General features: G+C 36.8%; 1 long non-coding RNA gene across 1 annotated transcript; it reads right to left on the reverse strand.

Annotated features, from left to right (window-relative positions):
- Window positions 1-20581: 20581 nt before the first annotated feature.
- Window positions 20582-34540, reverse strand: LOC115422193 (uncharacterized). Its single transcript, XR_003935806.1, has 3 exons — window positions 34530-34540; window positions 28390-28392; window positions 20582-20794 (listed from the first exon to the last, which is right to left on the reverse strand). It is a non-coding gene; the product is annotated as an uncharacterized LOC115422193 (long non-coding RNA).
- Between the last annotated feature and the right edge of the window lie 37549 nt (window positions 34541-72089).

Raw genomic sequence — 72089 nt, forward strand, 5'->3', positions numbered from 1 at the left:
AAACATGTTAAGTGCATATATATTCCCTTCTTTCATGAGTCTGTTGGCTCATGCAAAATGAAACGCAATTAATAGATTAAAATTTAATGATATTTAATCGTGATTAATCGAAATTAATCCACAGCAACCCTGTAATTAATCTGGTAAAATTTTTTTAATTATAATAATAATAATGGATTGGATTTATATAGCGCCTTTCTAGACACCCAAAGCACTTTACATTATTGACCCATATTCATTCGCGCTCACATTCACACTCTGGTGGTGGTAAACTACATCTGTAGCCACAGCTGCCCTGGGGCAGACTGACAGAAGCGTGGCTGCCATTTTGCACCTACGGCCCCTCCGACCACCACCGAACATTCATACACCAGTGTGGGTGGCACTGGAGGCAAGGAGGGTGAAGTGTCTTGCCCAAGGACACAACGGACTGACTAGGACAGAGCGGGATTCGAACCGCCAACCCTTCGGTTATTGGATGACCCGCTCTACCAACTGAGCCATGGCAGCGCCTATCTATCTCTCTATCTCTCTATCTCTCTATCTCTCCATCTCTCTATCTATTTATCTCTCTATCTATTTATCTCTCTATCTCTCTCTCTCTCTATCTCTCTCTCTATCTCTCTCTCTCTCTCTAAACATCTTTGAGCCCTTATTTAGTCATTAAATGCTTTTTATTTAACTTTTTCTAAAAATCAATTTAATCCAAACTGAAGGCTCATACAAGTCATTTTGCATATTTCAGTAAATTGTCACTCCTTAAATAAAATAAACACCTTCTGTTCACCCCAGTTATTCCCATAAGTAACCCATGCATTCTTTAACTATTTGCAAAATTTGCTAAATCTTTAGATTTAAACTAAAGCATCCTTTAACCCTCAAAGACCAAAACAGACACTGACCAAAAGCATCTACTGATCAAAAGTGTTAAATAACTTTGGAACCACTAATCTTATCTAGACATAAATAATTCAGGTAAAATACAGTTTCTCACCTTTTCACTGATGTCACATATAATCAATTTCAACACTCAGAGGCTCTGTCGTGAATGTGGAAACTCCATTTTCTGCAACATTCAATGTAATAAAACAGTGTCATTTGACAAACAGAAGTGGTTATAAGTGCTTGTTTTTATGTTCAACTAATGATATATTTTGTTGAAAAAAATCACTTCTGCTTCAATTTTTTTCTGCTATAATAACCTCCATGGTCACGACGATAAATATAGGACCATACTTGCTTTTAAGAGAAGACTGGTTTTATTTGTCATATGTACAGTGAAATATTTTTTCTCACCTACAGCCAATAGTACAATATAAATCACACAAGATAAGAATATAGAAATATAAATGTACAGTATAGGCAAACTTAAAGAAGGTACGTCTATTATATACATACATTTGACTGTATTGCAGCTGTATTGATGAGGTGCATGGTACAGTGTCCTCTTTGGGCAGATGGATGCTTGGGGGTAAAAACTCTTCTTCAGCCTCTCAGTTTAAGTTAGTTACTTTAGTTTTATTTCAAGCACAGAATCATCAGATCAAGGTTATAGTAGTTTGGGATTTTTCATTATAGTTTAGTTTTATTTAGTTTTGACTTTTTTTCCTCTAATTTAGTTAGATTTAATTAGTTCTTAGAGCAGGTTTGCTAGTTTATATTAATTTTCATTTTTTTGTAAATGCTTAGTTTTAGTTTAGTTTTCGTATTAATTTTACTTTTGTTGTATCTTTTATCTTCTTCGCCATCGTATTCAAATAAATCCCAGACAGGACTCTGCTTCTTTCTCCCAACTTTAGCCTGCATGTTTCCGGGTAGAGTGGGGACCAGAAGACAATTATAAACAAGTGACTGTGAAGTTCCATATGGTGCCGCTAGCTAAAATTGCTAGAGCGAAATAAATCTCTTTCGTATCAATTCAACATTGACAAAGACGAAAACGAAGGGAATTTTTTCCATAATTTTTATACGTTTTAGTTAGTTTTGTAAGCACACAATACAGTTTCAGTTATTGTTTTTTTCTTTTAATTATGGTTTTTATTTATTTCAGTTAACGAAAATGTTTTTTCAATTCTAGTTTTTGACATTTCGTTAGTTTTCATTAACGATAATAACCTTGCATCAGATAACAAAGAACCATTAAACATGATTACACAAAATTTTCCAGCCCTTGAAAAGGAGTAGGAAGAAGTATAATTTACAGACTCCCACCCCCTTTTTACAAGCTAATAATTAAACTAATTCTGCTTCCTTTGCTTAAGTCCTCAAACAGTTGAAACAATGACCAGGGCTGTTTCAGGATGATCTTACCCTTAACCTGCAACATTTCATCACTGAAAAAAGTGGAGGATAAAATAATAAACACTGACAAATGCCTTAGGAAAGTTAGATGTAGAAAAATATTCTTTAAAAGTCAAAAAGTCAACATAGTTCTCGGTATTTAAGGGTTAAACTGTGACTCATTTCCACCACTGAGGTATGCTGACGCACTTTGTTATGGTGCCACAGCTCTAAAGAGCCTGTTCCAGTTTCTTAGAGATGCAACACTCCCATTAATAGTGAAATGGCTGTCAGCAAAGTCAGTTATACACATTTACTGATGTATATGGTGAAAGAAACATCATACAACTTCAAGCATACGGCTGCACCCACACCCACGGCCATTGATCAGGGGTGTTAACCTACACAGCTGTGGGGGGGGGGCATGGGAAGTTAAGATTTTTTTTTAAGTATTTTTTTTTCCAGTTCAACGAAATTACATGATAAATATCAACCTATATGCAAACTTCACGCGTTAGATTTTATAAATTGGTATATTATTGTCTTCCAAAAAAATAAAGACTGCTGTCACGACTGTGTGAACAGCCCTTAAGAAAATCGCAAAATGGTTCACTCCACACAGAGTTTGAGAAACTCGCTTGTTAGGCTATGAAAGCACATTAGCAAGAGCATTGGACTTTAAAGACCTCATCAGGGATTTTGCCAGTAAGAAGACCCGTCAGTGGGCATTTTCTGTAGAGTAAACTGGAATGTATAGAATTGTGCTATTTTTATTGTTGGAATATTTGTTCAAATCTGTTTGTTTTTGCCTTTTTTGTATCTTTACAGGAGAATGACTATTGAGTCATGTTTTGTTTGGTTTCCTTTTCTGAAATATTATTATAGGCTATTGAAAAATTTGGCCCATTCTTGTTCACTCAGGAAATATACTGAACAACAAAAGAAACGCAAGTTTTGGTCGTTGATTTAGGCAAGAGTTCAGCTGTCCTGTTGAGTTGTCAACTGAGATACATATTACAATAAGTGAGTTGTAACCATTGGAGCGTGCGTTTGCAGGCAAACACGACCACGAGTGGTGTTGAGCACGTGTACAAAGTATCGGAGGTGCGGTACGTTTTGAGTGATATGGTAGTGGGAGCAACAAATGGGAGTGGCAATTCCCTTTGTTTATCCGGGGCCTATAAAAAGAAATGGTAAGATTCAAACGATAATCTGAGAGAACGCGCCATTGGTATGCTTGATGCTGGTTTAACGGCTCACAACGTTGCCAGACGTCTGCAAGTGCATGAGTCCACCATCAATAGGCTGAGGACACGATTCCGTGACGCAGGGACAACTCAGGACAGACCAAGATCCGGAAGACCACATGTGACCACCCGTAATCAGGATCGCCATATTCGCTTGGCCCATCTCCGTGACCGTCAACTCAGTGCTCATGGACAGCAAGACAGACCCACTGTAAATTTCACAGCTGGATATAAATATCTCATATGAAACCAATATTCATAATAAAACTCCCATATAAACCAATACTGAAACATACTTGCGTTTCTTTTGTTGTTCAGTATATAATGGGTAAATACAGTCTTGCGTGGTTGTGTTTTCTTATACAGTAGCTTAAGCAGACTTGTGAATTATGGTTAAATCATAATGTTAGCCCAGTGATATAGCCAATGTGTTGGTGGGTAAGGCCCTTGGCAGATGGGTGGATGTGTGTGTATATGTGTGTTGGGGGGGTTTCAGGGGGCCCATCGGGACTTTTTGTGTATGGGCCCAGAATTTGGTGCTACGGCCCTGCCCACACCAGTGTTTATTATCAAATCCAAAACCTTCTCGTTGCTGTGAATTGAACAGTGAGATTGACTGTATTACTGCGCCACATTTATATTCTAGTCCGGTGTCATTTTGTTAGCTAGGAAACTCAACTGACTGCCGTTTAATTTTCTTAACTGACGAATACCACGCTTTCTTACATGTCATGTTCACTCGGGTGATTGAATGCAAATTATTTAATCAAACACTGCTACAGTGGTAGGAAGACTGATATGTGCACCTTAGGTTTTCATCAGTATCGCAGCTGACATGCCCTACCATTTTGAGAACAGTGATTACAGTAAAACGTTGAAAGGTTGACAGCCAAAACAGACAATTATATTAACTGGCCCCTGGCCCTCTGTCAGCTCTCAAGCGTGGCCCTCAGGCTAAACTGTTTGAGAATCTCAGGTGAAATAAAGGAAGAATGGATGCCCTGATTAAAACTGCAAGAGTCTGGAGAACATGTTTGTATGTGTGTCTAAATAATTCCCCTCTACATTTTATTGTAGTGCGATGCGTACCGTTCAGCTGTCAACGGCTTTATCATTTTGGAGTTCAAGTGAATACCTTAGCATAGTTCAGCGCTTATAATAAATCATCTGTCAATTATTGGGACCTAGAAGATACTTTGTTTGCCCTTATATCTCATTTAAAAGTCCTCAAATGCGGCATGTCTCTCCATACTCCCTGGATCACACCCCGCAACAAGTAATTGGGGGACTGGTTAGAGCTCTGTGTTGGTTCTCCGGAATCAGCGACAATGCAAGTAGTCTACCAGACTCCCACGCTTGATCAATTAATTATGACCTTGAGAGCTGAGTGGGAGCTGAGACCAACTGAAGGCTGACTCATGTGTCTTGTTTCCTTGTTAAAGTGATATATCTGCAGGTTAACATCACTCTGTGGACACACTGTTTTGGTTTGAGGACTCAGCGTGTGGAAAGATTCACGAGGAAAGCAGCGATGAGACATTGAGACGCGTACTATAGAACTGCTATGAGCTAATTCCTCTGTTGTGAAGCTATTCTTTGTTATTTGCTCTGAAGCCTTACATTCAACATCAGCCGCAATTTTACTCCAGGTTATGACACCATTCAGCAATCTGACAATCATAGGCCGATTTGACTTCGGCGATTTACTTGTGTTATTCAGCTGATGATCAAAGAAGAAGTTAAAGGGTGAGCTTTGTAATGCCTTCAATAGGGGCTACTGCTCACAGCTGATTTCCCACCTCCATTATTTCATTGATCAGTTCTCTGTGTCGAACATCACTCTGGTAGATGTGGCTGTACACGACTCTGCCTTATTTCTGTTTTGTTGGACTGAGTCACACTAAAAGCTCTATGTTGTAGCTTGTAAATGACAGCAGCAGTATGAACGGCACTTCTTTGCAAGTGCGATATAAAAGTGTCAAAAGAAAAAAAGTCAAGCAATGCCCACTATCCTTAATTAACAGTCTTTCTGTCACGAGCAACATACCATTTGTTACCAGAGTCGTCTGAATCAAAGAGGAAAGACATAGTGTCACACTGAGAGATGTTGTGCTGCCATATGTTAGGTTTTTACAATGTGGTTTTGCTGCAACATAAGCACATGAATTATGGATCTTGTTTTGTTTTCTGCTGTGCATGATTAATTGATATAAAGTGGTGAGGTGTACATTTAAATTCAGCATATTGATTAATTTCTATTTTGATTTGTTACTGTGGAAATGCCAAGTTGTTTTACTTTGTTGCTCAATTTTATAGACAAATGTAGACAAATGTTGATCAATAAGTGCTGGGAAAAAAAGCAGGGAAGGAAATGTTAACTCCTACATTTTTAATTAATTTTTTTTTAGTTGAGCTTTTATAGATGTTGACAGTAAACATGCAACACTGGAATTCTGAATACAATAGAAAACACCATGGACTTGTAGCAGTTATTAATAATAATAGAATTATAGAATTAATAGAACAGTATAGTATAGTATTTAAGTTAACACCATGCACTTGTAGCAGTTATTAATAGTACAGTATAGTATAATATAGTATACTATGCTATACTATACTATGTATAGTATAGCATAGTGTACTATGAATAGTATTTAAGTTAACACCATGTACTTGTAGCAGTTATTAAGAGTACATTATATCATAGTATAGTATTACACTATATTACACTAGTATAGTATATATACTAGTATACACTAGTATAGTATATATACACTAGTATTACACAGTATACACTATGTACTTGTAGTAGTCAAGACTATAGTACAGTATTTAAGTTAACACCATGTGTTTGTAGCAGTTATTAATAGTATAGTATAGTATTTAAGTTAACACCGTGTACTTGTAGCAGCTATTTATAGTATAATATAGTATAGTACAGTATTTAAGTTAACACCATGTGTTGTAGCAGTTATTAATAGAATAGTATAATATATTATAGTACAGTATTTAAGTTAACACCGTGTGTTTGTAGCAGTTATTGATAGTATAGTATAGTATAGTATTTAAGTTAATACCATGGACTTGTAGCAGTTATTAATAGTGTAGTATAATATAGTACAGTATTTAAGTTAACACTATGTATTTGTAGCAGTTATTAATAGTACAGTATAGTATTTAAGTTAATACCATGTACTTGTAGCAGTTATTAATAGTATAGTATAGTATAGTATTTAAGTTAACACCATGTGTTTGTAGCAGTTATTAATAGTATAGTATAGTATTTAAGTTAATACCATGTACTTGTAGCAGTTATTAATAGTATAGTATAGTATAGTGTAGTATTTAAGTTAACACTATGTACTTGTAGCAGTTATTAATAGTACAGTATAGTATAGTATAGTATAGTATTTAAGTTAACACCATGTACTTGTAGCAGTTATTAATTGTATAGTAATACTATTTAAATTAACACCATGTACCTGGAGCAGTTATTTATAGTATAGTATTTTTGTTAACACCATGTACTTGGAGCAGTTGGTATAGTATAGTATAGTATAGTATAGTATAGTATAGTATAGTATAGTATAGTATAGTATTTAAATTAACACTATGTACCTGGAGCAGTTATTAATAGTATAGTATAGTATTTAAATTAACACCATGTACCTGGAGCAGTTATTTAAAGTATAGTATAGTATAGTATAGTATAGTATAGTATAGTATAGTATAGTATAGTATAGTATTTTTTATTTTAAGTGAACCTGAGGGTCCAGTGAAAAGAAACCCATTCCTTTTCCCCTTTTTATGCATTTGCTTCAAAACGTTGATAAAAATTGCTGCAGTGGTTTTTGCATCATGTTGCAGAGACAGATGAACTAGCAAATGGAGTGATTGCATCTTTGTTGCAAGGGTATCTTTACTGAAACTACTTTCCCATTCTATTTATCCCAGTGTCATGTGTGTATCAAGTGGTCTGGATCAGCCTCATTGGCTGTTTCTCCAGTTGTAACTCATGATACTACAGAGAGAAAACTAAACCTGCTGTCCAAAAGCATGTCCCCCATAGACCACAGTGATAAAAGAGTCAAACTACAGAGAGGAGAACTACAACAGCAAAAAAGACTATTACACTTTTTACAATCAGTTTTTTCTGTCTTAACTGTTTAGTGTATGTGCTTAATCTAAACAATCTAAATAGATTTGGCAGGCAGAGGCAGGTTTAGGTGGGGGCAGTGGGTGAAACACTAGACTGGGTATGTGCAGTTGGCTGTGTATCAGCCACAGTGAAATGATACAGAAGCCAGAAACAGTGGCTAACTTTACACTAGAAAGAACAGGTGCCCTTTTAGAGTCCAGTTCTAGTAAGTGGTGCCAGGCACAACAAACCCCATCCCTCACACATATTGTAGCTTATTTTGACATGGATCCAGCTGATGTCATCATGTTTGTGCGTGTGCTGATGTCAGCATGTCAATTGCCTCTATATTATGTGCCAAGTTTGAAGAAAATTAAAACAAAAGTGATGTTTTTATAGACGTGAAATTTTGCCAATTATAAGTAAATGGGGGGGGGGGGGGGGGGGGGGGGGGATTAAAAAATTCATAAAAAATTTGAACTTTGACCTGCTTTTCCCAAAATATAACCACATCTATTCTGGGTCACTGGCAATCTACAAACCAAATTTAATATGAATTCAACCAACAGTTCTGCTGCTACAGACATTTAAAATTCTGCCCATTATAAGTAAACAGGGAAAAAAAAGATTTTAAAAAATTCATAAAAACTTTGACCTACTTTTCCTAAAATGTAATGACATCTATTCTGCATTATTGGCAATCTATAAACCCAATGTGAAATTAATTCACCCAATAGTTTTGCTGCTACAGACATTTTAAATGTCTATGATAAGGAAATAAGGGGAAAAAAAAGATTTTAAAAATTTCATAAAAAATGTAAACTTTGACCCATTTTTCCCAAAATGTAATCTGATCTCTTTTGGGTCACTGGCAACCTATAAATCAAATTTGGTATGAATTTAACCAAAAACAACACCCCTTGCCTCCCTTTTGGGGGGCGGGGTAACAATACATCCTGTAGTAAAATGGGCTGCTCGGTGGGGTCGTGTTTAGCACTTCCACCTAGTAGGTACCAGGTTCGAGTCAGTCAGACCGAGGACTTTCTGTGTTGAGTTTACTTGTTCTGTCTGTGTCATGTGGGTTTGATCGGGGTCCCTCGACATTAAAGACATACGGTGTAATTCTCCGTGGTGCTGCTGCTGAAGATCTGGAGTTGGTCCCTGAGCGCCTTCAGTAACAGCTCACTGCTCCCACTGTGTGCTATAAGCTAATGTTAATACAAGGTAGTGTGTGTGTGTGTGTGTGTGTGTGTGTGTGTGTGCACTAAGATGGGTAAAATGCAGGGATCGAATTACCCCTAGAGGGAAAATAAAGGGAGTTAACCTTAAAATGTGTTCATTAGTGAGCTTTACAGTTGGCAGGGTTAGTGTAATTTTACCTCCATTCTGAGTCCACCCCCTGCATGGTTCTGGTTCTGGTTCTGAAAGTTACTATAAAGTTGGAGGATGGCTCAGACAGATGTGTGAAGTGACACGATGTGTGAGATGAGCACTTTGATGGGCAGAGACTGTGTAAAGACTGAGCAAAAGCTGAGACCAGTCTAGATACCCAAGGACATTAAGACAACCCAATTTTCCTAAATATTTGGGACTGATATGAGTGGTGAGACTAGGCTTGTTGACAACGTGTAGGCAGAATGAGTCATGATCATGTCGACAAAGCAAAATAAAGTTTCTTTTAACCCTTTATCAGGCAAGTGACTATTTTTTGGTAATTTCGGCACATATTACAAGTTACAAGACAGTGACAGCAACAGTTCCAGTGAGGACAGTGAAGGCGACAATCTCAGGTCCAATGTGGTCTACAGGGTCTGCAAGGTCCACCTTTGCATGAACAGGGAATGTACCTGCTTTGTTAGGTACCATGAAGTAATGAAGTAATGAATGGTTGAATGAATGAATGGTTTATTTTTGGTTTGTACAGTAATCACCACACACAGTACAACAACCACAAAAAACACAAAAACCAAAAAAAAGGAATAGGCCAGTGTGGTGTCAAAAAATCAGTATTACAATCAAAAGTATTCCTTTTATATACACATGATCAAAAAAAAAATATTCAAAAAGTACTCATTTGCATGCCAAAAGTTAAATTACAGTACAATGTGATGGTTGTAACAGAGTGGTTGACTTTTTTTCCTGGGAGACCCACAAAAAGAACAAAACGAGCAGCCATTGAAGGAACACGTGAATTTATGCAAAGTTACAAAACGGGGCGGGCAGAAAGAACATGTGAGCTCATGGAAAGTTCCGAAAAACGTGGAGTGCAAAAAAAACACACGTGAGTGGAAATTTTTGAGCATTCTGGGAGGTACCTAACATTTTCCGAGAAAGTTACATATTTATATATGGTAATCAAATACTAGGAATTAGATAAATATGTATATGTTTGACCAATCCTGACCGACACCAAAGAAACCTCACCCTATCAGGGACAAGCTGAATAGGAGGGTTTCCAACGTGACTAGATTAATGTTCAAAATATGATAAAAAAAAAAAAAAATGGGTATGGTTTGTAGCTAAACCCAACCTACTTTTGATGGTATAAAAGTGGTCTCCCAGAGCAAAAAAGTCAGTTGCTTCTGCAGACGTCAACTCAGTGTTTATTTTGTGTGAATAAACACTTTTTTTGTGACTCAAGATTCTGCTCGATCTCCGACTTTGATCTTGACAGTTGATCAGCGAAGCTCCACAACTTAGACAGAGCTATAGGTACTAAATTTTGGTTTTCAGAATATAGGTTGAAAGGATCCCTTAGAGACTAAAGACCTCGAACACCAACGGCCTTAAAGTTACACGACAGCAGAAGCAGAAGTGTATCCTCTGCCCATCCTTTTCACCTGACACTCCACTTACATTCATTTAAATGTGTACATCATTAAGCATTGTCATTATAACAAAAGAATCAATAACAAAACAAAAACACATCTACCATCTCCACTTAATATTCTTGAATAATCTTTTACTTAAGGCATTTTTTAGACTTTTTTTTAGAGAAGTGAACAACTTAAATTCATCATCAACTCCTTTCCATAATTTCACACCCACAACCAAAATACATCTGGACTTCACATTTGTCCTCACTTTAATACATTCAAAAATACAGTAATGGTACTAATGTAAGGAATGATGTTCAAAGGGATAATGTGGATGTTGACAGGGGTCTGGATCAACACTTATGTGGGTCTAATGTCCTAAAAGTGATGTTCTAATGTTCTAAATCATCCATTCCTTTCACTTTGTATGTGTGTGTGTTGTTTTTTTTGAAGGAACCAAATATGGTAACTAGGGATGGGAATTGAGAACTGGATCCCAGTGGCTCAATTCCTTGGAATCGTTTGCCTGCCTGCTTAACAATTCTGCTTATCGATTCCGCCTTTGTTGCGCATGTGCGATTACATCACGCGTACGCCTCATTGTTTCGGTCAGAACGTAGCCAACGTGGCGCTGAGGCAGGAACGGTCTAAAAAGATGACATCAGGGCCACTGGTAACACTTGCAAAGTTTCCATGTCTTCAAAAGGGTGCAATCCCTCCAACATGTTCAAACATTTGTCCACAGCATGTGATTCATGTACAGGAATGTCACGTATTTGATACAATACTTAGCGACGCTTGTGAATGTAGCAGCAGAGTGAACGCCGGGCCCAGTTCTGGTTCCGGTGTGGGCAACAAACGCTCTGCTCTTTAAATACAATTTCTGAAGGTAGGGGAAAGGAAATGAGGTGCACAACAACGGGAAACAGGCTGAGTCAAACTAGCTCCATGTAGTAGAAACGCAGCAATAGAGGAATCAGTAAAGCGTCTTTAGTTTCACTTTCACTGTACGCCCCCCCCCCCCCAAAACCAGGCCCAGTGTCATCTGTTATTATTGTTTGTATATACTGTATATGTTATATTTTCTGTGCAGAGATGGAAATATAAAAGACAGTTAATGCAATCACACCCGTTTGTACTCTTTTATTCCCTCACCCAATGAGAATCGATAAGAGAATCGATAAGGAACCGGATCGAGAAGCACAATCGATAATGGAATCGCAATCATTAAATTCTTAACGATTCCCATCCCTAATGGCAACTTCACTGACCTTGATTTTCTGCATGACAATAAAAACTGTTAAAAAAAATTTCCCAAAAGTAATAAAGTGTTGTTAGGTCCTCCAATAACACACTAAGGTTGAAATGTTGAATTTCAGAGTATTTCTATGAGTGAACTATAAAGGGTTAAACCACAGTGATGAATTAAAACAGAACCAGCAGCAGTCATTCAGTGATACACCTGCAGCTGAGGTCTAGACTGGTCTTAGATTACAGTCCTGAGTCCTCTTGGTCTGAGACGAGTAAAAATGCGCTCAAGTCCAATACAGTCTAAAGCTAGTGCTCCAACACTAGTGTTATCTTCATGACTTTGTAGATACATGGTTGAAATGTCTTACATCAGTACACAAAATATGCAAATTAACAACACTATCTGGAAAATGAGTTTGTACACTAAAGCTTTAATGCTCTTATGAGTTCGAGCCATTTTTAGATTTATTTTGTCTTCATTTAAGCATTTTCTTTTGTTTGAATTTTAATTAATCTTTTATAATACCATAGGAGTAAAACCTTTTTTCCCCTCCTATAATAATCTAGTGCCATAACACGCCTAGTCAGTTTGTTATTAGGCTAAGCCAAGCTGAATGTTTCTTACTCATTTTGGGTATTCTTCATTGCACCCTACTGGCATATCCTCTGCAGGTTCATTATACAACAAACACATTTTTACTACAATATGTCGGGTTATTTAGCGAAACCATTGTGGCCATAATGGCGGGGGATTATGACTAATCCACACAGGAACTTTGCTGATAAATGCAGACATAAAAGCAGCCCCTTCTCACTGCAACTGGTTCATCTTCTCTGGCAGTTTTGGACTAATAGTAGTTCTTAAGAAACAAGTCTCACAGGCAAATGGAAAAATGTTTGTTTGAACAGAAATGTCTAGTGTAATGTTTAAGCATTGCTTTTTTTTCGTCTACAGATGTCCTGATTAGCAGAATTTCAGTTTACACGCTGCAATGAATTGTTCCATTTTAGTGAGTTTGGACTGTGTAGTTTTACAATATCAAATAATAATTTTGACATCTCCGTACTCATTTGTGCTGCTGTAGTTGTGGTGATATAAAAGACACTAACAAGACCTTTCAAGGGTTTTGTAAATCAACTACTTTATGAAGTTTATTGATTTACTGTTAGTGGATGTGTTAGCTTACAAATTCAGTTCAATTTTTCTTTTATTTATCAAGGCAATGCAGTGAAACATTGTGGAGTATGTAACATTTAGCTATTTTGCAACTCCTGTTCCTGGTTTTTCAAGAAAGAAATGCAGATAAAATATAAACAACAACACTATAAAACAGTGTAAACAAAGAATATTAAAGCCTATTCCCATCTTCCTATAACCATAACCCTTATTTTTAATGTTTCATTAGCCTAATCAAAGTAGGCTACGCCACAAACATCTATGAATGACACTTATACTCTGTATTTTTTTTTTTTTAAACAGGCAAAAACTATAGTTCTTACAATATTTGAATGTCACTTTGAAAAAAACATCTTGATATATAAGTATTACAGAATTTCTCTGCTTTTATTACTATGATTTGTAGTTTTAACAAAGAAATTGGATTATAATCACATATTCTTGCTGTAAATTCAACATAAATATTTAGTTTCATATTTTACTGTGATTTTAACATTGTATTATTGTTTACATTTTTATTATGTTAAGATTTTATATCATTTTGCTGTAAATTTCACTTTTTTTTTTTAACAGTGCAATACAATATAAACACACACACATTCTCCTAATAGGACAACCTCACCAACATTACACATTTTAGACTTGGGTACATTCTTGTTTTGTTTTGCCAGTTCTGAACCATTCCTGTGAGTGTTTTGACATCTGTTATCAGTTTGATCTCATTTGGCATTGAGTTCCAGATGTGACTAACCTTAATAGAGAAAACTGATTGTCTAAATGTGTTTCTGCGGAGAGATATTTTACAATTCAGTTGTATTCATGCTGCTCAATACCACAAATCAAACATTTGCTTTTCAATATGTAAAATATATTCAATCTGCTGCAACTAGCTGTCACTCTACCAGTTTATGTGTGATGATAAAGAGCAGAGGAGGTAGATAAAACTGAAAAGGAACGTAACAAACCTTAATCAAAAGAGAAAAAACTAAATTTGGAGCTAGCTAACGTTAGGGCATTAGCTAACTAACTTCAATGAATCTACAAAACTGGATATTTATGGTTTACCCTGATACAGAATTATGCTTTTGTGACGTGTTTCTCCTCACATTTAATGTTTCATTTGTCAGCCCTTTATCTGTGCTCTTTAGTTTAAGGCACAGGTGTCAAACATGCGGCCCGGGGGCCAAATCCGGCCCGCCAAAGGGTCCAATCCGGCCCGCGGGATGAATTTGTGAAATGCAAAAATTACACTGAAGATATTAATCATTTTAGTTCCGGTTCCACAAACAGACCAATTTAATCTCCAGTGGGTCTGATTAGTAAAATACTATCATAATAACCTATAAATACTCACAACTCCACATTTTTTCCTTCGTAAATGTAAACATTTTCATGCCATTTTACTGTATTTACACTAAAACAAACTAACATTTCACAAAAATACGAATAACCTGAACAAATATGAACATTTTGAAATGTCTGAAGTGTAATTTTAACAATATTCTGCCTGTTATTAAATGTTTTGTGTCTTTGTAGATCCACTGTGATCTGTACGTTGTAATGTACATGTGTATATGACAAACTGAGGCTGAATATTTTTAAAATTGCACTTAATTTTCTGAAGAAATTTCAGTTTGTTCATGTTATTTACATTGTTTTAAAGGATAGTTGGTAAATGTAAACCTTTTCATTGCATAATTTTCCTTTTTTTGCTCTAAAACATAGAGGAAAGTTTAAAGTTGACATTTTTTCTATATTATTATGTTATTATTTCACTGGTCCGGCCCACCACAGATCAAACTTGGCCTAATGTGGCCCCTGAACTAAAATGAGTTTGACACCCCTGGTTTAAGGGAAGGTAAATAAAGCAATGATGTTCATCTACACAGGGCATAAAGTGACATGATGCATTGTTGTAAATGGACCACGATTTAAGACACTTAAAATCAACAGATAAAACACTGACAATAGAAAACTGTGCTAATAATTGTATTTGATTTACATGAATTAATTTACGTGCATCTGAAACTTACCTAATGCCTCATTTAAAACAATAAACAGCTCACAGGTTTCACTGGTAATTGACTCTTTTGACTCAGAAATGTATGTCATTGCACCATAATGTCAGATTTTGCAACCAGAAAAAATGAATACAGAGGGTTTTTTTAATAAATGTTATGGACAATAAGAATGTACTGTATTAAATGTAGGTGGAATGCTAAGCAGCTTTTGGGAGCAAACTGGTACAAGGCCTCCAGGCATGAGACCTAAACGAAAGCACAGGACGGTGAAGCTCTCAAACAGAAAATGCATGAAATAAATGCACACATTAAGAAACAGAAAAGTAAGGAGAAAACATAGGTGAACCTAGGTCAAACTTGGAGGAGGACCAGTGACTGGCTGATGATCCAGCCAGAAGAATCACAGTTTATTTATTTAAGCTTTACTTAACCAGGAAATATTCCATTCAGATTAAGAACCTCTTTAACAAGGGAGTCCAGGCCAAGGTAGGGCAGCAGCAAAAACAACACAGAGTTGATTACACAGTTAAAACACATATAACAGACGCATTTGACAATAAACAGTAAAAATAACATTTACAAGTAGATTAAGCAAAACAAGTGCAAGTTATGGAGTCAGCCTTAAGAACTCTGTTTGGACTCAAAGAATTGAATTTGGACTCAAAGCGCTCAAAGAAATTAACTGTTTCCAGTCTTTCTGTGGCTGATTCTATGCATAAGGTGCAGAGAAACAAAAGCCCTTTGACCCATTTCTGTAAGAGTGAATGGAACAAAAAGCAACACGTGACCATTTGTACAGAGAAAATAAGCATCAGAATTTCTCTTCTCACTTAATGTACTAATGTAGACAGTCAAAAAGGCCAAGTATTACCTTATATATAAACATGTACCAATAGCTGATCTGTCTGGTGGACAGAACAGGCCATCCTACCCAAGAGTACAACTAACAGTGGTGAGCCGATGATTTACAGTTGGTAAAAAACCTCAGAGAAGCGTGGCAGACAATATCAACCATCTGAAGACATTTATGACAACGACTGTCTTTATTATGCAAGCAAACAGGAAAAATCCAAACAAAAAATACAGTTTTGAAACAAAAAATAAAGATTTGAAAACAAAAATGAAGGTTTCAAGATTTTTAAGCTTAAAAAAATGAACCTGGCTCTGATGTGCAGTGCCCACTGTGTTCCCACTGTGTTCCCACTGTGTTCCCACTGTGTTCAAGTGGGCTGGAGGACCAGGCACCAACCACACTGTCAATCTGAACCAAGCTACCAATAGAAATCCATCCCTTCTGCTTGTGTAGATCCCGCCCAACACATTCAATTGAACTTGCAAGCCAAACTGTTTGGTTCGCAAAAGCTTTTGACACGCAAATCTTTTGTACTCACAAACAATTTTGACCTGGAAGTAAGTACCACTTGAACTTGCAAGCAAAACTTTCTGATTTGCAAAAGATTTAGAGGTGCAAAGCCTTTAGTCTTGCAAACAAAACTTTTAATATGACAAAACATTTTGGCCTGCAAGCAGAAGTTTCAGATTTGAAATGAAAGAAAATGAGAACACAATCCATTTTGTTAAGCTTCAAAATTTTGAAACCTTCATTTTTGTTTTCAAATCTTGATTTTTTTTTTTGTTTCAAAACTGTATTTTTTGTGTGTGCCTTTCTTCCCTTTGCTTGCATAACAGACACAAAATTATCTTCATAGAGCAGAAGCACTCATGAATAAAACACCTCCATAATCCAATACTGATTTAAAAAAAAAACAAAACAAACTTACAGCAACAAGCTGCTTTTTTACATTAAAAGGAAACAAAAAAATTGTTTTGAAAATAAAAACTTAGCTTCAGCCTCAGTTTCTTCTCAAGGTTTTCTACATGTGGCTTGAAAGTAAGGGAGTCATCAATCAAGACCCCCAGGTATTTATACATGGGAACCACCTCTATTTCATTTCCCTCCAGAGTGGTCACTAAGGGGAACATTTGTGGAAATAAATTAAAGTTTAAAAAAAAAAAAAAAGAAAGCACAAAGAGAGACAGGGCATCCATCAGTCCTCACATTTCCTCAGCTAAATTATTTGTGTCCAAATATAGTCATTTCCAGGGTGCGATTTGTCAAAAAAACGGAAGGTGTGTGTGTGTGTGTGTGTGGTTTTGTTGTTGTTGGAGCGGGGGGGCGGGGGGTGGGGGGTGGGGGGCACAGTTGTATACATAGTGGTGCGGTCCATAATTGACATAACTAACGCTGGCATGAAACAAAAGTGACTTTTTACATACTTTCAGCATCCAGCTCCTGGGTTCTATTCCTCTATTATACAGCGGATCTTACATGAAATTTTGACAACTTCTAACCCAGGGGTGTCAAACTCATTTTAGTTCAGGGGCCACATTAAGCTAAATTTGATCCGAAGTGGGCCGAACCAGTAAAATAGTAACATGGTAATATATAAATAATGTCAACTCCAAATTTTCCTCAATGTTTTAGAGTGAAAAAGTAAAATTATGTGATGAAGATGTTTACATCTACCAACTGTCCTTTAAAACAATGTGAATAATACACTACCAGTCAAAAGTTTGGACTCACCTGGTTTTTCTCTATTTTCATGACTATTTACATTGTAGATTCTCACTGAAGGCATCAAAACTATGAATGAACACATATGGAATTGTAGTTAAAAAAAAAGTGTGACATAACTCAAAGCATGTTTTATATTTTAGATTCTTCAAAATAATGACATTTTGCTTTTATTACTGCATTCTTGACATTCTCTCAGTGAGCTTCATGAGGTAGTCACCTGAAATGTTTTCCAAAAGTCTTGAAGGAGTTCCCAGTGATGCCGAACACTTGTTGGTCATCTGCGGTCCATCTCATGCAATTTAAATGAGAAGGTGAGTCCAAACTTTTGACTGGTAGTGTATATGAACAAATTGAAATTTCTTAAGGAAACTAAGAGCAATTTAAACAATATTCCGTCTCAGTTTATCATTTACACATGTGAATTATAATTTACAGATCACAGTGGATCAACAAATACTCAAAACATTCAATAACAGGATAAATACTGGTTAACTTGCACTTCAGACATTTCAAAATGTTCATATTTGTTTTGGGGTTTTCGCGTTTTTGTGAAATGATAGGTTGTTTTAGTGTAAATACAGTAAAATGACATGAAAATGTTTACATTTACAAAGAGAAAAATGTGGAGTTGTATTTATAGGTTATTATGATAGTACTTTACTTATCTGATGCACTGGAGATTAAATTGGTCCGTATGTGGAACTTGAACTAAAATGATTATTATTTTCAGTGTAATTTTTGCATTTTACAAATTCACCCCAGGGGCCAGACTGGACCCTTTGGCGGGCGGGATTTGGCCCCCGGGCCGCATGTTTGACAAAAAAAAAGTCTTTGTTTTTAATGTCAGGGGTCGCAAGAAAATTGTGATGTTAAAATGGGGTCACGAGCCACAAAAAGTTGGGAACCACTGTTCTAACCTGTATCCACTGGACCCCCTCCACTGCTCTATGGCCCCCCCCACAAATGCTGGGCCCCATGAATTTGTCACGTTTACCCCCCATTTATGGTGCTCCAGTGCATGGGGACGTTTGCGAATTCTGAGACTGCCGACAGTTCGGTTCAGTAATGTAGGATATAGGTGGAAGAAAACTGTCACAACCTGCCTGTCATTTTAATTGGTTGGTTGCCCCCCCCGAGGACGAAATTCATTGAGCAGAAGGAGGGATGGAAAAACCAGACAGGTGGTTGATACCCCCCCGCCCACACACACAACAAATCGCACACTGGTCACTTCTAGCTCCAAAAAACCAAATGGAGACGAAAATGGAAAATCAAGGCTTCTAAATGATTGTCCAAAAAATCAGTGGGTGCAGTTGGATTGGCTGTGTCAACTTCTTTTATGTAATCTACAGGTGGCACATGGGTGGAACTGGTAATCCACAACCCTGTCCACAAATCAAACTGTACTTGGTCAAAACACAACCTCAAGTTACTCAAGTCCATTAATCTGTCAGAGGTAACTGTGTTTGTTTGTTTTTTTTACTTCTCGACATCTAGTTTTATTTAACCTTGATTTAACCAGGAAAGCCAGTTGAGAACTTTTTCTGTTGTAGGATTGTATCTGAGGTTACTTTCCTGTAATTAACATGATAACTTTTACAAACCTTTTCATATTTCTACCTAAAATAGAAAAACAGGTGGGAAGTGTAAACGAAGGAAGCAAACAGCATTTAGCCAGTGGGAGGATTTATCTTTGTAGTCAACATCTGCTAAATCTGAGTCAGTTAACATCAGCTCACATGATCATTTATATCTAGATGTGATAAAGAGAAACAGACAGTATTATCCTGCTTCTGCTCTGGTGACCAGATGAGATATAAAAATAAAAAAAAAAAGACGCTGCCTGAAGGACAAAGCAAAACAACACTTATACTGTCGCCTTTACACTTTTGTACTTTGTTTACTTTTGGAAACAACAACCGCACAAAAATGGGCTTGATTTGGAATTATAAACAGTACAATCATTAAGTGGTAAAATATGCCTATGGTTGTACACTAATAAGATATTGTAGTCTCCAGGTTTTTGGCTTTTCCTAAAATTGCACTCCATGATACATAAACACACACACACTGATATTACCTGGGTAAGATTTGAAAGTCAAATTAATGTACAGTCTACTCTCGTTATACCGCCAACTTCCGTTCACGGCCAAATTGGCGGTATAGCGAAAATGGCGTTACAATGGGTTGCGTCCATAATGTGCATGTCTTTACTATATGATGTCTATGCTGCCTCCGTTAACCCGTTCTAATTGCGTTTCTAAATAAATCTTGATTCTGTTATGTTGTAAGGGATCATTTAAAGTGGGGAAACATTTTAAGCATTATTATACCGTGTCGGGAAATGACACCCCATCATCTTGAGGCTTTGGCTTAATCCCACGTCCTCTTCCCGACATCCTGACCTACTGAGTGTTCTGCGATAAATGAACGGTGGCTGTTCCGTAGACCTACTCGTAGCTTGTCGCGATCAGCGTCTGGCGCGTTTGTTTCAGTGCATTGTTAAAATTTATGTGTACTCGATGGCAATCACGCTGGCGGTATAACGATTGGGAAATCAATGGTATAAGTGTTGTTTGTGCATGGAACTGGGCTGGTGGATGGCGATAGGTGGAAATGGCGGTAGCTAATGGAATAATGCATTGGGGATTTTTGTGCAATGGTTTTGGTCGGCGGTGAGCGAAAATGGCGGTATAACGGCGGGCGGTTTAACAAGAGCAGACTGTATATAATATTTGTGTACTGTTGTTGGTTTATAAAATACCTGCAAAAATAAGTTTGTTTCATCATGTTACACTTGTATTAGCTTGGAAACAGAACATTTTGACCACTGACAGGCAAAGTAGTGTTAATTTGGATGATCTCATTCCAGTGGGACCTGTTAGTGGGTGCGATTATATTAGGCAGCAAGTGGACATTTAGTCAGAATTGATCTATTAGAAACCGCAAATAGGACGAGTAGGGAAATGAGTCACTTTGACATGTGAGAAATTGTGATAGTCAAACCACTAGGTCAGGGCATCTCCACCTTTTGTCATTCATTCCCAGTGTAAAGTGGCTTGAACCTACCAAAATTATCAAAAAGACAACCGGATCTCAACCAATGCAGCAGAACATTAATACCATCTGCCTAATATTGTATAGGTTCACCTGTTTTTCCACAAAACCAGCTCTGACCCATGCCCTAGACTCCACCAGACCTCTGAAGGTGTGCTGTTGTATCTGGACCAAGACATTAGCAGCAGATCCCTGAAGTCCTAGAAGTAGAGAAGTGGACCTCCGTGGACTGGATTTATTTATCAAACACCTCCCACAGATGATCAGTTGTCCTGTGATTAGGATGTCTTTCCTTCTTTAGTCCATTTTTGGTCAGTACTAACCACTGCAGACCAGGAACACCCAATAAGACCTGCAGATGTGGAGACGTTCTGACCCAGTCATTGCTGTTACAATATGAACCTGGTCAAAGTCACTCAGTTCCTTCTGTGGATCATTTAGCTGCTTCTAACATGTCAGCTTTGAGGACTAACTGTTCCTTTGCTGCCTATTTATATCAAATAAAGTAAAAGGTTTTAATCTAATGAAATAGCTGAAAAGCTTATTATTTCAAGTTTCTTAGTGATGTTGGGATATATAGACTACTTTTATAACTTAACCCTTTCATGCACAGTGGTCACTCCAGTGGACAGCTATTGTACGGCTGTTCTATTGTTTATTCATGGGTTTTGTTGTTTTAGTTCCATATCAGCCAACACAGTGGACTCTTATGCATCATCCAAAACACTGCAATTCATACATTTACTGTAACTTTGCTGCTCTTGATAAACCTGATCTGCACTAACATGTTTAGTGTAAATCAATTGCTAATTGTTATTAGACTGTAATTAACAAAAAAAACAAAAAAAAACAAAAAAAGAAATAATAATAATAATTCATATCCTCCTGAGACCCAGCAATGCATGTTGTCCTCTATAGGGGACAAAAGTTTGACAGTTTTACTCAAAAAATGCAGTACATTGCAAAGGACATTCCATTAAAAAATCAATCAATAAATAAAAATAATTTTAAAAATGTATCTGAAAAAACTGTTGCATTATGCAGTTTCCAATCAAGACAATTTTTTAATGTAAAAAAGCTAAAACTGTCAATTTCCTGGATCTCAGGAGGATATTATCTCCATGAAATGAGTAATAACTAATATTAGAGTATGATAACGTGAGAAAACAGTGGCAATTTAGCAATTAGTGGCATTAAAAATGTTTTTATTTCATAGTTTTCACACAGAATATCACTTTCTGATGATGATTTTTAAATAAATGTTTCTTTGCTTCAAAAATTAAATGCATGGTGTCCAGCTGAGTGGACATTTTTGTAACTCCATGAAAAATAGGTTCATATATATAAAAAAAAAAAAAAAAAAAATCAATTGCATTGTGTTTTTCATGCCTAAAGAGGAACAAAAACACTCAAGAAAAAAGTATTGACTAAGGTTCTCATAATTCATGCATGAAAGGGTTAAATAATATCTATATCATAATACTGGATGGTCTCAGAGTGTTTCTGTGTGTGTGTGATATTCATATCTGACAAACTGAGATGTTTTTAACTGGCCAATTTGATACCTACAGTTGAGGAATTCTCCCATCTCCACATTAAATATCTCAGCAACACTGCAAAAATTAAAATCTTACCAAGTGTATTTTTCTCATTTCTAGTCAAAATATCTCATCACACTTAAAATAAGACATAGTCACCTAAAGGGTAACTTTTCAGTGAGATATAAGAAGTTATTTTTAGACAATAGATCTTGAAAATTGCATTTCAAGAAAACTTACAAAGATAATTTTCACTTGTTCTATTGGCAGATTTTTTTTTTTTTTTTCTTTTTTTTTTTTTGCTTAATTCAAGATTTTTTTTTTTTTTTTTTTGCTTAACTCAAGTTAATGTTAAGTTAATGTTATTTTTTTCACTTAAATTTTTCCACATATTTTTTCACAAAGAAAATTTGTAGTTGTCATTATTTATGGGTTATTGTGTTGTTATTTTTACTGTAGATCCCATTGGTCTGTATGTGGAACCTGAACCAAAATGATTTTGACAACATTGACTGCTCAGGTTAATTTTTGCACTTTCATCCCGCGGGCCGGAATGGAACCTTGGGCGGGCCAGATTTGGCCCCCGGGCCGCATGTTTGACACCTGTGGTATAGACTAACATCTTTTCCTAGAAGTCCGCTCTCTCCAGCATAAAAACTACCACATCTACAACCCGTGGTTCCCCACAGGTCACATACTAGTAATAATATAACACTATAAAAAGTGTTAAACGGAATCAGAAAACAATTCGTCCAGAAATAACCTCAGAGTCAGCATAATGATAATAATAAAACATCTTATTCTTGTAGATCAGTGGAGAGCTTTTAATGCTCCAAAATAAAACCATAAAGGAACTGAACTTTTAATGTGAGATAGGAAAAGAATTGACATGCAAAACGACAGAAAACAAAACGGCTTTCTATGCAAATAATTTATTTCCATACTGTGGCAGCTAACAAACGGCACTAAATTCACATACAATGGACAATATGTTGCTGGAATAAATGGATTGAGGACCAGCGTTTGGCAGACGAAAACAGGCAACAGATGAATAAAACAAATAATAGCAACGACTGTCACCTGAGAGCAGCCGATAAAAGTGGTAAACAGGGAAAGGGATGTTTGATATTGACAAAATATTTTCTTTTCCTCTGGTGATGATTTTTTTTTTTTTTTTTACAGCCCTACAATCTGGACGAACATGTGGCGAAACAAAGCTTAACACTCAGTTAATGGTTAAAACACTAATGACAATAATTTTTTATGACCATATGCCGTCTGGTCAACTCACATTTGCGGAGAAGAGCAGCACATACAATACATACAAAATGCAAATACATATTTTTATTTAACTGAAAGCTTACATCACAGGTGTCAAACATGCGGCCTGGGGGCCAAATCTGGCCCGGCAAAGGGTCCGATCCGGCCCTTGGGATGAATTTGTGAAATGTAAAAATTACACTGAAGATATTAACAATCAAGGATGTTCAATCTAAAGTGGGTCAGACCAGTGAAATACTATCATAATAACCTATAAATAATGAAAAGAAGCTAATTGTTCTTTATTTTAATGTCAAAAAAGCAAAATTACACAAAAATGTTTACATTTACAGACTAGCCTTTCCCAAAAATATGAACAACCTGAACTGTCTTAAGAGAAGTAGGTAGTATTTTAACAATATTCTGCCTGTTATTAAATGTTTTGTGTATTTGTAGATTCACTGTGATGTGTAAGTTGTGATGCACATGTATAAATGATAAACTGAGGTGTAATATTGTTAGAATTAATTATTTTGCTTAAGAATTTTCAGGTTGTTCATGTTATGTTCAAGTACGGTTCGTAAATGTAAACATTTTCATTACAGAATTTTACTTTTTTTCCCTCAAAAACATAGAGAAAACTTTGGAGTTGATTTTATTTATAAGTTCTTATCCTATTATTGATACTATTTTTCTGGTCCAGCCCACTTTATATCTATTAGGCTGTATGTGGCCCTGAACTAAAATGAGTTTGAGACCCCTTGCTTGCATTAAGGTTTAATTATTTAATAAAGGAGTGTAAATATATGTATTAGATTTTATTTGATGGGGAACGTGGCTGAAACGCAACAAACACCGTAGTTTTAACATGGTTGGTGGGTGTTAAAGGGTTAATTTTGCAGAGCCAGACCTTGTTTCCACATTTCCAGGATACGAGACAATATCTTAATAGAAAACCATTACTCAGAAAAGTTTGTCTTTCAGAGTTGTAGGTCAGTTTAATATCTTTTAAGAAATTCCAGATAGAAATCACATTGCGCAGCTTTTCTGATGACGTGTCTATGAACTTCTGCAGTATTAAAAATGCTTTGTTGGCAAAGCAAACTCTAACAAAACATTTATATTACGGAAGCACAGTTCTTGTTAGTCATTCATGCCTGCATTGAGCTGCCGTCACTTTTCAGCAAACAGAAATGCTGATAAAAGCAGAGAGAGAGAAAATACAGCGGGTTTCTGTAAGCACTCAGGAGAGGGACTTACACAATACACATGCAAAATCCAAACTGCACTGACTGCTGACTAATGAAAAACAAATGAATTCATTGAGATAAATTGTTCATTAGTGTTTGCCATGGTAGTTTGTTGGGGATTTGAAAAGTTCAGTGCAATTTGTGTTTACAGAATTAATGGTTTCATCAGTCCAATTCTACCAGGAGGCGTCATTATTCCTCTGCTGTAAGGTAACGCTGACAGATACAGTCTATCATCAGTCCACCGCGATACCATCCTCGTCTGTTACCGCAGTGAGATTTAAGAGGCCGAGACATGTTTATTTGTTAGCACCCTTCGACGGCAAAACTTTAAAGTGTTTTACATAAACATTAAAATGCAGTAAGAAAAGATAAGAGAGACACAAGTCAAATAAATAGGCAAAATGGGATTGGAAAGGAGTTAGATAAAGTTGAAGATGTGAGTTAACGTAACGTAGTGCGCTCATGGTGTAAAACAGGATCTGAAAGGTGGGGTACGAGATCTTAGAAAAACGGTTCGAGCAAGCTACATTTTGAAAATACTCAATTCAAAAGTCCAAACCCCTTTCTTCAGACATCCCTCCAAAGCCACACCTCCAGAGTACTGGCACGCGTAATGCTTGTTCCCAAGGTTCACGACAAGGTTATAATAGTTTTGGATTTTTCATTATAGTTTAGTTTTCAGTTTTGACTTTTTTTTCTCTAATTCAGTTAGTTTTAATTAGTTTTTAGAGCAGCTTTGCTAGTTTTTATTAGTTTTTGTTATTTTCTAAATGCTTAGTTTGAGTTTAGTTTTAGTTTTTTTGTATCTTTTATTTTCTTCTCTGTTGTATTCAAATAAATCCCAGACAGGACTCTGCTGCTTTCTCCCAACTTTAGTCTCTATGTTTCCAGGTAGAGTGGGGACCAGAAGATGACTCTAAACCACAAGTGACGAGAAGTGATGGACCGTTAATTATCATGTGGTGCCAGCAGCTAAAATTGCTTGAGGGAAATAAATCGATTTCATATCAGTCCGACATTGACAAAGACGAGAACGAAGGGAATTTTATCCATAATTTTTATCTGTTTTAGTTAGTTTTGTAAGCACACAGTACAGTTTCAGTTAGTTATCGGTTTTTTTTCTTTTAATTATAGTTTTTATTTACTTCAGTTAACAAAAATGTTTTTGCAATTCTAATTTTCGTCATTTCATTAGTTTTCGTTAACGATGATAACCTTGGTTCACGAGCGCTACACAGTAACAATTCACTGGCTCCGACTCCGACCCTGGCTGAGGGTCCAGCTCCGGCCCTGATCCATACATACCTCAGTCTCCTCCAACACCTCCGCTCTTACAGAACAGCCCCAGTTCACACCTATCTGTCTAATGTTACATTTCCTAGTGATTTATGTTCGTGACAAAACAGTTTGCCGGTGAACTTTCCATCCTAATAGAACTAATATAGCCAAGCTCCGGCTCTGGCTTCGTTTCCTGTACCAGTGCTCCAAGTCTCTGAGAACGCACCATTCATGCACAAAGAGGGGTACGCGCAGAGGGGGGAGGGACAAATGGCAGTTGAGTTTGATAGACATATCACCGTTCAATCATTTCGAGTGGGCGCTCAAAATGATTGGATGGTGTTTTTTCAGTCCTGTCCGTTCCACAGATGACAAAATTTTTTTATTTTTGTATTAGAGCATTTAATTAATTGGTTGTAATTGGGGTGTGAAGCAATATAGTAAAAAAAATGCTCCAGGAAAACATCTCGTACCCCACCTTTAAAGTGTAGTCTCAATTATAAAAAGAAATAAAAACAAATGAGAGGTGGTGAGTTTGTGACGCACAAGAATCAAGCCAGTGTCTCAGAAATTACATTCCTGCAGAACTAAATTGGAAATCCAATTATATTTTGTCAGAAATGTAATGCCATCTGTGTTATGTTTGGCTACAAATGTAATCAGCGGCTTGATTTTATTGCGAGGAAATGTAATTTCTCTTTTAAAGATTAGAAACTCTCTTTGCTTTTCCTCAACAGGCAGAAAGCAGTGGTTGGTTTAGGCCGATGGCAGAGACACAAACTCCAATATTTTGTCAACAGAGACTGGAGTTTTCATTCCAGCCCCTGATGTTTTTAAGTTTACAGAATAAACCTCAAATATATTTTATTTTTTATATATTATTTATACTTCTATGGCACCTACAGAGGATTACACCTTCAATTTTGTTGTACCAGCACAATGACAATAAAGACATTCTATTCTATTCTGTTCTGTTCTGTTCTGTTCTGTTCTATTCTATTCTATTCTATTCTATTCTATTCTATTCTGTTCTGTTCTGTTCTGTTCTACATCCTGCAACACCTTGACTCCCCTGGGACATACACAAGGATCCTGTTCGTGGACTTCAGCTCAGCATTCAACACCATCAGCCCAGACATCCTCCACCACACACTCACCCAGCTCACCATCCCAGCCTCCACCTGCCAGTGGATTACAAACTTCCTAACAGATAGGAGACAGCAGGTGAGGCTAGGAAAATTCACATCCAACACAGGCGCCCCCCAGGGATGTGTGCTCTCCCCACTGCTCTTCTCCCTCTACACCAACAACTACATCTCAGCAGATCCATCTGTCAAACTCCTGAAGTTTGCAGACGACACAATGGTCATCGGCCTCATCCGGAACGGTGATGAGTCTTCGTACAGACAGGAGGTGGAACAGCTGGTCTTCTGGTGTGGTCAGAACAACCTGGAGCTGAACACGCTCAAAACAGTGGAGATGACAGTGGACTTCAGGAGTAGCCCCCCTAAACTGGCCCCCATCACAATCCACAATAACACGACGACTACTGTGGAAATATTCAGGTTCCTGGGATCCACCATCTCCCAGGATCTGAAGTGGACATAGTCACTATCACCAAGAAAGTCCAGCAGAGGATGTACTTCCTGTGCCAACTCAGGAAGTTCAACTTGCCCTAGGAGTTGCTGATCCAGTTCTACACCGCAGTAATCCAGTCTGTCCTCTGCACGTCCATCACCGTCTGGTTTGGATCAGCCACCAAACAGGACAAGAACAGACTGAAACGAACAATCAGGACTGCGGGGAAGATCATTGGTGCTGATCTGCCCACCATCCAGGACTTATACTCATCCAGAGTCAGGAAACAGGCAGGAAACATCACTGCAGACCCCTCACACTCCGGTCACAACCTGTTTGAACTTCTTCCCTCCGGCAGGCGATACAGAACACTGTATGCCAAAACAGCCAGACACAAGAACAGTTCATTTCCCCCAGGCCGTCACTCTGATGAACACTTCATGACCCATCCAGTGTCAACACCCCCTGACCCCAATTCACCAACTCACAAACTCTGGTTTCAGCTTCTTCCTTTTTCAGTTACAAAATGTGTTAATTTTATGTTTGTTTGTTTTTTAATATGTATGTGTTTTGTTTGTTGTTGTTTTGTTTTTTTTAATATGTATATGTTTTGTATTTTGTATTTAACTGAAATAAACATTCATTCATTCATTCATTCATTATATGTTTGCACTCTGTATAAAACTGTCTAATTTGCACTACGTTAAAAAAAAAACAAAAAAAAAAACTCTACTTGCACTACAATAATATATATGTATACATACATAAACATATGTTTTTACAGACTGTATTCCTGTACATATCCACTCACTGTATAAATACTTCAATTCGCACTTTCTGTACATACTACAATGTAAAACCCACTGTAAATGGTATATACATATACATATATATTTTTAATAGATCCACTCACCCACTCACTGTATAAAAACTCCAATTTGCACTCTGTACATAGTACATTGTAAATCCACTGTAAATATCAACCAGTCTCCAGTGGACTGTTTGTCTATATTGTGTCTAGGTCCACATGTTGTCTGGGTTCATGACGAAACTGCATGTCAAGAGCGATGTGAAAACCAAAGCCAAATTCCTTGTATGTGTTCACATACTTGGCCAATAAAGCTTCTATTCTATTCTATTCTATTCTATTCTATTCTATTCTATTCTATTCTATTCTATTCTATTCTATTCTATTCTATTCTTTTCTATTCTGTTCTGTTCTGTTCTATTCTATAGGGATATTAGAGAAAGACTGTGAATTGGTTAAATATTAATAAATATGTTATTTGACTCTCTTTGTATTAAACCAAGCACTTTCACTGATTTAATGTAACCATGTTTATTAATGCTGTTGTCAATGCCACCCAATATTTAAATGAGTAAGTGAAGCTGACATATATTTTGGCAAAGTTAAACATGTTGTCTTTGAATTTTTAGTCATTTTTATTCAGGATCAACATTTGTGAGGCTTTACGACGATGTTAATGATTAACATTAGGGGTGTGACAAGATATCGTACCATGATGAAAACTGATGTGATGTGTTTAATACTCTTGATCGGATTGACTTTTATTGCGACTTGTTAAGATTTTGTAGCATGACAAAAAATTTTTAGGCTTTTTAAATTTATTTATTTATTTATTTATTTTTAACTAATTCTGATTTTGTAATTTTGTTAATATGTATGCTTGCTTGATTTGTCGCTTTTTACCACAACACTGATTTTTAATTACTCTTCCTTGGCTCGAAAAAAAACAATTATTACCTCTGATTTATCTTAACTGTGAGACTCTGTAACATCCAGTGTTGTGTTCAGTGCGTTCATATTCAGTTAGTTATTTACAATTATTGTGTAAATCTGAGTAGTTCAAAGCAAGATGAAAACCAGAAGCTTGACAGGCAGAATACTTGACCCGCAACCCATTTGTTTAGAATATTAAAATAGTTTCCTTTACACATGTGCCCTAGTGTTATATCTGTATAAGAGGCGGAGCTAACACACATCTTACATCTCTTGTTGGAAAATTGCAGCAGGTCACACTGTCTTTATAAACAGCGGGATAGATAACATAGGGAAGTGGAACGGTGCAATTGTGTGTAACATCACAAGAGCCCCCCCATCGCACCTACTCAACTTCCAAGTGTGTGTCAAGCCGAGAAACCGACAGCTTGACAACACCGCTTTCATCTAATACCCCAAACCTCTCACAATCAACTACCGAGAAAAAAAAAAAAAAAAACTGAACTAAAGAACAACTGAAAACGTGAAGCCAACCTCTTAGATTAGACTGTCTCTGTAGGTGCCCTGCCAGTTAAACATAGCCCAGCAGCCTCTCACATCCCCATTTAGACACAACTTTGTCACTTGGGAGGAGGTCGTCGCCGGTGACAGTGACGAGGAGGCCCAGACGGCAGACACGCTGTCAGTGTTCGTTAAGGTCAGCTCATTACAGAATGAAATAAATAAACTCGTAATGGGAAGTGTAAGGAAGAAGACAGTGGAGGAAGACATTTCTGTCACATCCCGAAGCTGGTGAGAGGGATGGATTGTAGCGATTGAGCTGTGAACCTGCGCGACACAGCTGCGTTTTCTGCAGCTAATGATTCTTTACAGAAAACGGATCAGAGCCGAAGCACTTGTCATGTGTCACAGAGCCATGCAGCTGCTCCCCACATGTAGCAGCTCGCTCTGAGGCTGCCACTGATCAGAAAGAGACGCTGCACAAGACGGGAGCGGTTGTACAGATTTGGTGGCGGTGGCGAGGGGGGCGGGGCACGGCTCGGGTTAAAGATACTGATGTCGATTGATCACAGAAACATGACCAACTGGAGATGACAAGTCAGACACGTGAGAACAGGAATACGCCGCAGACAGACACATCTTTAAAAAATTTGACGTAAAGCTGTAAGCTGTCAGTCACTAAAAGCTCACAGATCGTGCTCTCTTTTTTCTTTTTTTTTTTTTTTTTTTTTGATGAACATGAACATCACTGCACCAAAACTTTATTCTCCTCCCACTACTTGAGGAAAGAAAAGTTTTATTATGGTGCTTTTTTGGTACAGAGGGCATGCAAACTCAATATTGCTGCCAAAAATCTCTAAACAATCAAATGAGTGTTTGCTTGTTCTACTCCATCAGCGTTGGAAACATCTGTTAGATTTGCCCCTGTGGTCACTGGCAAAACATCAAATAGGAAGTGAATAAAACAGATAGAAAAAAAAATGTATGCGGGAAAGAAAATAACAGGTTCAGAATGTAGCAGAACAACATAAACAACACTTACTGGCAGAATATTGACGAGTTAGAACTTGACAACTGATAATGACTGACTGTTACTTTGTAAAGTCTGAGAAATTGTATGAGTTTGAAATACACAATACAACATCTCGCTTATTTGTTATTGATGACACCCTTGAAAACAAAAAGAAAATCAATATTTCAGTTCAGCAAATGTCCCAAACAGAGTTATTTATGTCTTGCTGTTCTGGACCTAGTGAATATACAACTTCTCCATTTATCATTTTGCAGCTCGGTATGATAATTCTTCATTTTCTAGTTGAAGGGTTAAACTGAACGGAGGTAAGGCACATTTTATTCCATCTATTTGTTCATTCCCAGCTTGCCAGCCATCCTTCGACATTTTCAAAGTCATGATGGAGAGATTTAGCACTCAATATGAAAAGTCACTTTACTCTGGCATCTGCGTTGCCGTATTCAGAATAAGCAATCCCTCTTGCACTTTTTTTTTCACTCAGTGTAGAATAAAACATTTTACTTCTATTAAAGGTTAAAGGGAGAAGGGGAGGAATAGAAGCTCTGCTGCTGCTGCTGCTTCGGCAAACTCACAAACACACAAACACACACACAAACACACATAAAAAAGTGCAAATTTTAAGCTGTCAGTACTAAAGCAATTAAAAGCAAGAGGCTGGACTGTTCATGCTTTGCTGATGGATAGTTTGGGTATAATGAATGCCAAATCCTACATATGTCAGCAGCACTGAATATCTGGGCAACAGTCAAACTGACATCTGTCTCAATATTTACCCCCGACCATAGGGCGCATGTTTGTAATACTCCATTTTGGCAACAGTGGAAGCTACTGACTGTAAAACTCTGCTGTTGTTCCAATAACGTATTAATGAAGCATTTTGCCTCCTTATAATTTCATGCACTGCATTAATAACAAAGCTGGGCTGTAGTTTTTAGAGTAAATCTTACTTAAATTACAAATATTATGTGTAAATGACAGAGGTCAGTGTGTTGTAAAGGAGCTGAATGTAATATTTCTATGCACTTCATAATATTAACCCATAACGACCCAGTGCTACTTTTATGTCACTTCCCAAATAATTTTTTTCTTTCTATTTAACCCCTCTTAAGTGATTTTTCACTGTTTGTTATCAGATTATCCTGTGTTTTGCTTTTTTTTTTCAATGAAAATCAGGAAATTTTCCTGTATTTAATTAGCTGATACTGTGGATAGTATTAAAAGCTCAGATTAAAGTTGAGGGTTATCATATCAGAAACAGAGAAAACTGAAGAAAAAGTGACTTTTTCAGCAAAGATATTCAATAATTGCCTCACACACCTTGCTCCCAGTGCCACTCACACTGGTGTATGAATGCGTATGAATGTTTGGTGGTGGTCGGAGGGGCTGTAGGTGTTAAGTGGCAGCCACACTTCTGTCAGTCTGCCCCAGGGCAGCTGTGGATACAGGTGTAGTTCACCACCACCACAGGGGGAATGTGAGAGCAAATAAATAATGGGTCAATAATGTAAAGCACTTTGAGTGCCCAAAAAAGCGCTATAGAAATCTAATCCATGATTATTATTAACAACTGAATGTAAAAACAAGTATCTATAACAACTGTCATTGATCAAACTCCATGGGTTTTACTGGTGAATCAATGCTGTAGAAGACAGTTTTTCCATATTCACTGTGGAGCTTCTGAACGTCCAAATGGGTCATATCTGATGACCATGAAAAGACGACAAACTGCATTTTATACCCATTAATTACATGGATTCCTAGGTTTAGTGGATCATAAGGGTGGGCGATACTGGGAATTTTGGTATCGATCCAATACCAAGTAAATTCAGGGCTGGTATTGCTGATAACGATACTTTTTACTTGAAATGTCATGATCATTGAATAATTTTGTGATTTTGCCTTTAATTAGATAATTATGAATATGATAAGTCACAGGACAAAGATTTTAGGCAAATAAACATGTTTTTGCACACATCACATGTGGCAGTTTCCCTGTCAGCTGCAGTGAATAAGCTCCACACAGTGCTTCTGTTTCTCTCCGCCATCACAGGCTGCTTTCAGTCAGTGCTCTGACTCTCCACTCTCTGACAGAGAGGTGTGCTGTTAGTACAGAAAGATAGACAGACTTGGAGAGAAGCTGAGCCAGCATGAAATCTGTAAAGAAATTAAAACAATTTGCTGGACATATAGAAGAGTAACTGCAACAAAAGTATCAGTCTTATCAAGCGAGTATCAATCTGATACTTATACTCACCTTGGTATTGATACTAACAATATTTTGATCGATACCACCAGCCCAAGGGATCAAAATTTAATAAACATTTTATATCCGTAAATGGTTTTGGGGGCCAGTTGCTGTTTGGGTCTTTATGGGTTAAAATAACATAAAGTTATTATGAGATTGTTTAGAATAAAGTTTTTTGAGCTATGGTTCAGACTAAACTCTGACAGCTCTGACCTTTAGTTTGGCTGAACACAAACTAGACAGAAACCAGAGGTGATTTGTGGTTTTACTGTGGCTATTTTCTGTCTAAAGCTAGCTAAGTGAACAGATATATAATGTAAACTATCAGCAGATGAAGCGCGTGAAGATAAGACAGTGTTATTTTGAGACGCTGTGAAAATAACCGGCTATGAGGTTTTTGTTTGAAGAAGAAAACCTGATGATACCATAATACAGATGTGTGTAAACAATAAACTTTATACTTGATTCAGTGAGTGATATAGTCTGTGGATACATATGCCGTGTTTCCACTATGTGGAACCAGCTCGACTTGGCTCGACTCGGTATTCCTGGAGACTGTTTCCATTACAGGATACTACTGACTTTACAGTACCTGGATGTCATAGCAATGTGGCGCATTATTTCCGTGTCGTCTGCTCAGAGAGTTGCTGATAAACTCGCTCGTTGCGTGTTGTCTCGTCTGGACTTTTACGTCGGCCACCAAAGACTGAATCTCCTCGACTGACCATGGTGTAGTTTCGGGCTGTTATCATGTGGATTAATGTACCGCTATATTTACTGTCCACTTCCACATCTGTTTTTTGTAAAACGGCGGGTCACAGAGAAAACTGTCTGACCAATCAGTGGTCTGCAGTGTTTAAACGTCACGTTTTAGTGTCTGGTCCCCAGTCCTGGAACCTCGGCAGAGATGATACTAAAAAACTAGTACCAGGTACCAGATTCCAGGTCCTTTCTCGTAATTGAAACGCAAAAAGGCCGAGCCGAGTCGAGCCGATACCACGCAGTGGAAACGCAGCAATAGTGTTGATTCCTTGGTGGCTTTAGTAGTCGTCGTAGTCGCTGCTCTGGTACATGACTTCCCCCTTGCAGTTCAGAGTGTGGAATATCAATACTACAAAAAACCTTTATAATCAAGAAAGTCAAGTCATATGAACTTCTGATGATCTATCCCGCATGAAAAATTGAGCCGTCAATTACAAACCTCCCAAGTGAACGGCAATATCGAGTGGTGTTTTGATACGGCATTTTTTACTCCTTTGTCTCTTATTTCGATCGTAGGCTGCTTTAAGCCATGTGACATAAGTCCCCAACCTCTGCTCACTTAAATATAGACTCATGGAGGAATTAAAAGGAATGAATGACAATTAATCTATTTTTTTAAAATTATCTGATGTGCATCTTTCCTACAGCAAGGCACAGGCAATGACCTCGTAGTGTTTCTGTGTCTATCAGTTCCTCCTCTATTTTCCCTCCAGAGGGACGTCTGTCGATGTCTCCTTCCACCAAAGCCCCATGACGAGAGGAAAGGAGAGGGAACAGTGATCAATTTCAGATATGGCCTGAAGCACAGGGTTTACTAACAAAAGAGATTTCATGCACTGTTAAAGCTATTGAGTGGCCAGTGGATTAGCTCACACTTCACATTAACCCTGAAACTCTACGACAAAGGCCCATTTAACAAATGCCCTGCAACCTACGTCATGTGGGCCCACTTAGGCTCCGATAGCATCAGCGGTAATTGAGACGCTTTAGAGGCGACAAACGGTGACATTTAGGAGACGCAGATGTGTAATGCGGGGTAATCCAAACACATGTGCTGTTCCTGTAGGTGAATATCACACACATATGGAGGAGGTTACTGTCAGGACATTTATTGATTAACCCTTTCATCCTGTCATGCATAGTGTTCTCTACAGTGGACATCTATTCTACAGCTGTTCTACTGTTTATTCATGGGTTTTGTTGTTTCAGTTCCATATCAGCCAACACAGTGGACTCTTATGCATCATCCCAAACATTGCAATTCATACAATTACTGTAACTTTGCTGCTCTTGATAAACTTGATCTGCAGTAACATGGTTTAGTGTAAATTAATTGCTAATTGTTGTTAGACTCTAACAGTTTTCTGAAACAATTTTTTTTTTTTTTTTTTGGCATATCCTCCTGAGACCCAGCAATGCATTTTGTCCTCTGTAGGGGACAAAAGTTTGACAGTTTAACTTAAAAAATACTGTCCATTGCAAAGGACATTCCATTAAAAAAAAAAAAAAAAAAAAAATCAGTAAATAAAAATTATTTTTAAAATGTATCTGAAAAAACTGTTGCATTATGCAGTTTCCAATCAAGACAATTTTTAATGTAAAAAAGCTAAAATTGTCAATTTCCTGGGTCTCAGGAGGATATTATCTCCATGAATTGAGTAATAACTAGTATTAGAGTATGATAAAATGTGAAAAACATCAGATTAGCTGCATTAAAAATGTTTTTATTTCATAGTTTTCACATGTTTCCACTTTCTGATGATGAGTTTTAAATATATGATTCTTTGCTTCAAAACTTAAACACGTGGTGTCCAGTTGAGTGGACATTTTTGTAACTCCATAAAAAATAGGTTCATAAAAAAAATTCAATTGCATCGTTTTTTTCACGCCTAAAGAGGAATAAAAACACTCAAGAAAAAAATATTGACTTAGGTTCTCATAATTCATGCATGAAAGGGTTAAACGTGTAATGATTCCTCCTGAGGAAAGTCTCAGACATGTGATGTTGGGCTTGAGTTTATGCCAAGATTTATTTTATTGTCATTATATACACAGAGCATACATAACAAAACTCTGATGCACTTAAGAAATACTACTACTTGAGTAAAAAAAGGAAATATATCATGCAAAATATTTAAATAGCATTAACCCATAAAGACCCAGTGTCACTTTTCCAGCAGTCCCCAAAGGAATTTCTCTCTGTATTTAACCTTTCTTAAGCAATTTATCACCATTTATTATACTATTATCCTTTTGTATTTTGCATTTTTTCTTAAATAAAAATCAGGTATTTTTCTATATTTAATTCACTGATCATGTAGATGTTCATAAAAGCTCAGATTAAAGTTAATTGTCATAATATCAGAAACAGAGAAAATGAGGAAAATGTGACTTTTTCAATAAAATCTATCATTAACTGAACATAAACCCAGTGTCTCCATTCACTGTCATTGATCCAACTCCATGGGTTTTACTGATGGATCAATGTTGTAGATGATGACAGTGTTTCCATGGTAACTACAGAACCTGGCTTTTAATACAAGTGTGTGACTTTTATTCGTTTTATCTTCTGGTTGTATTTTTAGAGACTATGTTATTATTGTGTATCTATCTGTTTTATCAGTTTTAGTATATCTTCTATATCTGTATGTTTTTATTAGTTTTATTATATCTTGTATTTTTGCCTATATCCTATTACAGCAGTTTGGACACTTTGCGTTGGTGTAAATGTGCTGTAGAAATAAACTTGACCTTGGCCCTGACCTTGACCTGCATAAAACTGCAACGCTGCTTCTCCCTTTTTAGTCCTGACTCTGTGAGAAAACCTTTCCCTGAAATTCTCTGGATCAGAGGTGGTTCATTGCACACTAACATATCCGACATGGACTGTAGCATTAACCCAATTATACACTAACAGTGCTGTTTTCAAGTCTGATGTTCTGATATTTAACATTCAACCACTTTAACTTTATTGTAACTCAAACAACAGCTTCCTTACTGCACCTTTAAATCTGCAGCTGTTACAAAATTACAAAAACCTCCTGGGCCAAAACCCACTTCTCAAATCCACTTATGAGTATATGAAGTGTAACACTGTGTGTGAAATGTGATAACTAGATTGTAGCTTATTTGGAGTTTGAGGAACTTAAAAATAGTTCCTTGTTATTTGCAAAAAATAACAGAATTCTTCTTGCAGTGTTTTGGATGCACATCATCATCCATCACCTCTATGTTACAATGAGGACTGACTGTGTAATTTGTTTGCTTTGTTTGCTGACAGCAGTTGTTTGCTGAATCTCATGTTCCTCCAGAAAAATACAGCAGAGGGGGAGAAAAAAAAAAAAAAAAAAAAAAAAAAAAACTGCTGGAAAAATGAAAAGCCAGAAGATTTTCAGAAACTGCTTTCATCTCTTTTTTTCCTCTGGCTTTCCTTCGACTGGTTCATCTTTGCTTTACTATTCAGCATGCACCCAAAAATGCAGTGTGATTGCAACAATGAATAAATGCAGTATTATTTTTACATTGGATTGTTATGTTGAACAGTAACGTTAGTATTCAGTGAATCTCTGGAGCCTTAAATGTGTGACTCAAGCTGGTTTCCCAGGTATATGACAAAACTTTTTTGTGATTAAGCTTTTTACTAGTTCTTTCAATTTCAAATTCAATCAAAACATAATGCAAACTTGTCTTTTTTTTTATCCTTTGCACATTAACATATCTGTAGTTAATAAATGTGCAAGCAGCAGTAACAACTGATTTAAATATTCATTTCTCAACACATCCAAATGCTTCACTGCACTAATAATTTGGGAAATTGTGGTTCTGCTGAGGAAAAAAAAAACATTACCTGACAGGAGAAAGAGGCAGTGTGAGAAATGTAAAAGTCTATAAGTGTCATATTTTAATTTGTTGGCTCTTCCATTCAGTGCTGTGGATGTATGACGGACAATAAGGTTAAAATGGTGACTTTCAGTTGTAAAATAAGGTAAATAATGTTTACATCTGCATCAGATTGTGTGTAATGATGATGTTTTGAGCAGAAAAAGAACTACACTTAATTGAATTTGAAAACCACAGCCAGGCCAAAACTAAAAGTCTCATATTTTAATATTTAGCCTTAGCCTCATTTAACCTTTATAGTCCATGGGCCAGGCCAGGTAGTGGTACCACCAAAGGGGGCAAAACCTTTGTGGTGCCATTTTCATAGTAGGGCATATATATCTGAATTAAACCATGATAGCCTTTCCAAATGAGTAGCTTAGTCATGATTATATGGTACCTCTTTTTTTCCCAAAAAATATATCATTAGTCTTAATGGTGTATAGTGGTATTTTTGAATTATTCCACCTTTTCCTGTAAAAATACTGTGCTACTCATCCGAGTCCATTTTCAGTTCGGCCCTAGCATCCAGACCTGCAAAGACACCAAAATACCTTATGTGTTATTTTCTTGTCTGTTTGCATCAGGATTGGCACAATAACACGTGCTCTTATGTATGAAATGAAACGGTACATTGGTTTTCTGCTCCGTAGTTGTCATTATTAGTCTGCTGTCTTTGTTGTGATCACTCCAGAACTTTCATTTGCTCTGCATGAAAAGAGAATTTATCATCACTTCACTTATTTCAATCTTAACTATGTCTTGACTAAATCTTAAATAAACATTGATATTTACTTGTCTCGGATGTGGTGCTCGAATGGAATGAAAACATGTATGCTATTTTTATGAAAGAAACAACCAATTTTAACATCTTCCTCTAAAATCTGAAAAGTAGAAGCATAATGCAATGTCACAACCTTATCTTGGACCAATTCCACTAGCATTTTTACAGGAAAAGGTGGAATAATTCAGAAAAACCACCATACGCCATTAAGGGTAATGATATATTTTTTGGGGAAAAAAAGAGGTGCCATATAATCATGACTAAGCTACTCATTTGGAAAGGCTATCATGGTTTAATGCACATATATATGTCCTACTAACAAAATGGCACCACAAAGGTTTTGCCCCCTTTGGTGGTACCACTACCTGGCCTGGCCCGTGGACTATTACAGTGGGTTTATTCAATGGCTGATAGCTAGGACTAAGCTACTACTCTGGAATGGCTATCATAGCGAAATATTATCTATAGATATAGGCCATTTCAAAATGTATCATTAGAACTTGCCCCCTTGGGTGGTACCAATATCCCAAACATCTGGTTTTGGCCCATGGACTATTAGCTTTGATTATGGTATGGATTCATTGCAGCATTTTTTAAAATTTTTTTGATAATCTTATGCTTTGTCACAACATTTATTCATTCATTCATTTATCCTCACTAGGGTCACAGGGGGTGCTGGAACCTATCCCAGCTATGGGTGAAGGCGGGGACAACATTTATTACCCTGCCCCCCGAAGGGGAGGGAAGGGGTATTGTTTTTGGTTCAGTTTGTTGCTTTGTTACCTTGTTATCACTTTGCTTTGTGTGTTTGCGTGCGTGTTTGTTTATTAGCAAGATAACTCAAAAAGTTATTGACGGATTTTCATGAAATTTTCAGGAAATGTTGATACTGGCACAAGGAAGAAATTATTAAATTTTTGTGGTGATCGGGGGGGGGGGGGTTAGGGTTAGATCAGATCTGTCCTGGTGGAGGTCTGCGCACTCCAAGGTTATTATCGTTAACAAAAAAGAACGAAATGATGAAAACTAAAATTGAAAAAAACATTTTCGCTAACTGAAATAAATAAAAACTCTAATTAAAAGAGAAAAAAACGATAACTAACTGAAACTGTATTGTGAGCTTACAAAACTAACTAAAACATATAAAAATTATGGATAAAATTCCCTTCGTTTTCGTCTTTGTCAATGTCAGATTGATATCAAATTGATTTATTTTGCTCCAGCAATTTTAGCTTTTTTTTTGTTTGTTTGGCGCACTGTGTGTGTGTGAGTGACAGAGACAGAGCAGAGCTAAAGGACAGCGTCAGTGTTGAACTAGCATCCAGGTAAAGACTGGAGAGTTTATCACCATGAAAAGGCCTTCCAAGCCCTGAACTGCACAGTTTAGAAGAGGAGAAAAGAGGAGGATGAAAACTAATCCAATTACAGAGGTATGGAACCTGTTAGAATGTTAAAAAAAACATTTGATGTTACTAGCTACAGCTAGCTGAACTGAAATGAAGCAAAGTTGGCTAATAATGGAACTGGAGATGATTAAGATATGAGATCTGCTAAGGTGTGGTTTACTGATGATGGACTGGGTTATATATGTTTATAAGTGGTTTATATATGTTTCTGTCTGGTTTAACTGCTGGCTGCTTTGTGCATCTCCTCCCACGGTTTGCACATCTACGCATTGTTTTCACGTAAGTGACGTTGTGTATGGATCACACACACACACCCCCAACCTGCTATAGGGAATTTATACATTGTACTGTACATGTGTTTGTGTCTCTGCTCAGTCAATGAGCCGCCCTAACCCGACCCCCAAATAAAGTGTCCAGAGTAACCCACTGAGCCGCGCCTCACTAATTTCTTTGAATAGGATGGTGAGGAAGATAAAATATATGAAATAACTAAAACTAATACTAAAACTAAACTAAACTAAAACTAAGCATTCAGAAAAAAAAGATAACTAATAAAAACTAGCAAACCTGCTCTAAAAACTAATTAAAACTAACTGAATTAGAGAAAAAAAGTCAAAACTAATTAAAACTAAACTATAATTAAAAATCTAAAACTATTATAACCTTGGCACTCTCCGAGTGCTTTTCTTGTTTGTTTCTTTGTTTGCTTGTTAACACTCAAGCAGCAAAACTATTGGTTGAATTCATACCAGATTGGGTTTATAGATTGCCAGTGACCAAAAATAGATGTGATTAAATTTTTGGAAGAATAGGTCAAAGTAAAAATTATTTATGAATTTTTTAAATCTTTTTTTTTCCCCATTTACTTCTAATGGACAAAATTTCACATGTCAGTAGCAGCAGAACTTTTGGTTGAATTCATTTCAATTTTGGGTTATAGATTGCCAGTGACCCAGAATAGATGTGGTTACATTTTGGGAAAAGTAGGTCAAAGTTCACATTTTCCATTAATTTTTAAAATCTTTTTTCCCCCCCATTTACTTATAATGGGCGAAATTTCAAATGTGTATAAAAACATCATTTATAGAGGCAATTGATATGCTGACATCAGCACATGCATAGACACAATGACATCAGCTGGATCGATGCCAAAATAAGCTGCAATACGTGTGAGGGGCGGGGTTTGTTGTGCCTGACACCACTTGTTTCTGTATTTTTTTGTTTGTTTGGTATACTGTATAACCTAGACGAGACCTGACCAACTGAACCAAACCCAGAACATAACACTGCCCCCTGCAGGCTTGTACTGTTGGCACTAGGCATGATGGGTAATCACTTCACCCGTCACTCTGGACTCTTCTGACCACATGACCTTCCATTGAAATAGTCTAATCTTTCTGCTCTCTATTAAACTGGTGGTAGTTTAAGAAATGAGAAGTTACTCACTTCATCAGCTGACACATATAAATATCTGCGGTAATTATCCAATGGAAGAAACTGAACTATTTGCTTAATTTAATCAATTTCTCTCTAAAAAATACTCCTAATTTATACTTGTTTAAGTATGATAAAAGCACATAATTGCTATAATTTTGTATATTCATTTGTTCATTTATTCAGTCAATTTCCATACCATTTAGTGTTTAATTCACACTCAACATTAGCTTTTCTGAACATTTTCTGAAAATATTTCAAATGTATTCCTAATGAATATTTGTCACATTCTCATAATAGATTTGATTAAACTAATAGCAGCTTTATAGTTTGATGACAATACACTGCTAATGAGCTGATATGATATGGAAACACGTACTGACACAAACTGCTAATGAGATTAAACATGAAAGGAAGTGCAGTGAAATTCCATTAAAAAACTAAATTTTAACACAACTAAGTATGTTTTAAGATATTCCAAATATGGGGGGAAAAAATCATACATGGAAAGTATTGTGTTTCTTTTTGGGTATACAACTGGCATGGTACCCCAAGATTTGCTTTACCCCCAGTTTGGTCTTTAACAAGTAAAATATGAGATCAGTTGGATGGAGGTCAAGTGCCTGACTCGTTAAACTGAGTGATAAAACATCTTTTATCACCTCATCTGTACACTTGGCTTTGGATCACTATCCTGCTGCATTGTAAAATTTGGTCATCACTGTGTATGACATGGACTATGAGTCCTGCACTGCACACTCAAACAAGGACATAAACATCCTCAAATACTTTAAGCTGAAAAGCCAGGATCTCATTATCATTGTTTTATTCTAAATCTAAATCGTGTATGTTCCAGTACAGAGCCAAAATAGGAAATAAACATCTTTATCATTTGGTAGCTGAGATCTGTTTTGGCAGGAGTTAAATGGTTTATATACAGGTATAACAATGGTGGTGCTCCGAACTCAAACTTATAATTGGGGAAGAGTCGCTTAACTTAAATGACCTGAAGCATCATTTCTTCCGTCAGCGTTGTTAGCTACCTTAAGGCGTAGCATTGTCTGAGGAGCTGCGATAATTAACTTGGAAAATGAGCGCGTCTCACATGAAAAAGTGCATCAGTTCTCCCCAAGATCCCAGTCCTAAGCTAGAGATTACAGACACTTTTGATCTGTTCTTAAACATAGATCTGTGTGAGTGTGCGTTTCCCTCTGTTGACAATAGGATGAAGTAAAAAAGAAGCGATTAGGAGAACCAGAAATCTCATTACAGTCTCATGCAGAGGTTACACAGTTGTATGGAACACTCCTCAGTATTCTGTATATGTTTAGCCACAAGATGAATGTTCATACCCATTCATGCACAAGACTTCTACAGCTTAATTTAAGTAATGATGCAATCCTTTTTCTTTGTTCAGAACAAGTATATTGAATGAGGTACAGTCTGGAAACACACCAGGTTTCTGCTTGTGTGAGTGATTATAGGTGCCTGACTGGAATGATATCACAGGGTATTCTGTCTTTATTTACCCCTATTGATCTGCTTGTTTCAATGGTCCAGATGAATGTTTGAGGGGAAAATTGAAAGCAATTGAGTCTGACGCAACATGGTGTCTGATTCCTGTCGCAGGTTAAACAGATGCTGTGCTCCTTCTACCCATAAACCACCAGCGCAGTGACTGTAAAACATCCCTCCTATCCAAGCACTAAATAATGAGGACATGAATGGGGATTCTATTACCTGCTAATCTATATTCAAGGACTTTTGGTATGCTGTGAGCCGTGTTTGAGATTGTTCTTTGCCTCATGTTATTGCTGACACAGTGTTCTTTCTGGAGCAAAAAAAAAGGCAACTGCAGGTTTTTAGATTTTTCACAATGGTAAATCCATATGCCTCTTAACCTTTGTGGCTTGTTATTTATACCTTTCAAATGAATTATTGCATGGTTTCGCTGTTACAACATGAAGAAAAAAATGAGTCAGCAGTGAAAGAGGTTTTAATTCTATTACTTAAGTAACAATATCATACTGTAATTCCACATTTCCACTACACAGTAACGAATCGACTTGACTTGGATACCAGGTACTATTCCTGGACACCGTTTCCATTACAGGATACTATCGACTTTAGAGTATCTGGACGTCATAGCGACAGTTCGTGTAACTTCCGTGATGTCTGCTCAAAGAGTTGCTGATAAACTCGCTGTTGTGTGTTGCCCCGTCAAGCCAAGAACAGAAATGTCTGAACCTCCACGACCGACCACAGTGTCGTTTTGGAGGCTGTCATCATGGATTAGCCTATATTAGCCAGTATTTACTGTAAACTTCTGAATCTGTTTTTTTAAAAAATAGCGAGTCGCGCATTGATGACGCAATGATGCAGAGACAACTCTCTAACCGATCAGTGGTCTGCAGTGTTTACCCATCACATTTTAGTATCTCTTCACCCATTTTGGAACTTCAGCCAAGCATGTACTAAAAAAACACCAGATTCCAGGTTCTTTTACGTTATAGAAACACAAAAGCTAAAAAGCTAAGGCAAGAACAAATTTTTAAAAAAAGTAGATTTATTCCGTTAGAGGGGTTAATCTTTGGAATGGCCTGGAAGATCAATTAAAACAGTCTAAAACAATTAAAGGTTTTAAAAAGATGTACAAATGAACTATTATTCAAAAATATAGAGCTCAGGATTGACTAAAGAAAATACTTGTTTAAAATAATAGGATCAATTTTTTATTTTATTTTTTATTTATTATTTAGTTGAGATAAGGACATGATTTACCTGAATTAAATTAAATATGTATTCTCTTCTGTTGTATATTTGGCAATGATTACATTGACATTTTTTGTTTGTTTTCTTGTGGAAACATTGTGTTAATTGTAAATGGGGTTAGGCAAAATAAGTCTTTACTCCAGCCTAAACCCTTTCAGTCGCATTGTATATGGAACAATGGATATGTTATTTTTGTTTGTTGAAAGTAATTAATGACTGAATAAACTACAACTACTACTACTACTACTGCTACTACTACTACTACTACTACAAAAAGGTGAAGTTGAGTCAAGCCAATACCACGTAGTGGAAGTCTGGCATAGAAGTACTTAAAGTATGAAAAATAGACCCTGTTACATGTGATGGTTTACATTGTTATTACTCCTACATGTTGCATTTTACTGCACTAGATGTTTCGGTTGAGTTAATTTCAATTACTTTATTGTTTAAGATACAGGAATGCATCATGTGTTTGCAGCATTGTTGTCCTGTTGAGAAATGGAGTTTGCATGTTGTCACACCATCCGAAGACATGCAGCTTAATAGATTAACTCTCACATTTGCCATAGGTATGAATGAATGAATGAATGAATGCTCTGTGAACCCTGGTGTCTACTCTATAACAAGTTTGTGTTATTTTCATCTGGTCACAGATGTTTAAAGCCTAAATTCAGGACAAACTTACTGAATAATTCCCCTGTCCCTGTTGCAATTAGATTTTTTTTGATAATTCAATTCATTGTTTCATTGGTCAGTTCATTGTTTTACATACTACTGTTGAAATGGTTAAATACGCTTTCTGCTCTCGGTCCCAATCAGAAGACTAAATATCAAGAAAAATGAACCTGATATTTCATAGTATTACCCAAGCTTCTGTGTTTAGACACGGAGTAGAGCAAAAAAGTTATGTCCAGGTTGCGTCTAACAGAATTTCATCAGTAATTGGTAATTACAGCTGTCAATCACGTACATGTACCGCCCTCTACCTATCTGAAAAGGCCTGTGGTTAGTCATGAGCAGATTTGTATAAGATGAAAGCATTGTTAAGACATAGGGGGCTTTCACACTGGGTATCCGGATCTGTGCTGTACCTGGATACGCTCACACCTTTCCCTCAGATGTTGCGTTCACAAGCACGTGCCCGAGAACGAGTGTGTGTTACAGGACCGAAACAGTAGGTGGCGGTGTGGAAGGAATTCTGTAGCTATCCAACAAACGCGGAAGTGACAAACCCTTACATCATCAACCGAGCGACTGTTCTGTTCACAGGCAGTACTTGTCTATCTGTTAGCCTGTTTGAGGTGAAGAGAAGAAGAGCGACCTTCGTTGTCCCTGATATATCACCGAGTGGTTCGGTCGATAAGGCGAGCCGGTGCCACAAGGATCCGAGGCTTTTTCAGGAGACAAAAGGAGAGCCGTCTATGGTCTCGTGGCGATTAGGTCACTTCTGTTGTCGGAGTGGTGGTCCCTTCCGGTCTCGGGTACAGATCGCTTTCACACGGTAATGTTCCATAGTGAAATCCACGCAGTCCAGGACTACCTTCTCAGCTGGACTCAAGAACGGTACTCGCGCATTTAACGTTTGCATTCACATTGATACAATTAAGTGGACTTTGGGGTCCAACATACTCGGATACGGACTCAGATACCCAATGTGAAAACACTCATAGATACAGAAGTCTCATATCCTCTCAGGTAGAGGTAGTTATGGAATTTTTGCCCAGCGACACCAAAAAACCATCATGTATTGCAGCGTAAATGCCTTTTCGGGATTGAAGAACTGAAGCTACCCAGTATAGGATTCTTATCTGTGTGTGTCCCAACAAGTCTAGTTATTATCTAGCCTTTCATATCTATATGACTTTTTGGTATCGGCCATGTCTGTGCTTTCATAAATCCTCTTGATACATGATCAAGCCTTTCCCCTCACCCCTCCCCCTCATGTGTGTTTGTACAGTGCTGCTCAATGTGCCGTGACAGAGTAAATGCTGACACCAACACCTGTTCCCTGAAGGTCACCTAAACCTTTCTCAGAGCACGCAGATACGAACACACACAAATCCAACTTCATTCGCCGGCTGGTTCTAATTTCACACATTCTTCTGCAAGATGTGAAGCTAGTGAAATTGCAAAGAGCTCAATCTCTCCCACACATTATCCACTTATCGTGTTATGGTTCGAATACCTTGATTGTCGGACGCCATGCATTATTCATATATGCAACCTCAGGTCCCCATAAAAACTTGTCCTTTGCTCGAATATTTGTTTACATGTATCATTAACACATCGTTCTGCTCGGAGGCTGGAGGGGAAAAAAACACAACACCCCAGGTCTCTTAGCATTAGCGACCTCACTGCCCACACTGATGTCACAACGCTGTAATTAGCAGTGAGAGGAGCAGCCTTTAGCAGAGCTCACTGTTAAAGTCACTAGAGATGCCAGAACAATATGTCTGACTGCATCTCGTTATTTATTTATTTTGTTTCTCATTATTTCTTGACCATAAACAAAAATGACCTTTGTGACAATTTGCTATCATCAGAATGACTGCACATCACACACCAACTGGGTAACAAGAACTACAGGATGGAGTGCGACAACGATACAATGGCGAGCACTTGAGGAGTAAAGCAAAAACTAGAAAAACGGTGTGAATAACAGTAGAAAAAGAAAAAAAAAAGTCCAGTGATTTTATAAGCACTTGTAGATACTCAAATGGCCACTTATGACAGGAGTTATTTTATGTGTTTCCAAAGACACATTATCTACAATACAGGCATATAAACAGAAAGTTTGTTGAGAAGTGGGAAACTTTTCCATTTGAGGCACGGATGTGAAAGTGAGCTTGTTGTGGTGGTGAAGGATAGGATGAAATTATTTTTGAGAGGTGGGTTTTGGATTGGGGGAAGAGGAGGGTAAACTTGCTGATTCTCATGAATTTAAAGAGGCTTCTTTACAATGTTAATGCACATAAACGCCTCCTTAGTAACCACACTTTCATAGGACTGTCATGCAGAACATTTTAGATTCATAGTTTTCGGACATTCATGCTGTTTTCATTGTCATCTCAGCATTATGGACTCTCAACTTCAAGGATGACAAGATAACAGAAAACTGTAACAGAGGCGCTTTCTTAACATATGGCTCAGTGAGTGATTTTTTTTTCTTTTTTTCTTTTTTACAAAGAGCTCATGCATTCTTTTCTATAGGAAATGCTTTAAATTAGTGTTTGTCAATCTTGGGTCAGGATCCCACTTGGGGTCGCCTGGAATTCAAATAGGGTCGCCCGGAATTTCTAGTAAGTGATTAAAAAAACACAAACAAAACATACTAATTAAAAATATATGGTGAGTTGAGAGAGACAATCCCAATCCATAAAAGACATGACAAACTGTGAAGCTGAAACTGCAGCACTGTGGTACTGTTTATCTTTCAAATGTTCATTGTGGTCAGTTTCAGATGCTGCAGCTCTTTCATAATTCATAGTTTGAGTTCTTGTTTGTTCAGTATTAATTGTCAGCCTTGTAAATCCAAGCTGGACTGACTGTACATATCCTGATCAAGGAAAATAAAATTCTCACTTTGTGCAGTAATCCCCACCTGGCTTTTCTGCCTCTGTCTATAATAATATACAGTCTACTCTCGTTATACCACCAACTTCCGTTCACGGCCAAATTGGCGGTATAGCGAAAATGGCGTTACAACGGGTTGCGTCCATAATGTGCATGTCTTTACTTTTTGATGTCTATGCTGCCTCCGTTAACCCGTTCTAATTGCGTTTCTAAATAAATCTAGATTCTGTTATGTTGTAAGGGATCATTTAAAGTGGGGAAACATTTTAAGCATTATTATACCGTGTCGGGAAATGACACCCCATCATCTTGAGGCTTTTGGCTTAATCCCACGTCCTCTTCCCGACATCCTGACCTACTGAGTGTTCTGCGATAAATGAACGGTGGCCGTTCTGTAGACCTACTCGTAGCTTGTCGCGATCAGCGTCTGGCGCGTTTGTTTCAGTGCATTGTTAAAATTTATGTGTACTCGATGGCAATCACGCTGGCGGTATAACGGTCGGGAAATCAATGGTATAAGTGTTGTTTGTGCATGGAACTGGGCTGGCAGATGGCGATAGGCGAAAATGGCGGTATAAAGGCGGGCTGTTTAACAAGAGTAGACTGTACAATATATACTCTAAATGTCATCTAAAATTAACGTTTATTTACAACATAGTATAGCAAACTATTACATGATCAAAAACAAATTGATTTTAGCAAAAAAAAAAAGTCTCCATTTTGTCTGGGGTTGCCAGAAATTTGTGATGTTAAAATGGGGTCACGAGCCAAAAAAGGTTGGGAACCACTGCTTTAAATAATAACAATGGTTTCCTCTTGTCAATATAGTTGGTGTATTTCTTTTTTTTAAATTTCTATATTGCTATTTACGTCACTGCCACAAATTAATATTAATGTTGTTGATGTGCTATTATTCCTACATTATTTACAAAGATGAAAAAAAAAAAAAAAAATTCTATAAATTCTTAACTATTGCTTACAGTACCAGCTTTACTTAAATAATAAATTGACCAAAAACACAAAATTACTGAATAAAGTGTCATCTTACACTTTGGGTATTCTTCAAAAGTGCCCCCATCCTCCACTCTCTTTAATTTACAGTATTTGAAAATGTACCATATCTTATTTTAGGACAGGTAAAGTTTTAAGCTGCCAAAAGCTCCTCCTCAGAACTATTGAATTGTAACTATGGGATGACCTTGAGTCTGCTCTGACTATAAATATCAATAAGTGGATAAAGACAAAACAGTTTTTTTTAGTAAATGGTGTCAGAAATTAACTCTCACAAGTGCAATTTAATCTAATTCATTGGCGCCTTCTTGCAAATTTCAGCTTTTAACCATTGAATTATGAGATCTGAGCTGTGATGTCTGTTTCTTTTTTTCTTCTTTACTGTTTTTTTTTCCCAGGTTCCTTTTCTCGCCGCTCCAGTCTGGGGCTGGCTTTTAGCAGTGTCACAGATTCTTGTGAGGGGAACAACCTTGTGAGTCTGATGGATGAGAGCGTGGCCGGGGGTGTTGGGTTAGAGAAGGTCTACCCGCCTTCACAGGACTGTCCTCTTGAGGTGCTGGATGCGGCGGCTACAAGGTCAGCCTGCAGTTGGCTGCGTGTCCCTTAGCTAAGTGCTCTGTTCAGCGTCACTATGGCATGAGGAGGTGAAGGCCTGGCTGAAGTTTGAAAGCATCAGTCTTTTGATAGGAGTGTGATGTCAGATTGGCTGGAAGGAGATCACAGAGGGAGTTGAAAAAGCACAGACCACTTCTGACACCTGGACTGAGCAAACTGATGATGACAGAATAACAATAAACCAGATGCGGTCTAGCTAACCCAAAGACCCAACTTACAGGGTGGGGAAGCAAAATTTACAATGAACATTTAGTTGTTTTTTCTCAGCAGGCACTACGTCAATTGTTTTGAAACCAAACATATATTGATGTCATAATCATACCTAACACTATTATCCATACCTTTTCAGAAACTTTTGCCCATATGAGTAATCAGGAAAGCAAACGTCAAAGAGTGTGTGATTTGCTGAATGCACTCGTCACACCAAAGGAGATTTCAAAAATAGTTGGAGTGTCCATAAAGACTGTTTATAATGTAAAGAAGAGAATGACTATGAGCAAAACTATTACGAGAAAGTCTGGAAGTGGAGGAAGCAACAAAAAACGTACCAAAGCTTTTATTAAAGCTCTCAAATCCAAAATCCTAAAGAATCCAACCAAATCCATGAGAAAAATGGCAATTGAACTTGAGGTAGACAACAAGACCGTTAGAAATGCAGTAAAATATGATTTGAAGTTAAAATCTTACACAAGAACACCAAAACACTTGTTGACAACAGCAACAAATCCAACTTTAGCAATTTTTGGGAATCATGTTTATGGCCACCTTCTAGCCCAGATCTAAACCCTCTGGATTATGCTATTTGGGGCATTTTAGAACATGCTACCAATAGAGCATCACACAGCAATGTCGACTTTCTTAAAGATACTATTAAAGAAGAATGGGAGAAGTTGTCACCCGTATATTTGAGGAACACTTGCGCAAGTTTCAGGAAGCATGTGAAGGCAGTTATTGAGAAAGAAGGAGGACACATAGAATAAAAACATTTTCTATTATGTCAGTTTTCTTGTGGCAAATAAATTCTCATGACTTTCAATAAACTAATTGGTCATACACTGTCTTTCAATCCCTGCCTCAAAATATTGTAAATTTTGCTTCCCCACCCTGTAAGCTTCAGTATAGCGGGTGTACTTTGGCTACACTTGGCAAAAATCCTGTAATCTTTCAACGTATTGTAATGCAAAAGGAAAGTCGACTTTTGGTCTAAAGGGGGATTAAATCAGTTGAATGACAGCTTTAATGACCGATCGCTGTCAGGACTCCATCAGATGTGTCTCCTCAGTGTGGGCTCAGGCTATGTTGAGACTGCAGGCAAATTGGATTTGTTTCTCAAATCCGATCTTTTGAGACAAACTGCCCACTTGTAAGTGATCAGATTGGATTTGTGTGCCCAGACATCGCCAGTCTGGACCGCTATGGTAAGAACGCTGGCATCAGTAAGTACGTACTGAGCGTGTGGTTCGAGCTTCGCCTGTAGAAAAACCCCAAGCAAAAATACATTCAGTTTATTTTATTGACAGTAAATATTGTAACATTCTAAGTTGATTTCTACAATGCTGTGCTGGCGGCTGCATAGATTTTATTCAATATTTCTATCTCTCTGTGAATGTGATGTTGTTATGTGACAGTTTGTGTTCTGACATGAACTGCCAGAGCATCCTGATTGAGATGCATCTGTAGAAATCAGATTGGAATCACATGTCAGACCACCTCCAAATACGGGTTGGATGTGATTTGCAAAAAAAAACAAACTGCATTTTGTGCATTTTTTTATTGTCCAGATTTTCTTGATACAACCTGCCAAAAATGGCCTGTGATTGGCTTTTGTTTGTCTTCATCTTCATGTTTGCCGAGAACAGGGGTCAGGGAAGTTCACAAGCAGAGAATTCTTATTTTTACATGAAAAAGAAACAAATCTGTCATGAATTTTCTGTATCGCCCTCTGTATTTTGGAACAAGGTGGCTCATCTGTGGTAGCCTATTTCTTATTATTTGTTTTTTTTTAACCCTATAATGCCAAACGTATCATATTTGATACATTAGTTTTGACGCCCTTTCTTGAAAAACCTGATGTATACAATTAGATACATGCTATACATGGATAATCCACCAGGGGGGAGGAATTCGTTTACCAGAGGCCTTTCCAGTTATAATACAAGATGGTAATTCCTTTTCAAAATTGGCAAAGTTCTGCCTCCATCCTCATTAATGAAAAATTCATTAGACATGTTTATGTTATATTATGTTTTTGTTTATTCGAAAATAATAATGTTTGAGCTTTGAGACCCGATGTATCAAATATGGTACAAAATTGAAAGTCATACATGAAAATTGATATTTGAAAAAACAATATTTTGGTTGTTCAGAAGGACCAATAAAAGTTCCAGTTTCAAAGAACTGGAATTTTCTGTCAGTGATTTAATGGTTCAGGCTTTACAGGGTTAAATGAACTGGTAACACATCCAGGGTGTAGCCCACCTTCACCTATAGGTGGGGTAGGCTCTTACACTGCTGTGACCCTAACAAGAACTAAGCAGTTTAGGAAATGGGTGGGTTCTTTGAGTTTGTGTTTTTGTTAAAATAATTGAATAATAATGTAGCTGAGCTCTTTATCATATTTATTGGTAGAGGGGTGTGGGCGAGGAGTGTAGGCTTTCATAGAAACATGCAAATTATAAACAAAATGCATGAGTGAGTGTGTTTATTGAGATAGAAAACAAAAATAAAAGCATCTGTCAATCTTCTTATTCTGTGTATTCGGATGTATGAGTGTGAGAATAGATATATAAATGTGAACAAGTAATGGAAAAGGAAGAGGGATATAAATATATATTATTCATAATATTTTATAGCGGGAGAGTGGGATTAAATGAGTTACACTTCTTCCCCCCCCCTTTTCAGGCATGTAAATGAAACTGTTGGGCTGTTCTTCTGTCTAAGATTGTCTTGATTGTTGATTTTTGTATGATTAATGTTTTGCTTGTTCATATATTGTTAAATTTCATTGCATGTTCGGAATAAATCATTAAATCAATAAGGGTTTATTTTCAGAGATGGGGGCAGCCGTGGCCCAGAGGGCTGGAGAGTTGGCTTGTGACCGAAGGGTTGACAGTTTGATTCCACGGACTGGCAGAAAAAGTTATTGTCTGATGCGCCCTTGAGCAAGGCACTTAACCCCCCATTCAATCCCCGGGTGCCTGCTATGGCAAACCCCTTGCTCCTAGTTTGCAGTGTGTTGTGTTCCAGCATGTTCTAGAGATGGGTTAAAAGCAGAGGCTGAATTTCAGTGTGTGATTAAAAAAATGTACCACATACTGACAATAAAGGATCTTAAATTTCAAAAAGAACAAGTTCAGGGTGTCCCCCGCCTTCACCTGAAACATAGCTGGGATAGGCTCTGTCACCCTGAAGGGTAAAGTGGTTCAGAAGAGGAATGAATGAATGAATATTTTTTATTATTTTTTTTCCTTTTCTCTGTAGATCATCTTATTTATGCTTTCTTCTTACAAAGGTTTCAGAAAAAGTCTATTCACTATTTGAACAACAGAACACAAAAGCTTAGACTTCACCTTCACCTTTGCTCTACCGTCTTTAACATACCTTCATAGAAGCCAAAAGCTTTTATATTATTATTTTTATTTTTATATATATATATTTTTTATGTATTTTCGGTGCTTGAATGAGACTTGGCAATGAAACTAGCTGATAACTGGCCACTGACGGCAGCAGCGATAGGACACATTCATGAGAAAACAAGAAAAGCAGACCTCCGCCAAGAGAGATCTGCCCCCCCACCCCCGATCACCACCAAAATGTAATCATTTCTTCCTTGTGCCAGTATCAACATTTCCTGAAAATTTCATGAAAATCCATCCATAACTTTTTGAGTTATCTTGCTAACAAACAAACATGCATGGACGCACGCACACATGCACACAAAGCAAAGTGATCACAATATCTAAGACAAGAAAACCACTCAGAGAGCGCAGACCGCCGCCAAGACAGATCTGCCTCCCGTGCGTGTTTGTTTGTTTGTTTGTTAGCAAGATAACTCAAAAAGTTGTAGACGGATTTGGATGAAATTTTCAGGAAATGTTGATACTGGTACAAGGAAGAAATGACCCCCCCCCCCCCCCCCCCCCATCACCACCAAAATGTAATCATTTCCTCCTTGTGCCAGTATCAGCATTTCCTGAAAATTTCATCCAAATCCGTCCATAACTTTTGAGTTATCTTGCTAACAAACAAACAAACAAGCAAACACGCACACAAAGCAAAGAGCTCACAATACCTAGGTAGTATAGGTATAGGTAATAAGATAAGGTGCTAATAATAGTAATAAAACTGTACAGGCTAGAGTCCAGATGGGAGACAAACACAAAAAGAACTTGGTCTACAACAACGGTTTCATTCCAACATAAACGTAATTAGTTTCCATATGATCCTTCTAATTTTTGGACAGACCCACAGGGAGCCACTAGAGAACTACAGAGAGGCTACAGAGCCACAGCTGGTTCATGAGCCGTGGTCTGCAGACCCCTGTCCGAAGACACAGAGGAGGGAGCTGTAGGAGACAGGCCTGTATTATTAAATCCTTTTCTTTTTACCCTCTGATTTCCACTATTGAAGCTTTAATGTAATCCAGGCAAATACAAGGACTGAGGCTAATTATCAGTCTGAGCCCAGACACGGTCCCAGATCTGATTGGTTCGGGAATCTGCATTGCAGTGGTACTTGCAGCCGATACCACTTCTGATATTTTTCATTTTCAGCCCTGTTTATTGGATTGTGCTTTACAGTTGGCTTTTATTCTACACCTCCCCATAACACGACGGTTGTTTCCACTGCTCTCTCAGTTGACTGTGCAGTGCCAATGTGCGCTCAGGTATTCAATGGAAAATGAATTACAGCCAGATGATTGGTGTTGATTGATTTTGTTGTTAAAGTTACTGTTCTTGCTGAGCTACAGGATGTACAGAAGTCTGAAATAGATATCAAATTGATTTAATTGGATTCTTTCTTCCAACTTTGATTACATGTGTTTAAAGTTAATTGTTTTTGGATTGTGTTATTTACACAAAGGTTGTTTTGTTATAACTTTGGCAAAAGTGTAAAGAGACTACCAACAGATGTTTATCACACAGTGCATCAGATCTGAAAACTATTAAAACGTGGTGTTTTTGTGATTTTTCTATGTAATTTGAAGCTGTTTATACTAAATGACTACCTAGAGGTGAAGTCCTTGCTTTATTTTAGAGCAGGTTCTGTGTGTAAATGTCTGTTAAACAGCACATCTGTGATTTTAAAGAAGCACAAAGTAAATCAGATGCATAAAACAATCGAAAATTACGTGGTTTGTTGTCAGAAGAAATGATATAAGTACCTGAAATCAAAATTATAGGAAAAGAGTAAGAAATATTCTCATGAGCTTTGTGTTTTCCTCTGCGTCACCTTCTCTCCAGTCGCTTTCACGAGGAGGGTAGGAATTGTGCTGCATGTTTTAATCAGTCAGTCTTTGTCTGAGCGTCTGAATCTGCAGCAAATGAAAAGTAAGGAAGGGATTTATAAGAGCGGGAACTGACACAGACTCTCGCAGTTGTTCGTACAAGACACAAAAACCACAGTGCATATCTTCTGTTGTGTTTCACGATAAAAGCCTACATTTTATTCACATATTGATAGCTTTAGAAGACGGGAGATACTTGTAGAGATGTTTAAATAACATTTGAACCTTTGACAGCCGCCGAGACAAAATTCTGTCAAAAGTTTTAATCAAGGGGCAAAAGTTAAAAGGAATAAAAATATATTTGTAAATGTTTAAAGGAGTTGAAGCCCTGAGGGTAGGACAGCAACAGTAGTCATAACATGACAACACCTTCAGCGCCTCTACAAAGGTTTCAATTGACTGGAGGATGAGAAGTTAATGTGATTCAAGAGAAGTCAAACCAAATAACATTTCTTTTACTTTCTGAAATACCACTTTGCACATCTGACTGTAGCAGACACACTCACAGGTGGCTGCTTTGTATCTGTGACTCCGTTTGGTGTAGCTTCCTACAAATTCATATTTAAAGCACTGCAATTTATGACCTGAGCTTAGAACAGTGGCTCAGCTGCAACCATAAAACTGGTACATCCTGAATAAAGAGGGGCAGATGAGCTCATATCCAGTACTGAATAAAACAACATGACATGACTTTTGGCTAATGCTTTTATCCAAAGCATACAACAATAATTTTCCACCACAGTTGCCAAACTAAAATTGCCTTTGCATGGTTCTACAAACCCTGAATGCATCATAATATCATTGTAATGTGGTTGGGATGGATGGCAGATTTCCATCCAACAAATTCCAGGCTGCCAGAGAGTAGAATGTGCACCCTAACTGTTTTAGTTTTAAGGTTTAGGAAATAAAAAGACTTTGGTTTAGGCTAAGAAAACACTGTTTTATTAATAAATACAATGTGAGTAATTCTTTACTGTGCCTTTGTGAACTTTTCCTGTACTGATCAAGGCCCATACAGTTTATTTTAATCCTGCATAAGTTTCTTCTTCTTTTCTCATATTTCTTTAGGCTTGCATCTTATGTTTGGCTTCGACAGCTTTCACTCGAACCTCACTCATTTTGTGTCGGCGATTCAAAGTCCGTCTGAATTTCCTCGTCGTCCGTCCACTTGTTGTAGCTTCTCTTTTGATCCATTTTCCAAATTATCAAAATGCAAAGCTTGTGGAAATTAAATGAATGAATTAAATATTGGCGGTTGAACAGATTGCGGAAATGCTGCTAGTGTAGTCCACCACTCAGTGTTCTGCAGCACACAGCTCCGCCCCTTAAAGTTCCTGGTAATCTAGAAAGTACTACTTCCCTTCCAGGAACTTCTTCGGGGTAAATTCGGGGCTGGGGGAAAGTCATTTACCCGGGTAATTTTCGGTGGAAACGCACCGGGAACTTTGAAAGTTCAGGATAATACACGAAGTTCCTGCAAAAGTTCCTGCAGTGGAAAAGGGCCTATAGACTGAGGTTTGTGCAGTCTTATACATTTATCAGAAGTCCCACTATGCATCATGGAGCTAGCAAACTTGGGCACAACGTGTAGGCAGACTGTTGACTGTTATACTGAATGTAAGGCCATGGTGGAGATACAGTTGTGTCAATCCCCTTTAACATCAATGACAGTTTGAAGTCTTTTGTTGTAGCTGTGGATGAGGCCCTTTATTTTCTCAGACGGTAAAGCTGCCCATTCTTCTTGGCAAAACACCTTCAGTTCCTTTTAGATTTTGGGTTTTCTTGCATGAACTGCATGTTTGGGACCTCCCCAAAGTGGCTCAATGATATTCAAGTCAGGAGACTTATGCTGCATTCCAGGCAACCTGTGACTCGTGTTTTTCCAACCTTCTACCGGTGAAAATGCACTGGAATGGCAGTCAAACCTTTGACTTCCCACCCGTGAACTCGTACTAGATCGATGTACTCCCAGTTCTGAGTTCTGACGTCACGTAGCAATGGCAGCCCCCATGGATGCGGTGTTTATGCAGATTGTTTATTAAAACAAGGTATTGCTCTGATATTATTTATCTGCAAATGTTCTGTATAATCAGCAGTAGGGATGTAACGATATGAAAATTTCATATCGCGGTTACTGTGACCAAAATTATCAATGTTATCATTATTATCATGGTATTGTTGAAATTGTGCTCAAAATGTTCAAAAAGTACTTATGCACACACTGAAAAAATTTAACCAAGTTGTATTAAAAAAATAAAAAAAATAAAAAAATAATAGGCAGAATGTACCTTCTGTTGGCAGAAACATTCAAATATTAACCCTTAGTGGTCTGAGCCTATTTTGTCCGTTTTTCAGTCCTTTTGATTTTGCCTTTATATACTATATAAACAAATGTTTACTATACCCATATTTGGTATCTTTTTTTTTCAGCACAACTTCATTTATATCATCTGCCTATTATTTTTTTTTCATTTTAACCTACTATAAAAACATAAAAGGCCAGAAAACACCAAAAAAAAAAAAATTAAATCTGATTTGAAAAGTTTATATAATTTATTGCATAAATAACACAGAGATGCTTAACAAACTTTTTTCAAAGATTTTAAAAGTGAATATTGGTTCCAAATATTAGGTACATAAAATCAAATTTGTAATAAATAAAAACTACACTCAAATATTTGACATAAAAGCAGAGTTTTATATAGGGTGTTTTCCCCTAAAAGTGCGTTAATCAAACACGGTTATCATGATAATTAGAATTTTAACGGTAATACTAACCATCTGCAATGTTACCGCGGTTTATCGTTATACCAGTAATCGTTACATCCCTAATCAGCAGCTACTCTAGCATTAAGCTAGTTTTCAGTCCATTTAGCGCAAGAATAAATGAATACCAAATACATATCCAAATATACAAATAACATTACATAAAAGGTATAACAGCTTCTCTTGTCTTATGTGCTGGTTTTCCTCCTCTGTTTCCCTCAAATAAGCAAAGAGGAAACATCTTTGGCGATAGAAATGATTGTAAATGAGCATAACGTACGGTCCACCATACTGGTTTGTTTACATCTAGCTCCCACAATTCCTTGCGCTCAGGCAGTTTGGCGTGACTTGCCTGGAATGTTACCAAGTTGTGAGCCGTGGTTTGAAGTCGTGACTTACGGGCTCAAAAACCGGCCTGGAACGCAGCATTATACCGTCTTTTTAAAACATTAATATATTTATAAATGTTGACCTGAAATGTATTTTGGTGTAGAAATATTGAGATTATAGCACTTGGTTTGCAGAAGTACAATGACACTTGCCAGTGGGTTAAAAAAATCAAACTTACGGTGATATCAACCATTATAAACCTTACACGAATCCCTAACATTTATGAAGCATTACAGCAATAAAGGTGGAAATATGTTCATTTCAGATTAATATGTAATATGTAATATCACACATTTTCAGGTATATCCACTGATAATGTGTTTTAATTACTGGATGGAGAGTATAATTTGTGTAGTGAAGCTAGAACTAAAGACGTGCAGATCGAGTTGATGGATCGACATGTAGCATTATACAACTTTAATGCCCTCAACTGCAGTTTATGTCCCATTACAACATCTGGTATTGCTGTCTTTTTAAAAATGAAGGCATAATTTTCCCTAATCTTGGGCTGTTCTTTCCAGTTGTTACATCCCAATTACATTTGTTTATTTGCCATATTATCTTTCTATGACTTAATTTAATCCATGATACAAAGATAATGTGTTTTAAATGCTTGTACTGCATTTTAACACATTTCATGTTCACATATTTTGTTAGGGGGTAGTTAAAGATGTGTTCCTGCAGTGTCTCAGCATCCTGTAGTACACTTGTGAATTTTTACGGGTGACAGGTTAACTACTATATGAGTTTAATGGTTTTTTAAAGTTACTATTAATCCTACTTACCATATTCCTAGCAGTTAGTTTTCCTCTTTCTCATTTACATTGAAAAAAGATATGAATACTGAGGCCAATTTCCAGATGCAATACTGTTATTTGAAAAATGGCAGCTTTTTTGTGTTTACAGTGCATAAAAAATAAAAACTAGATTATATGGGGAAATATATACCTTCTGCATCTTCAGCAAATGATTTGGAGAAAGTAATCACCACCGTACAATGCTATAAAGGTGTTTCACAAGCTATAAAACTGACATCATGCGGCATAATGTATGTCTGTGCACAGAAACAAGAGTTACATGAATTCATTTCAAGTATTCACAGATAATTCTAGTCTATAACATAATCTTGTTTATAAAATATCGACTGATATAGTGATTTAAATTAATCCTGTCATGTTTTCAATTACACAGCATGCTCAAGTTTTCGTACTTGGCCTGTTCCCACAAATAAGGTTTCTTCATGAGCAAGTCAATGCCGAGCAGTTAAAATGTGTGAAATTGAATAGTTTCATCTCATTTGTGAGAGCAGAGTGTTTAGAGATCAAAGTGTAAATTTGGGGAAATGAAATCTCAACCGATGGTTTTCCCCTGTACTTACATTACCTGTAAGCCTTAAGGTAATGGGATGGTAAGAAAATATTCACACTGACTTTTTTTTTTCCTGATGTATTATCATATTTTAATTTCTTTTGCCCAAATTCATTCCTTGCTGTGTTGCTGCACAAGCAGATTTTGAAACATCCTGCACACACCCGTCACTACACTCACTTTATCTCATTCCTATTTATGTACTATATGTTCTTGAGGCTTGGTGATCTCATACCCAAAATGAGGTGGTTCCATTCACATTGCTCTTACTTACTAGATATGTAACTACTCACCTTGAAGAAATGTCTCTGATTAAAAATATGGAATTTTCTATATTAAATACTGGGAAGAAGCCGTGTTTCATATTTCCGCATCAGTCTCCTTCCATCTGGTCTGTCATTAGTGACCTACATGGGCATGACATGCTACAGGCCATCTACTTCCAGCCCTCTAAACACACATTCACACACATTCCCCTCTTCCCTCCCTCATCTGACCCAACCTGTCAGACCTGAGCCATCCCAGGGCATTTAACAGTGTTTGCCCCAGCTGAACCGTGGTCCACCTCTCAGCTCCTCAGGGGGGCATTTCTCATGGCTTACCCTGATCTCCAACTCTCCAGCTGGGGCCGACACCCTCAGGGGATAAAGGGGGAGGTAGAGAAAGGAGAAAAGCTGGCCACTATGTTCCCAGACAACAAGAGAGTGTGAAAAGCTCCAGACTTTGACAAGAAGACCTGAGGGCCTGGGGTGCACACATAGTCCCAAATGCAAACACATACACATATATGCCGACACTTATGTAAAGACACAAAGTGAATATGCAAATAGGTTGAGAGCACTTAAACAGACACCCAAACACTTGTTTGCATAAAAAAAAACGAGTGCACAAAGCCTCAATTGAATATCGACCTCTTTATCAAAAGCTCTCCCACTATCTAAATCGAAACAAAGAATTACAAATGAAAAGAGTCTGAGGGTTAGCAAGGCCATTTTAGTTGTGTGTGGGAGTACTGGACCCATTGCGACTCTTTTTCAGCTTCCTGCAGGTAGTTAATGACTGCATTGTCTCTGCTTAAACAGAAAAAAAATGAATATGAAAGAGAAGGTTCACTGTTGTTTTCATGGGCTGCGTTGTTAACATGAAAATAACAAAAAATAATAAATAAATAAATGTCTTACTCCCGCTGAAAGATCCTAAACTAAAGAGGCAGCGAGCGGATGCATTGCCTCTGCTGGCTATGCTATAAACTCTTAAATGAAAGCGTCTGGAGTTACGGGGTGCTTTGGAGTTTAATCTGTGCTATTGATCATGATGTGAAACTCTGTGCTCTCTGCCTAAGGGATCGCATTTTTTTCATAAGCGGGATAATCTCTGGTAATCATAATCAGCCCTGCATTTTCTCTTTATCAACACAAGGAAGGCTATTCTATTCTTGTCCTGGGGGTTGTGTTGTTATCCTGTTGGTTTCTGCATGAGAGTGTAAATTTGACTTGCTTGTGTGTAGTTGTGTGTGTGTGTGTGTTGCAGCACATACAGCCGCCAGTCCTGAAGTGAAAATCAGAACCATGGACAGAGCAAGATGAGGAGCTTCCATGTGCAATACCCAGACTGCTGCAGGTAACACAGGGGAGACTAATCGACTAATCACTGCCACAATATCAGGGAGCAAGAAGTTCCTCTAGAAAGAAGAGTAGTGAGAGTTATGAGCCAAGCATCCTCACAAGCAGCATCCTTACTCTCCATTGTGAGAAAAACATGAAATCAACCCTTTGCACTGGAGCTGGATGAAATAATGTAGCAATAACCCCTCAACAATTTGAAGAGTGTAAATAAATGATTTTTGTTGTGATTGTGAGTCACACAAATTATCATGTTAATGTTTTACCTGTGCTCGGGGGGAAAAAAAAAGTTTATAGGTGGAAATCCTTGCAAACAAAACAAAAACAAGAAAATAATTGTGAATAATTTATGAAGATCCAATGAAGGCACGATCCAAGTGGTTCTATATATAATAAAAGTGAAATGATGTTTGTTTGTTGTTGTTTTTTTTTTTTTTTTTTTTTAAGTTTTGGAAATTACACCCACCCCCACCCCCACCCCCTTCCTCACAGTGGTACAATTCACAAGTTTCTCTTCAACTTGCAGTGTGAGTGGGAGGTCCACTGTTTCTATTTTTGGAAAGTTAGACGCAGGCACGGTCAATTGCCAGTCCAACAGAGATAAAACATAATGTGCTGTGCACTTTTAATCCCCCTCAGCCAAATATAGTGTAAGATTCTGTTGAAAGTTACTGCCCTGTAATTTAGATTAGACTGTCTTTGTGTAAAATTTATTACATACATATTTATATTTGAAAGTACTCAGATATTATAACTGCACAAGGCCATTTGACCTTGAAAAAGTAGGTCACGGTCACCTATTTTCAATGTGCATCTGCTCCATGCCACGATGCATCTACAGTATAAATTTGGTGCAGATATCTCAATGCATTCTTCAGATGATGCAGTTATGTTGTTGAATGTTGTTGAACTGTCTAATTTGCACTATGTAAAAAAACTGTATTTGCACTACAATAATTTATATATACAGGGTGGGGAAGCAAAATTTACAATGAACATTTAGTTGTTTTTTCTCAGCAGGCACTACATCAATTGTTTTGAAACCAAACATATATTGATGTCATAATCATACCTAACACTATTATCCATACCTTTTCAGAAACTTTTGCCCATATGGGTAATCAGGAAAGCAAACATCAGAGTGTGTGATTTGCTGAATGCACTCGTCACACCAAAGGACAAAAATAGTTGGAGTGTCCATAAAGACTGTTTATAATGGAAAGAAGAGAATGACTATGAGCAAAACTATTACGAGAAAGTCTGGAAGATACTATTAAAGAAGAATGGGAGAAGTTGTCACCCGAATATTTGAGGGAACACTTGCGCAAGTTTCAGGAAGCGTGTGAAGGCAGTTATTGAGAAAGAAGGAGGACACATAGAATAAAACATTTTCTATTATGTCAATTTTCTTGTGGCAAATAAATTCTCATGACTTTCAATAAACTAATTGGTCATACACTGTCTTTCAATCCCTGCCTCAAAATATTGTAAATTTTGCTTCCCCACCCTATATATGAGGGCCGTTCAATAAGTTCATGGCTTCACCCAGAACAGAACAACACAGACTGATAATTTATATTTTATTTTTCAACATAATCTCCATTTACAGCAATGCACTTGGTCCATCGATGTTCAAGCATCACTATCCCATCATGAAAGAATGTAACATCCTGTATTATAACAACCAGTATTTCTGGGTGAGGCTATGAACTTATTGAACAGCCCTCGTGTATACATATATATATATATATATATATATATATATATATATATATATATATATATATATATATATATATATATATATATATATATGAAACATATATTTTTACAGACTGTATTCCTGTACATATCCACTCACTGTATAAATACTTCAGTTTGCACTTCCTGTACATGTTACAATGTAAAAACTCACTGTAAATAATATACACATATACATATATTTTTAATAGACCGGACCCACTCACCCACTCACTGTATAAAACCTCCAATTTTCACTCTGTACATATTCCATTGTAAATCCACTGTAAATCTCAACCCATTGTTGTCTCTGTCTCCAGTGGACTGTTGGTCTATATTGTGTCTAGGTCCACATGTTGTCTGGGTTCATGTCGGAACTGTATGTTGTGAGCAATGTAGAAACCGAAGCCAAATTCCTTGTATGTGTTCACATATTTGGCCAATAAAGCTGATTCTGATTCTGAATGGACAGACGGACGACAAGACGATGACAATGCCCCTCGGTACAGTGGCCTTGAGGTGCAACAGCCCCAAAAATTATCCACTATAAGAAAAAAAGAGAACAGCCCAAAAAATTATCCACTATATATTTTTAAAATAACTATTTTTAGCGCATCGACCTCCACTTCCAGTGGGTTGCTTCGTTAGCAACCCACCGGAGGTGGAGCCACATTAGCTGAAGACCTTAAAAATTTTCAGCCGATGCTTTTATTTTTTGTTGTGGCCTTAATTTTAAAGCAAGAGACCTTTCAGGTAAACAGTGCCCCCTTAATTGAGAAGGTGGATGCTGTGTTTTTTTTTTTTGTTTGTTTGTTTTTTTCTTGTAGTGGATCATTTTTTTGGGCTGTTCTCTTTTTTTTCTTATAGTGGATAATTTTTTGGGCTGTTCTCTTTTTTTTCTTATAGTGGATAATTTTTTGGGCTGTTCTCTTTTTCTTCTTATAGTGGATAATTTTTTGGGCTGTTCTCTTTTTTTTCTTATAGTGGATAATTTTTTGGGCTGTTCTCCTTTTTTTCTTATAGTGGATAATTTTTTGGGCTGTTCTCTTTTCTTCTTATAGTGGATAATTTTTTGGGCTGTTCTCTTTTTCTTCTTATAGTGGATAATTTTTTGGGCTGTTCTCTTTTTCTTATAGTGGATGATTTTTTGGGCTGTTCTCTTTTTTTTCTTATAGTGGATAATTTTTTGGGCTGTTCTCTTTTTTTTTTTTCTCATAGTAGATAATTTTTTGGGCTGTTGCACCTCTGGGCCACCGCACCTCGACCCATGGGTGGAACAGCGAGTGAAAGACAGTAGTCATTTCTCACACCAAGTATTCAACAAGCATACGCTTATAATAGGAACAGCAACGTTTATCCTGCTTTTTCCCCATTTCACCACATTTTATCAGCATACCTGTTAAGTTAGTAGCTAATGATTATTAACAAGCTCATGGGGGTGTTCAGAAACGGCACACCATTAACTTCACTGAATCATTTACATTACTGTTTATCAGTGATTATAATGGATGATATGAGCCTCCTCCTAGCTTTAGTAACTCAACCTACAGTAGCAGTAGATGGATGTAGTTAAATGTCATACCCACAACGGATCAAGGATAAAGATATTATTTTTATCTCACCTCCCAAGGAGATCCAAGGGGCATTGTTTTTGGTTTGGTTTAGAGCTGCAACCGATTAATCGACTCAAAGTGATCCAAAAAAATCATTCAACCACAATTCTCCTGAATCAAAGCTTTGTTTCCTTCATTTCTCTGCTGTTAAACATTGGTTCCACTGTTGTGTTTCACACGGACGCTTATTGTGACGCACAAAGAAGCTTCAATTCAGGAAAACTGCAGTAGAATATCTCCCTTCAATCAATTCGAGTCGATTAATCGAATCGGGACTTTTTGCATTGACTTCAAGCACCTAGTCGATTAATCGGTTGCAGCTCTAGTTTGGTTTGTTTGTTTAACACTCTAGCAGCAAAACTATTGGTTGAATTCAGACCAAATTTGGTTTATAGATTGCCAGTGACCTAGAATAAATAAGTTCAATTTTTATTTTTATTTTTTTTATTTTTAAAATCTTTTTTTTTTCCATTTACTTATAATGGGTGGAATTTCAAATGTCTGTAAAAACATCAATTTTGTTTCAATTTATTTCAAACTTTGCACATATATAGAGGCAATTGATATGCTGACATCAGCACATGCATAGACATGATGACATCAGCTGGATCGATGCCAAAATAAGCCACAATAGGGGTGGGGTTTGTTGTGCCTGGCACCACTTGTTGCTTTTAATATCATTATTTAAAATGTCTGAACAACACTGTAAGGCAAGTTTCAAAGGAGAGTAATAGAGAATGCCAGACAGCACAGTAAAAAGATACAGCATTTTTTTTCCCTTGTCCCCCCAGGAATAAGTCTGAGATTTACTGTTTACTGTCCCCCAATTATAAACTGGGATTTTTGCCCGTGCATTAGTCTGACTAAAACTGGACTTTAACCCTTTCATGCATGAATTATGAGAACCATAGTCAATACTTTTTCTTGAGTGTTTTCATTCCTCTTTAGGCGTGAAAAAAGCAATGCAATTGAAATTTTTTATGAACCTATTTTTCATGGAGTCACAAAAATGTCCACTCAGCTGGACACCACATGTTTAATTTTTGAAGCAAAGAAATGTGTATTTAAAACTCACCATCAGAAAGTGATATACTGTGTGAAAACTATGAAATAAAAACATTTTTAATGAGTGCTAATCATGTTTTCTCACATTTTATCATACTCTAGTACTAGTTATTACTCATTTCATGAAGATAATATCCTCCTGAGACCCAGGAAATTGACAATTTTAGCTTTTTTACATAAAAGATTTGTCTTGATTAGAAACTGCATGATGCAACAGTTTTTTCAGATACATTTTAAAAATCATTTTTATTTGTTTATTGATTTTTTTTTTAATGGAATGTCCTTTGCAATGCATAGCATTTTTAAACTCAAACTTTCAAACTTTTGTCCCCTACAGAGGATAAAATGCATTGCTGGGTGGATATGCAAAAAAAAAAAACCAAAACTTTTTTCTCCAGAAAACTGTTAATTACAGTCTAATAACAATTAGCAACTGATTTACATTCAAACATGTCACTGCAGATCAGGTTTCACAAGAACAGCAAAGTTACAATAACTGTATGAATGTCAGTGTTTGGGATGGTGCATAAGTGTCCACTGTGTTGGCTGATATGGAACTAAAACAACAAATCCATGAATATGCAAGAGAACAGCTGGAGAATAACTGTCCACTGGAGTGACCACTATGCATGAAAGGGTTAAAAGTGCATGTAGACCTGTTAGCTTGACTGAAATCACAGACCTAAAACACCTAGATAATGCCAATGAAAGTCGATCTCTTGCATGTAAACAGACTAGTCTGACTGGAACTGGACCAAGTGTTCTGCACATGCACTAGACCTGAAATCCTGGAAGTCAAACATCATGGATCGTATTTGCACTAAAAGTAGACTTGTACAAATTTGTGATGTTGTCCATAGTTGTGCCAGATTACCTGTGAGATGATGACATGTCAGCTGTGATTGCGTAAGTTAACAAGCTGAAAGAGTGCATATTACCCCCTGTTGTAGAGGAGGCAACTTGATTTCAACAGTAAATCAATTACACTCCCATGCATCAGGACACAGACAGCGGTCCAATTAAACAGCTTAGTTGAGCTGTAGTAGTAGTAGTTTGACTAACCTGTGCATGGAAACGCACTGACTCTTTCATCTAACACACAGGTGTCAAACATGCGGCTCGGGGACCAAAACCGGTCTGCCAAAGGTTCCAATCTGACCTGCGACATGATTTTATGGAGTGCAAAAATTACACTGAAGATATTAACAGTCAAGGGTGTTGAACTGGTTTGAGCCTAATGTGATCTAAAGTAAAATAATGGCCTAATAACCCTTACAATGAAATTTGAACAACCTGAAAATTAAGTACAATTTTAATAATATTCTGTCTGTTACTAAATGTTTTGTGGATTTGTAGATCCGATTTGTAAGTTGTGTTAATAAGTTGACACATAATATTGTGGACATTCTTATTTTAGTTACACATTCCAAACTTCAAAATTTCAACAATATTATGTTTGTGTAACATTGTGTGTAATGCGCATGTACAAGTGAAAAGTTGAGGCATGATATTATTAAAATTTATCTTATTTTTCTGAAGAAATTCAATTTTTTTTCTGGTTATTCACATCTTTTTTGTGAAAAGATAGTTTGTAAATGTAAGTATTTTCATAATTTAAGGTTTTTTATTGCACTAAAATGAAGAGAAAAACTGGGAGTTGTCATTATTTATAGGTTTTTATGCTATTATTTTAATGGTTTGGCCCGCTTGAGATCGAATTGGGCTGAATGTGGCCCCTGAACTAATAAAAGTTCAAAATATAATAAGAATGTCACATCATCTTGTAATAAAGCCGCATTATGTAATAAACTGATGCATTTTGTAATAAACTACCTCAATGCATTATGAAGTAAATTTTTTCGCATTATGTAGTAAGTTATTACAATTTGAGAAATTTATTACAAAATACACTTGACACATTTTTATTTTCAGGAAAATGTAATGTGCTAAATTAATCTTTAAACTGTGTGGTTAAAGTTCTGATTACATTACCTGTAGCTCCTGTGACTAATTTCTTTTAAATTGCTCTGAAATTATATTAATTTGAGTTGTTATTACATAATGAACCACGTTATTACATTTTCCTGAAAATAAAAATGTGTCAAGTGCATTTTGTAATAAATTTCTCAAATTGTAATAACTTACTACATAATGCGAAAAAATTTACTACATAATGCGTTGATGTAGTTTATTACAAAATGTGTCAGTTTATTACTTAATGTGGCTCAACAAGGCATAATATTATTCAAATTTAGCTTATTTTTCTTAAGAAATTCAATTTTTTTTCTGGTTATTCACATCTTTTTTGCAAAAAGATAGTTTGTAAATGTAAATATTTTCATAATTTAATGTTTTTATTGCACTAAAATGAAGAGGAAAAACTGGGAGTTGTCATTATTTATAGGTTTTTATGCTATTATTTTAATGGTTTGGCCCGCTTGAGATCGAATTGGGCTGAATGTGGCCCCTGAACTAATAAAAGTTCAAAATGTGTCAAGTGCATTTTGTAATAAATTTCTCAAATTGTAATAACTTACTACATAATGTGAAAAAAATTACTACATAATGCACTGAGGTAGTTTATTACAAAATGCATCAGTTTATTACATAATGCGGCTTTATAACAAGATCACATGACAATCTTATTACATTTTGAACTTTTATTACATAATGGGAATTTCTTACATAATGCAGCTCAACATAACCCCTGATCTAACATAACTATATATTATGGCATATTTTGTGATATATTCCGAATTCGCTCTGCCTATGTTTTTATCTGTAGTTAATTTATCCCGAATACGAAACATGTCTCACAGGGTTATTTTGTGATCTTTATCGAGTAAACCAGTTTCACATCTCCTCTGTAATAGCTTGAGTGGTTGCACCTCAATTTCTCCACTACAGTGCTTTTACCCAGATGCAACAGAGGAACAGCGTGGCACTTACAGTCGCGGCTGCTAAAAGCTGACCCCCATTGACTCTCACCTCTGGGTAACACAGATAAATATCCAGCTTTAGTCTCAGTAGTCTGATGTGCTGGTGCATGTCTGTGTATATGTGTGTATGTGTGAGACACTCCACAGTAAATGCAAGATGATCTCCTTTTTAATGCTAAAACATACTCTGATTTGCATACTAACATTTAGGTGTAAAGTGACTTCAAAATGACAAACATTAGAATATGAAGGGTTGTACTGACCTGCTTTTCAACATCATAATTAATCAGTAAAGATGCTTTTAAAAAAAAATCTCTACATTATCATTAATATTATTAGCCTACAGCAATTTTAGGCAAAATCAGCTATGTTTGAGAGCTGATGTCGACTGTGTTCACCTGAGGAATCCGCTGCCGTGGGCTCCTCTAGTAAATCAAAAGACTCCTTCAGCAGTGATGATTCCCTCACGCCCTGAACTAAAGACCACACCACTGAGGCTGCTTCTGTTCCCGAAGAGCAGCGGAAACACTTTTTGTTTTAACATCAGAGATAGGTTAATAAGTAACTGAGAAGAGAATGAATATTAAGACCTGTGTGTTTGGGGAGACGGTGTGAAGAATGTGTGCTTCTGTTTCTGCGAATAGGATTTTCTCTGAGGTTTTCAGCTGTACGCGCAATTAATATGTTCGTTGCTCAGCCACCCAAGTGATTATTTGTTTATTCGTCTTTTGTTGACTGCACACAATCCCCCCCTAGAGTCACACTGGCCCCATGTTAATTATTTTGTCAACCTTCATATCTCTTTTAATTGTTGTGAGTTTGTTTATCCTGGAGATCAAATTGAGCTTGGAGAGATTGAGGGTGGCTGCCAACACGGATCAGCCAGGAAGACAGATGAAAGCATATCAAATAGTCTGACAAAAGCAGCCACGGTGAACTTGAGCTGAATGATTTAAAAAGGATGTATGGATGGTTAAATCACAGTAATGCGCCTAATAGCAGCTTCACAAATGGACTTTTATATGTTTATATGTTCACATCAGACAGTTTAAAAACAAATACAAACAACTGATTTTTACAAAATACAGAGAGGAAAGGGCCTGAGGAGGGAATCTGGTTGTTTTTCACAGTGGGGCTGTGCCATATATGTGCTGATAATATCTAGTTTAAATATGAATATATGAATATAGTATTACTATAGAGGACAATATAGAATATTATATGTATTATATATGTGTATGTGTTTTTGTTTGTTTTGTTTTTGTTTCATAGTTTTTATTAATATCTGGAAGGATAAGTTGTAAATGGGTATTATCATATTAGTGTATATAGGAAAAAAGATGTATGATATTGTTATATCATTATTATTATTATTATTATTATTATTATTATTATTATTATTGTTATTGTTATTATTATTATTATATTGATATCCATGCAAAATAATAATCGCTATATGGTGATCATAAGGAATCGTAATTGGGGGTAGGAGTATATAAGTTGTTACTTCTTCCTACTCCTTTTCGAGCATATATAATTCAATTTCCTTTGTTCTCTTCATATTATTATTATCATTATTATTATTATTATTATTATTATTATTATTATTAGGCAAGGCAAGTTTATTTGTATAGCACATTTCAGCAACAAGGCAATTCAAGGTGCTTCACACAGGACATTGAAATACAACGACAGGGAAAAAGAAACACATTTAAAACATTATAAAAGAAACATGTAAAAGGTGATTAAAAACAGCAAAACAAAAAAAAAAAAAGAATAAAATAAAATAAAAATAAAAACACACACATATTAAAGTAAGAGTTGCAGTGCAGAGTTTCAAAGAGAATATAAAATTTAAAAAGTCAACAGCAGTGAACAGGTGAGTCTTTAACCTGGACTTAAAAGAACCAGACTCTCAGCAGACCTGATATTTTCTGGTAGTTTGTTCCAGATATACGGAGCATAGAAACTGAACTGATTCTCCATGTTTAGTTCTGACTTTTGGAACACAGAGCAGACCTGCACCAGATGACCTGAGTGGTCTGGATGGTTCATACTGGACTAGAAGGTCTCTGATGGATTTTGGGCCTAAACCATTCAGTGCTTTATACAGGGGTTGGACAAAATAATGGAAACACCTTCACCTCAACATGATAATGCCCCAATCCATACAGCTAGAATTATTAAAGAATGGCATGAGGAACATTCTAATGAAGTTGAGCATCTCGTATGGCCGGCACAGTCCCCAGACCTCAACATTATTGAGCATTTATGGTCAGTTTTAGAGATTCAAGTAAGACGTCGATTTCCACCGCCATCGTCTCTAAAAGAGTTGGAGGGTATTCTAACTGAAGAATGGCTTAAAATTCCTTTGGAAACAATTCACAAGTTGTATGAATCAATACCTCGGAGAATTGAGGCTGTAATTGCCGCAAAAGGTAGACCTACACCGTATTAAATTATATTTTGTTGATGTTTTAAGGTGTTTCCATTATTTTGTCCAACCCCTGTATGCTAGTAAGAGAATTTTAAAGTCTATTCTCTGAGAGACAGGGAGCCAGTGTAGAGACCTCAGAACTGGACTGATGTGGTCCACTCTCTTGGTCTTAGTGAGGACTTGAGCAGCAGCATTCTGGATCAGTTGCAGTCGTCGAATAAACTTTTTAGGCAGACCAGAGAAGATACTGTTACAGTAGTCAACTTGACTAAAGATAAATGCATGGACAAGTTTTTCAAGGTCCTGCTGCGACATCAGTCCCTTAATCCTAGAAATGTTCTTGAGGTGATAGTAAGATGACTTTGTAATTGTTTGTATGTGGTTTTAAAAATTCAGGTCTGAATCCATGACAACACCCAAATTCCTGGCCTGGTCTGAGGTTTTTAACTGAAGTGACTGGAGCTGCATGCTGATTTTAAGACTGATTTTATTATTATTATTATTATTATTATTATTATTATTATTATTATTATTAATAATAATAACAATAATAATAATAATAATAATAATAATAATAATAATAATAATAATAATAATGATTATAATATTTATGTATTTATTTTTATGGTTTGTTTGCTTATCAGTCATTTATGTACCAGTACTTAAATTTTGCTGGTTGATTTTGTTTTTATTTTATTGTCTACATGTTTGAAATAAAGATTTCACTTCATTTCCTTTTAATACATGAAGAAATGAGGACAAAGCTACCAATCATACAAGGTCAGTATCTGTTTTACATTACATTTAATATATAATCAAGTGGTGTTGGCCATGAGACTTTTATTACAACACAGAGTGAAATTTAATAGTTTTAAAAGACTCTCCACTGTCAGACACACTTTAAATACAGCACACTTGAGCAAAACACTCATGAATAGCCAGCGTTCACATTTTATCATTTTATTAACAGCAGAAAATGTAACAATCTGAAAACTAGCTGTTAAAAAAAATCATAAGCCACAACTGTCCATCTGTCCATTTTCTCAACCATTTAATTGTACATTCAGGTGAAAGCAGGTCCACCCTCGACATGTCATGAGCCCAAAATTTCTCTTTTTCTTTTCTTTTTGACGCAGCCTGATTTTCAGAGCACTTCTAATGAGTGCATATTGTTGCTATGGTTACAAACAAGGTCATTTCTACTTATAGCTTTTTTTTTTTCTATAGGTTTTGAAATACTACTCATATTGACTCACAGACAGTAGTTTTAGATCACAGGTGTCAAACATGCGGCCCGGGGGCCAAATCCGGCCCTCCAAAGGGTCCAGTCCGGCCCTTGGGATGAATTTGTGAAATGCAAAAATTACACTAAGATATTAACAGTCTTTTAGTTCAGGTTCCACATTCAGACCAAT

The sequence above is a fragment of the Sphaeramia orbicularis genome, chromosome 7 (genome assembly GCF_902148855.1).
Source record: "Sphaeramia orbicularis chromosome 7, fSphaOr1.1, whole genome shotgun sequence".
In the NCBI taxonomy this organism is placed as follows: Eukaryota; Metazoa; Chordata; class Actinopteri; order Kurtiformes; family Apogonidae; genus Sphaeramia; species Sphaeramia orbicularis.